The sequence below is a fragment of the Lissotriton helveticus genome, chromosome 4_1 (genome assembly GCF_964261635.1).
Source record: "Lissotriton helveticus chromosome 4_1, aLisHel1.1, whole genome shotgun sequence".
Classification (NCBI taxonomy): Eukaryota; Metazoa; Chordata; class Amphibia; order Caudata; family Salamandridae; genus Lissotriton; species Lissotriton helveticus.
Window position 1 is genome coordinate 471,911,718 of NC_136063.1, and position 72,089 is coordinate 471,983,806.

Consider the following 72,089-nt stretch of genomic DNA (forward strand, 5'->3'; position numbering starts at 1 on the left):
AAGATGGCATGCAGTGGACAGCAATGGCTGTCTGGCTCTGATGAAACCAATTGCTGTTTGTGTTTTGTGCATGAAATGAATCATGTGTCTTGTCTTAGTTATTATTTAATCTTTTACACAGTAATTGTAACTCATGTCTACTACTCTGTTTTTTTTACCTTGTTTAATTCAAATTGTACTGCACCTTCAGGGGCCACTATGTTGCATTTTCCAATATACAAAATGTCCTTGGAGTGGGCTCACTTGCCAATATACCATGATGATTGATTAAATAATATATCTTTTTTCTTTACAGTCACTCACTGGGATGGATGGATCATCAGCATCGGTTTACGGAAGAACTATGGCCATTTTGTGAGTAGCAAACAGGTAAACCAGTCTACAACAACTACTACAGCAGAACTACATGTCTGTCTATTCGTCATATGTAGTGCTCGAGGGCGAGGCAGTGTAGTGTTGTTGTTATGCCAGGCAGAGTCCACTCCACTCCAGACAGCAGTTCATGTAAAATTGGGGCTATGTGGCTTGCTGCATACAATTAGATATGCTTTATCTGTCTGACAAAGAGCCTAGGTATGCTACATCAGGTTGCTTCACTCAGTGGTGCCTGCCTTGACCGTCTGCATGGCCCTGCCTGACGCTTTGGCCAAACATCCGTTATGTTTGCGAAATGTGCTGTTTTTCGGTTTGTCGCGAATCTCGCAAAATTACCGAAAATTCGCAAATTCTTGAGCGGAACTGATTTTTGGCCCATGCTTGCGGCAGGGCAATGCAGACGGTCAAGGCAGGCACCACTGAGTGAAGCATCCTGATGTAGCATACCTAGGCTCCTTTACATAGACAGACAAAGCATATCTAGGGTTTAGGGTTCAATGCGATTTACTAGGGTTTTTGGGTTTAAGTTGGTAGGTTTCCCGTGGAGTCTAGGGCTCAGGGCCCGATGCAGGCTCGTTCATAATGATGTTGGCAAGGATTTAGGGGGGTTTGGCGTTCTTTGGTCCAGAATTGGCAGAATTTTGGCCTTTTTTGGTGTTTTGTGGGCGCGTGTGTTTGGGTGAAAAGTGAAAACTAGTCGTATACCTTCTTCTTCTTCTTCTTCAAAGAGTGCAGTGGTTCGATTTTGTTCTGCCTTGCTGAGATTCTTGGGAATCGCTGGAACAAGTGTCCAGGTAAGTTTCAAGAGGATCGAAGTAGTGTAAGTGTTGAAAACAGCAATTTTTTGTGAACAGCGCAATTTGCCATGTTTTGGATACACCAGTATTGCATGTTTTCGGGGGGCTGTTTGGGGGTGTTCTAGATTGGTGGGGGTGGGTTTATGGGTCTGGGAGCACTGCTGGGAAGGTCTCATTTTGATTGCAAGTGGTTTGGAGAAAATCCATGGTGGAAAAGGGTGGTTTGGGCCTAGTTGCAGACAGTGTTTTGGCACAATTTAAACTGAGGACGAGCAGTATTGCATGTTTTTGAGGGGCTGTTTGGGGGGTTCTAGTTTTTTGGGGCTGGGTCGAGGGGACTAGGAGCACTGCTGGGAAGGTGTAATTTTGATTGCAAGTGGTTTCAAGAAAATCGATCTTGGAAAAGGGGGGTTGGGCCTAGTTGCAGACAGCGTTTTGGCACAATTTAAACTGAGGCCTAGCAGTATTGCATGTTTTTGGGGGGCTGGTTGGGGGGTTCTACATTTTTGGGGCTGGGTTGAGGGGTCTGGGAGCACTGCTGGGAAGGTCTAATTATGATTGCAAGTGGTTTGAAGAAAATCCATGGTAGAAAAGGGGGGCTAGGGCCTAGCTGCAGACCGCGTTTGGAGCGATTTTCAGGTAGGCCTCTGTAGATTTTCTAAGTGTGGCATTTTCCATTTTTGCTTTAGGCCGATTTGGGGGTGTTCTACTTTTTGGGGGGTGGGTTAAGGGGTCTGGGGGCACCGCTGGGAAGGTCTAATATTGGATGCAAGTGGTTTGCGGAAAATCCATGGTGAAAAAGTGTTTCTTTTTTAGCTCACTTGCGTGTTTTTAGGGGGCTGTTTGGGGGGTTCTAGGTTTTTGGGGGTGGGTTGGGGGGTCTCGGAGCACTGCTGGGAAGGTCTAATATTGATTGCAAGGGGTTTCAAGAAAATCCATGGTGGAAAAGGGGGGTTAGGGCCTAGCTGCAGAGAGCGTTTGGAGCGAATTTCAGGTAGGCCTCTGTAGATTTTCTAAGTGTGGCATTTTCCATTGTCGGTTTTGGCCTGTTTGGGGGTATTCTACTTTTTTGGGGGTGGGTTGAGGGGTCTGGGGGCACTGCTGGGAAGGTCTAAAATTGGATGCAAGTGGTTTGGAGAAAATCCATGGTGAAAAAGTTTTTCTTTTTTACCTCACTTGCGTGTTTTTGGGGGGCTGTTTGGGGGGTTCTAGGTTTTTGGGAGTCTGGGAGCACTGCTGGAAAGGTCCACTTTTGATTGCAAGTGGTTTCAAGAAAATCCATGGTGGAAAAGGGGGGTGAGGGCCTAGCTGCAGAGAGCGTTTGGAGCGAATTTCAGGTAGGCCTCTGTAGATTTTCTAAGTGTGGCAGTTTCCATTTTTGCTGTTGGCCTGTTTGGGGGTGTTCTACTTTTTTGGGATTGGGTTGAGGGGTCTGGGGGCACTGCTGGAAAGGTCTAATATTTGATGCAAGTGGTTTGGAGAAAATCCATGGTGAAAAGGTTTTTCTTTTTTAGCTCACTTGTGTGTTTTTGGGGGGCTGTTTGGGGGGCTTTAGGTTTTTGGGGGTGGATTGGGGGTCTGGGAGCACTGCTGGGAAGGTCTAATTTTGATTGCAAGTGGTTTCAAGAAAATTGATGGTGGAAAAGGGGGGTTTGGGCCTAGTTGCAGACAGCGTTTTGGCACAATTTAAACGGAGGCCTAGCAGTATTGCATGTTTTGGGGGGGCTGTTTGGGGGGTTCTAAATTTTTGGGGCTGGGTCGAGGAGTCTGGGAGCACTGCTGGGAAGGTCTAATATTGATTGCAAGGGGTTTCAAGAAAATCCATGGTGGAAAAGGGGGGTTAGGGCCTAGCTGCAGAGAGCGTTTGGAGCGAATTTCAGGTAGGCCTCTGTAGATTTTCTAAGTGTGGCATTTTCCATTGTCGGTTTTGGACTGTTTGGGGGTATTCTACTTTTTTGGGGGTGGGTTGAGGGGTCTGGGGGCACTGCTGGGAAGGTCTAATATTGGATGCAAGTGGTTTGGAGAAAATCCATGGTGAAAAGGTTTTTCTTTTTTACCTCACTTGCGTGTTTTTGGGGGGCTGTTTGGGGGGGTTCTAGGTTTTTGGGAGTCTGGGAGCACTGCTGGAAAGGTCTAGTTTTGATTGCAAGTGGTTTCAAGAAAATCCATGGTGGAAAAGGGGGGTGAGGGCCTAGCTGCAGAGAGCGTTTGGAGCGAATTTCAGGTAGGCCTCTGTAGATTTTCTAAGTGTGGCAGTTTCCACTTTTTGCTTTTGGCCTGTTTGGGGGTGTTCTACTTTTTTGGGGTTGGGTTGAGGGGTCTGGGGGCACTGCTAGAAAGGTCTAATATTTGATGCAAGTGGTTTGGTGAAAATCCATGGTGAAAAGGTTTTTCTTTTTTAGCTCACTTGTATGTTTATGGGGGGCTGTTTGGGGGGCTTTAGGTTTTTGGGGGTGGATTGGGGGTCTGGGAGCACTGCTGGGAAGGTCTAATTTTGATTGCAAGTGGTTTCAAGAAAATCGATGGTGGAAAAGGGGGGTTTGGGCTTAGTTGCAGACAGCGTTTTGGCACAATTTAAACGTAGGCCTAGCAGTATTGCATGTTTTGGAGGGGCTGTTTGGGGGGTTCTACATTTTTGGGGCTGGGTCGAGGGGTCTGGGAGCACTGCTGGGAAGGTCTAATTTAGATTGCAAGTGGTTTGAAGAAAATCCATGGTGTTAAAAGGGGGGTTAGGGCCAAGCTGCAGAACGCGTTTGGATCGATTTCAGGTAGGCCTCTGTAGATTTTCTAAGTGTGGCATTTTCCATTTTTGCTTTTGGCCTGTTTGGGGGTGTTCTACTTTTTGGGGGGTGGTTTAAGGGGTCTGGGGGCACTGCTGGGAAGGTCTAATTTTGTTCTAAAATCGCAGTTTACACTTTACACCTAGCTTGAGGGGAAAGATCCGCAAATTTAGCCCACACTTATTAATCCTTGAAAAGGAGACTCAGAGTACGCACTTTTGAAATGATGCTTGTATGTATTGTAATTCTGTCGACTCTGAAACTGAAAGTGTTATTTTTGCACTACACAGCGTACCTTATATTTTTTTCTCCGTGGTGTTTTAATATCACTTCCTGCTTTTCCATCATCAATTACAGGCCGGATTTTACCCTGTGCAATGAGAAACAAGAATGAACTCAGGCTTACCATTAGTGAGCCGCAATTCAGCATCCGCCAGGCAGGCAGTGGACAAGGTGTCTTATGGTCCCCAACATTGATCGACAAAGTGTCAGATGGAATGGAGGAGTACCGTGAAATAGAGGAATGGCTGGATGCATGCAACTTCCCAAATTCAACAGGACAACTACAACAACATACAGTTACAGTATCCATCTTAATTTCTACTTATCTTTTAAGTAATGTTATTGCTGTGAACTTCTATGAGTGTGACTCTGTTCATTTGTTTGCTCTCTGCTTCAATTCATCCCTCCTGCCATTGTATTCTTTTTTCTTTGCTATTCTTTAAACTAATTTAATGTACTAAGTGGTTCTTCTCTCTGAGGGCAGATAGGCAAGTGAAATTGCGTAATTACTGCAGCCCTGTACTGTCACATTGTTTCTTCATAGTTAGTACATTGTAGAAAGTACTACTTACTTTTCAGCAACCTATCCATTTAGCAAACAACTTCATGCATGCAGTAGTGCATGCACTTCCTTTATGTCCCTTAAAAGATTTATGGATAGCTTCGTATCCAAAGATTTGTTTATCTTCATTTGTTGTTTGTCATGCTGTGGTTTTTTTTTCTCTCCACAAAACTTTCCCCTCAAACCCCATTCCCATCCAAGTTTCAAACCCTAACCCTCTTCCCCTGGGCTGTGTGGTTTTCATTGAGGTGTGAGTAAATTACAACAATAATTCCACACACTTGCTGGGGAGGATAAGGTGCAAGCAACCTCCTCAAATCAATTTTAAGGCAGCTAGATGAATCCTAGGGTATTATAATTCTGGTTAAAAAAACAACAATGAGTATTTTAAAATAAATTCCGAATTTCATGCCCACCATCGATTGGATCCATCGTCAACATCATCCTCCTACATGTCAAGAAGACTTGTTGGTACGCTGCTGTGTCACTGTTCTTGTTGTAGCCATAATCATCCATGCAATTCTTTTTCCCCAATACTTATCTTCAGCATTGCTTAGACTACTGTTCCTTCTAATACTCCTCTCCTCTCAGGCCACTCAATGTCTCATTTTTTTACTTTGTCTTTCATATGCTGCTACTGCTAGTGTGGTACCACTCCTACTAACACCACAACAATGGAATTTTGGTCCGGCATGGCGTAATCGCCATTTGCCATGCAGCCAGCGCTGTGCCTAGCTCTATTCTCAAACACGAATCACAGGTAAGATAAGCATTTTGGGGAGGTACAATAATGGGCTAGGACTCGGAGGAGAGACTGACAGTAGTACTAGTAAAGTACTAGTAGGCCAATTGAATTCAATAACTCTGTTAGTGGCACTTTTGAAATTTTTTGGACGTTTTAGATAATTCATGCTGGTAAGTTTGAGGAAACCAAACATGCCGTAACCCCCGCTCACCACCCCACAAAATAACATCAACGCATACACTATGTTGAAGTATGTAAAATAAATAATTGTATTTACCCATACAAAAAAAAACTAGTCCCACCCCTCCCTAACCCAAACAATTGTCCATTTCAAATAGTCCTCTGAAAAGTCCCAAATAATCCCCAACTCCCGATTCCCACCCCCCAACAGTCTTTAAAAAAGGGGCAAGGGACAGTAACTTCCTCCGACGGTGTCCTGTAGACAGGTGGTCCCGCAGCTCTTTGCGGAGGTCCCGCAGCTCTTTGCGGAGGTCACGCATCTGGAATTGTTGTTTCTCAGCCAGGCGCTCCAGGAAGTCCACTCTTTTTCTTAGGCGGTGCACACGTGTCATCCAGGCTCTGGGGGAGCAGCAATTGTTTTTACTGCTGTGCGGCAGCGGCGGCGGGAGGCTGTCGGGTCACAGCGCCGTTTAGCTGGAGGCTGCTGGCTGGTGGACCCAGGGGTACTGGAGGAGGATGCAGTAGTTGCCGCCTACTCGTCCTGCTCCCGAGCCCACAGCCGCCAATATTCAGCGCAAATGGCCTCCAGCTTACGGGCCCTGGCCCGGACAGCCATCTCCTTCCGGGTGAGCTCTTGTTGTGGAGCATCTATATGAATAAAGAAAGAAAAATACTGTAGCCAATAGTCTTTAACATTAACTCAAAATAATTCATCATCAAGTTGTCTCACAGTCAGTAACACTAGCAAATTGCAACCACAGTATAACATGTTGGCATGTATCTTTCCGCCATCCTTGTAGGCCTGTGACATTAGTGGGAGTTTCAGGAATTCTACTAGCAGCACTATGGACTCACTACTACATAGTCAGAGAGTCAGAGACTACACCAGTCTTCTTCTTTTTTTCTCTTGTTTTGCAAAAGAAATTACTTGTACGTGAACTTGTGGTAGCCTAGCCGGCAGCATAATGCCAGCTCACTCAGCTTGCACCCAAGAAAAACAGATACAAGCCATGATGACGCAGACTCGCATTACTTTAAGCAGTACATGCAGGTGGTGATAGGGAAGCTCTTACTTTTCTATAGGGGTGGCACTGGCCATACTCGGTTACATAAAGGGCTAATGCTCAATGTAAATTATATTTAGCACTGCCCACCGGGCCTTGACTACTACAAAAGGAAAATGAAAATTATTCATTTCTGATCCTATATCCGGCCGATCACATGATCTTTGCTTGTATGAGGGATGGCTTTAGGTGCTTTGTTTTGATAGATTGAGTGAACAACAGCGATAGTCCACCCATGACACAGCTGAAAGAATTATTAACATAGGGAGTGAGTGTGGTACCCATAATTGCCAGAGGAAGTGACTTTACTTGATATAATTTCAACTATACAATACATTGACAATATATGCTGTGCTTCCAAAGTAAACTACAGTACTGTCTGTCAAGGGAATATTTCTGAACAATCACAACTTCTAGTATTTGGATTTCCTCAGCTTTGCTACTCTGGCACGGACATGCTGTTCAAAGTAACACTCTTCATCCACAGATCGTCTGCTCTACTACATACACCTCTGCTATCTATGAGGAAGAAGAAGATACCTTCCAGGCTCCCAAAGTAAATGTCTTTCATTCTTCTTAATGGCTCAACTGTACCAAGTTTACTTTTTCTCAACAACCAACTTACACCCTTTTCATTTTATTTGGTAAACCACCGTCTTGACTTGCATTTGAGTTTAACCCAAATGATATATTGCAATGCACACCACACATGCATTTTCTCTGATTCACCCACACAGGCAGTCATCTTTTCTTTCTCCTCCAACCATCCTTGCTTCAAGCAGCCATGCATGTGATTCCTTCTTATCAGCCACCTCTGCCTGCATTCAAAAACACGTATCGTTCTTTACAGTCATAAATGTTACGACTCGCTCATCCTTACTTTCGCCCTTCTTTCCCTTTTCGTTCTTCACATCCCTCAAATTCATCTGATATGACTTGGCTTCACAATAAAAGTTTCCCAGCTGAGTTGAAGTCATAGAGGGGGCCATTGCTTACCCGAGAACTACCGTCGCTAATGCTATGGCTAAGTCAAGGTTGACTGTCTTCTCCGTGATTGGCAAAAATGTAGTTCAAAATTAGTAACTGTTCTTAACAGTACAGTGTACTTGTACTAGTGTACTGTCTACTGTACAGTACATCATACACTCCTTTGCGAGCCTACTCAAAAATGTCAATAAGTAAGGAGTATAATAACTTACCACCGTCCGCCGCCGCCGAGCCTTCCCCCCCAACTCCTCCTGGTGGCACTTGTTGTGGCGCCGCCGCATCACCTGGAGTGGACCCCTCCGCACTGCTGGCCCCGGCACTGGTGTTAGGTGCCACATCCGATGCTGTGACGTCTAGAAAAAACATGCCATATTTTCAGATGCCATACACCACCCCCTATGTTGTCTCGTAATGAAAGAAAATGTTAATACATAACCAATTTTTAATTATTGGGAATGAAAAAAGTGACGGTTTTGGGGAGGGTGATAACCTTTTATATGGTTAGCCATTAAATGCTACACTTTTTGGCACAACTGATGAATGCTTGCTTTTTAACGTGCACCATTTTTTATAATTACAGACAGAAGATGCCATTGCCCTTCTGCCAACAGGACAATTCACCACCTACTCCTCATTACCAGCAGTACTTTAAGTACTTTAAAGAAGGTGGGGGCTCCCACACAGTTATTCTAATATTTGATGTGTTAAGTTATATTGATTCAAGGGAATGTTGTTTAAACTTTAACGTCATCTATCTCATCACCAGAGCTCGCTCGCAATAATGCGCTATTAAAAATGAAGAAATATTTTTTTTATTTCTTATTTGAAATTAAAACTTTAAAACTAACAAACACTGTGTGGTTTTTGTTCACGAGTGAGTGAGCGGAAGGGTTTGAACTTTGAACTACTGCACTGTGCAGGCATGTTTCCGTGACTCTGATAGGTCGGGACTCGGCAGTAGTCTTCTTCTATTCTTCTGGGTCGTAACGTAATCATTGGTCAGACACACTAGATAGTCGGTCAGGGGATTGGGGGTTCAACTTCTGTTCGGACTGAGGTATGTGGAAAGTCGAACTGCACCCATCATCAACAAAGTCCTATTTCTCTTGTCCATGCTTCTGTATGTGCAGAATAGTCCCTGAAACACTAGCGGTATGGTATGTGCTCCTATCAAATCAAAAAAGCCAACTACTAGCTTTTTCTTGTTGGACACATTGACATTTTGTTGTAGGAAATTGTCAAAGCACTTACATTAAGAAGACTGGAATAGACAGCAAGGGCAACCCAGAGGACTGCACTCAGTGCCTGGATCAGAGTTTTGTTTAAGACCATTTGCCGACTGGGCAAGCTTTGCTACCTACACAGACTGACTCATAATATTAGTAAATAATAGTAGTAGCACAGAGTGTGATGGTAGAGGGAGGATAAGAATGTAGAAACAGTCTACAAGAAGATCAAAGACTATTTTGTAAAAAATAGAATTAGGAAACAATTTTGAATGAATAGGACCTGTAAAAGTTAGGGAAGTATAATTATTAATATTAACAACAGAAAAACTTACTGGGGCCAGCAGAAGAGCCTGCAGAGGACCGTTCCTGCCCACCTTGTTCCGCCGGAGTTTCGGTCTTATTGCCCCTGGGAGGTGCTGATGATCATGAGATAAACAGAAACATGGATGATTGTTTTTTTAAGATATTTTATTTCTTTGACCACAATCTAAAATTATCTCGGGGAAAGAAATTACCAACAATTGCACTACATGTATTGATTGACCTATCTGATCTGGTCAACTAGGATAGATAGTACAGTATAGCTGGATTCGCAGACCGTCTACTTGGAAAGTTATGTAAATCACTAACTAAACCAACAGCAAAAAGGTTCTACTACAACTGCCAGCACTCAACAGCACGCGACGTGACAGACACAGTCTGTCATCATGATTGCAGACCACTAAAAAATGTCCTACTACTAAATAACAAGTCATCATATACTCAACCTATCAATCCACCACTATCTCTTCTTACTGGCAGCAGGAGTACAAAGGAAGGACTAGACTTGAGTCTCTAGTCTCTCTAGCATTACGCAGTTCTGCTCTCAAATAAGCACAAAGTTGCAAACAAGTAAGCATAGTAGCAACGCCACTGAGCAGGCAAGCACCTGCAATCAGAGAAGCTATTTAAACGTTAATTTACCTGCAATGTAATCGAATCGGCAGCATTCTTGCTCTTCAAGAAAAACATATATTAGCAATATAACTCAGAGCAGAAGAAAACAAAGTAGTTATTAAATAGCTACTCACCAAGACCAGGGATCTCCACACCTAGCAGGTGGAGCAAGACCTGCTCGCGGTCAAGGACGTCCAACCACCGGTGCGTCGCTTGATGTTAGGTGCGCCGGACCCTCAACTCCCTCCGCATGGCCCGGTACACTTAAGCCCACAGCTGGCGACGCTCCCAGAGGCCGTACCCTGACGCGAGCCAGCCCCCTGCTGCCACGGTCTTGGGGCGGTGGTGCAGCCACCTCCACCGGGCTGAAAATCTCCCTGGCCGTCACATCCTCCCCTCTTAAGCACCCGCAAGTGTGCCGGCTACGGGGTGCAGGACCCTTCCCCTTCAGATCTTTGCCAGCTCCCTTTGCCATGGTCCTGGACAGTAAAGTAAAATAAAAAAAGGAAAGAATAGGGAAAACGTAAAGAAAAGAAAAAAGAGTTAAAAAAAGTAGTTTTAAACTAACCAAAAGTAGAAAAAAACACAAAATATAGATGTAGAAAAATAGAGGGATAGAAAATGAGTAAAAATGATTAAAAAAAACTTCAAACAAAGAAATAATGGCAAAGATTCAAGCTGTATACAAAAAGCATGCCCAGGACCATAGCAATGAATGAAAAACAAGATGGCCGCGACCATTGAGGACCGCGTGGGTAAGTTTGCGCGATATTTCCACAGCGAGCACGCAAAAATGCACGCGAACACTTAATCGCACCCCGCACACAACGCGAGCTTGCAAATAGCGCCCGGAAACAGAAATACGCAATGCACACAAGATGGCTTCGCGGTCGGTGCGCTGCAAGCGGCCCGCGAACACGCAAAAAGCCCCACGAACACGCAAAAAAAATCCGCAAATTCGAACGAATTCGCGGATTTTGAGGATCGCGAATTCGCTTTTTCGCCCATAGCCATTCTTCCTTTCATAACATCGTCCTCTGTAATCAATAGCATGAACTAATCTATTATCCTGGAGATAGGTTTCTTCATTAAATGACGATTCTGTACTGGAAGTATGTATACATTCTCCAATAAAACGGGTAGAAACGTTACTTCTATTCTCTCACCTTTTTTTATGGTTTTGTCTCCTTAAGTCCAACACCATTTGGCCAAATGCTTCATTCTATTTATAATCGAAATAAAAACCTTCACCTTCAAAGCCTTATTAACTACTCCCGCAACTCGTTCTTTCTGTTTCACTGCATGTATTCATCTTCTATATTTCTTAGTATTTCTCAGTAGATTTCTAACTACTCTACTTCGAAACATCCTAGCACTGATTTCCTTAAACTGCTTCTGTCTCCTGGTTAAGTTGTATACATTCTTTCCTGCTCTTGCTATATAGATTTTGTCCATTGTAAATATTTCTCATAGTTTGTATTTTATTTTCATTATTTGATCATTTCTGGAAATGTCCACATATATTTTTAAGAAATTAGTTTGTCTTCTTACTAATAGCTCTTTTTTCATTCACCTCTTTCTCTTCATTTTACCCCTTTGAGTCTCAGTTCTGCATGGATACTGCACTTGCTTCTCTTTCCTTTCCCTCTGAGCTTTTGTATGCAAGCTGTCTGTAACTATACAGACATTGTTCTGTAAAAAAAAGAAACTATATTTGATGTTTTTTTCTAGCCAATGTACTAGCTCAATGTAGCAATCCTAATCCAAATCAAAAAACGTAATTTGCTACTTACCTTTTAATATTATAGCACCCTCTCCTACCACACAGCTGCACCATATCTCAGTTCTCACTTATACAAGCTAAAAGACCACATTATACCTTATGTACTCAATTTTAAAACAAACATCAACCAAAGTGTAAAAGTACATACAGTGTCTCAATACTGTAAATCCAAAAGCACAACCTAAAACCTATTTATGTGCCTCCCTACAACAGTGTCACCGGTACATTTTATGTTTCAATACTTTTCAATTTAGATGTGTCAGATGTACATTTTGGGAAACACTCCATATAAAAATGTGCACATTAATATGTATCACAGAATATAGCTCACTAATTCTTCCAAGGACATAGAAACAGTGTGTGACAGGTTACATATTTAATTCACCAGATGGTTCTAAAAGAGTACATATTCCTCATTAAAACTTGTAAATGCATGTGTTTCTGTTGAGTACAACAATACTCCTTGGATGATTGGACAAGTACATAGATAGCACCTACGTAATTCCGTCAGAATATAGCTATTGTCTGCATGCCTCCCAGAGTATAAAGAAACAACATCAGTGATTACATATCTGCATAGTTAGTGCCTGTGCATTCTCATAACTATATTCCTACTATCTGGGTGATTGGATGAAAGCATAGGTATTGCCTGCGTAGTTCAATGAGTACATAATTAGTGCCTGTTTGATTGGAAGAGTGCATGTGTAGTACCTGGGTAATTTAATAAGTCTAGCTATCACACTTGATATATAATTGCATACATGGCTCTCTAGGAGTATACATTGCTCTGTTACTCGACATCCACATGTATCAATATGTTTCTAAAACTGAAAACAACAATTCCCACCTTTTGAAAGAACAAAACCTTTTCCTAATGGCATACCTACATAATTTCGCAAATATTTCTTGAGTCTTTAAAACATATTCGGAATTTCTCAAACAAAAGTTACATGCAAAGTGAAGCTAGCACACAAACTCTCAAAAGACATTCTTCACTATTATCCCCCCAATTTTAAACAGAGCATGTTGAAAGAAATGCACCACCCTCCCTATATACATCACATTTTCAATAACCTTGAAGAACATAGATCACCATGTAAACATGTACGTGATTTCAAAAAAGATAAGGACCTTCACGCCATCTTTCCAAAAATATATAGCAATCCAGACCTTTAAGTAAACTCAACAGTCTCATTGTACATATAACTGTCTGCAACCAGGAAAACATCTCACCATTCAAACATTTGCAAACCAATCATATAAGTTAAAAACCACATTGACAAACACCTCCGAATAAACACCCAACAAATATTACTACTTTATAATTTATGTACAGGCACAGCAAATTTTCTCATGTTTTATGGTTAGCATCTGTTAACCCTAACCCTCTCTTTCAAAATGAGGTTCCTGTTGGCACGTTTTCACGATGTATTCGTGATTATCGTGCAGAACTAAAAACTGAAGTTCAAACCTATATTTAGCTTTATTTTTTAAAATGTAAATACTACACCCAGTTTATTACATATTCCTGAGTTAGAAATTAAAGCTTCCCGTTACTTAAATTGTGTCATCACTCCTCAACTTTTTAAATAATGTCCTGTCTCTTGAAACACCCTTCCCCAATTCACTCTTAGGTGAGTGTACCTTGCAACCCAGTGCAACCAGTAGGTCACAAGTTTGCAGCACATTCTAGAAGGAACATGCTACTACCAAATGAGACACAGCAGGTGTGGTTTACTCCACAGATTCAAAAGCATAATCATGTCTGTATTACATTTTTTTTTTAAACCAGCCAATAATAAGACTTCTTCCTAAGGCATCCAACACACTACCTAATTTTATTCTCTTTCATACTGACATCATTTAAAGAAATATATATATTAAATAAACACCTCCATTTTAACTGCTTTTCCTTTGGAAAACTACCTAATTCAGCACCAGCCTTCTGACTACTATTGCTCTTTTACTTCAAAATGCTTAGAGTATGGATTGTGGGTCACAGCTACATCTATTGGACTAAAGAGGCCGCAAAAAAGAGAGGTTTTGACAGGGACTTAGGTTTAACAAATGTGCAGATTACTTGGTTTGCCCAGAGAGGGTTAAAGTTTCTTCAGTTGCTGGCTTTGGTTAAATCCATTGTGGATTCCCAAGCTCCTCGCCTCATGATTTTGCACTATGGTGGCAGTGACCTAGGCACATTGACTGGGGTAGGGCTGGAAATTCTAATGAAACAAACCTTTGCAAAACTGATGTCGCTTTTCCCTTACACTGTCTTGGTGTGCTTTTATATATTGTTAGTCTCCACTGCACGGATCACCCCTAGACTTTCCATGACAACAAGAACCTCCTGTGACTCTTTTTTGGCAAAGATTTCATGAAGATTGGTCAAACAACACCAAAGTTATAGTCAAGTCAAAAGAAAAAAAATGCTTTTCCTATGGAAACTAGGCCTAACTATAATTAAATGAACTGTAACATTTTAGTTCAATCCATTAAGTAGATGCTGAGAAAAAGGTGGTAAAAAAAGAGTTGCATTTTCAATGTTAATTCCCATAGGAACCTTCAGCCGAACCACGGGACACAATTACACCAAATTTGGCAGAAAGCTAGCTTTTGGTACGTAGAATGTGCTTTTTGTTATTTGGTTTAAATCTGTTCAGCAGTTGTTGACAAATTTAAGCAAAAAATATACACATATCTCTAGTCACTAAGCCTTGGAAAAAAAGACAAGCTTGCGCAGGAAAATGCACAGTTCTGATTATTTCCCAACACTTCAACCAGGAAGGGTTCGGCAGCCATCTTGGGACTCGGCTTCACTGAGCTCCCCCCAAAAAGTCAGAATAAAGAAAAGGGGGCATGGTGGGAATACCCTGACCCCAAAAGTCATGGTCTTTGGGTCCCTCTTGGACCCCAACATGCAAAAAAAGTATCTTTAAAGAAATACAGCGAGGTTTTGATGGATTCACAAATGTGCAGTAAAAATGTTAAAAAAACACAAGGTCTGGCTCCTGCACTTGTGTTTAAAAAAGCCCCCAGATGGACCAAGTACCCGGGGCATATGAAATAGTAAGAAAGGGGGTCCCCACATCCCCAGGGCAATGAACCCATAGAAATGCTGGGGCAAGTGGCCTGTGGTACCGTTTCCTTTCTCACCACTCTGCAAATGCACCTGGAGCACTACTGGTTGGGGGATGAAGTGCCCTTGGATGCTGAGGGTCCTCGGGGGCCAGGAATCCCTTCTGCTACCACAAATAAGTCCCAGACAGCGGGATTGCTTAGAGGCCTTTGGAGAACACTCCCCCTTTCTCCAGCACTCTGCAAACACACCTCCTTGTGCACTACTGCTTGTGGAATGAAGTCCATTAACATTAATTTCAGGCAGCAATACTTTTCTTCAATGTTCACTCACATTGTAGAAAGTATTGCTGTCCACCGACATTGAGGAAAAGTATTGCTTTCTGAAATTATTATTTTCTTGATACAAGAACTAATAGCGACCGTGATATTCAGTTGTGGTGTCTCTCCCTTTTTGTCTGCTTCTCACATTTAGTTACATTTCATTAATTGTCTTTTAAATATTACCCGTTGAGGCGTTTGGTATTGTATTACCCAGGTCTCAACTGAGTTTACAGGTTCCTTGTGTTATATTTCCTGCCACCCCTTTTGGATGCAGCAAGACTGTGTTCTTTGGTCAAAATATGTATATTATTTTATTTGTTTCCTGAATTTCGATTTTATCAAAACCTCCATAATTAAATTCATTATTTAAGAATTACATAACTGTATTTAGTTTTCCTGCACAATCTTCTCTTTTAGAACTTGCAACAAGGAATTTTGGCTGCGCTTCTAATCCTATCGATATTGGAGTTGTGTGTCTCAAATTCTACTGCTGCTTTTGGATGTAAATCTGTCTGCAGATGTTACTGCTCTGGGTGCTCCTGCTGTGTCTGCTGCTCACTAGCAGAACCACATTCGGTACAGGTAAATAGTTGTAATAGTAATGACATTCCAGCCTACACATGCTGTATATATATTTACATTTGTAGGGAAAACTAGAACAGGGTCATATTATTATGATACAAACTGTAATAGAATATGGCAAAATGAAATAGCACTATCAATATGGTTGTTAATATTCATGAGATTTATAAGAAGCTTATAACACCCTAGTGTAACTGAAACAGGTGCAAAATAGAAGGTGTAGTAGGTGTGTTTTAAGACCAATTATATCATTGGTGATTATTGTGACAACATTTGTCTCTGCTAATGTTCTGATAATGTTATTGCTTTCTGCAGATTAATTTTCATGAACAATTATGTCCCACTACAAGTTGGTAGTAACTGTCTGTGCAGAATCTGGAGTACACACAATTTAACCGTAGGGGGCAATTACGATGTCGGTGGACAGACAATGAAGTGCTGTTGATGTCTATTCCACCAACATCTATAACCACAGTCCAACTGACACATTACGATTCGGTCAGTCGGTCCTCATTGCCCCAGGGAGCAATCAACAGCTTCCGATATGCTCAAGGAGCCCGTCGGGCAGGCAGTCTGACGCATTTCCTACAATGAAGGTGGTGTTTTCTCAGGTACCTCCGTGGAGATTACGATCTACCTTTCCGCAAACCATTTCAGGTTGGTCCTTACTATGTAAAAAGGCTTATGGAAAGGCTTTTTTGGGGCCCCTAGCAGGACCCCTGTTACCGCGGCCCTCTGCTAAGGACACGGGTGGCACGTGTGGTGCCCCCTTAATCATTCCTGCATCATGTGGCAGGCACCGCAGGCATTTTGGATTGGGGCTTGTGCTGTAACCCTTTTCTGGGCCGCAGCACAAACCTCAATGCAAAAAGGATTGTTTCTGACTGCCTCCACAGCGATCAGATCGTAATTGGGCAGACGGGATCACCGACTACCTGTAGTCGTAATCTGCCCCTTACTTTCTAATGCAAATATTACTTGCACCAGCTTTTAGCACTTACTAATGGGTTGCCCTGATAAAATAGAAAAATGAAACCTACTAAATTATACTTTCTATAACATTGTTTTTTTAATTACAGAATCAGTTTTGCAGTATATCGAGATTATAATGTTAGTTGTGCTGCTGATACTTAAGTAATTAACAACAAGGGGTGGTGATGGACAGAGTCTCTGAATTAAGCAGAAAACTCTCACCCAGTCAAGAGATCAGGGCTAGATCCAACACCGTTTTTTAGCTCACTGCATCATCCCAGTTTCAGAACCTGGCTGTATGCAAATTAGTCTGTTCCTGTCCCAGTGCATGATGGGAACAGGGCAAACCAAACTACAAAGCCAATTCTTACACTGGAAAGGAAACAAGCTACCGGGGACCGGTTTCTGGCCTTTCAGCCTCTTCGGCCCGGCTTGCTTGAATCCTGATGGTGCAGTGAGCAAGGGACTCATGTCTGAGCATACCCTTCCACGCTTAGGGTGGACAAAATAATTAACATCAAGGGGTGGTGATGGACAGAGTCTCTGAATTAAGCAGAAAACTCTCACCCAGTCAAGAGATCAGGGCTAGATCCAACACCGTTTTTTAGCTCACCAGTGTAAGAATTGGCTTTTGTAGTCTGGTCTGCCCTGTTCCCATGATGCACTGGGCCAGGGACAGACTAATTTGCATACAGCCAGGTTCTGAAACTGGGATGGTGCAATGAGCTAAAAAACGGTGTTGGATCTAGCCCTGATCTCTTGACTGGGTGAGAGTACTCTGCTCAATTCAGAGACTCTGTCCATCACCACCCCTTGTTGTAAAGAATTTTGTCCACCCTAAGCGTGGAAGGGTATACTCAGATGTGAGTCCCTTGCTCATTGCACCATCAGGATTCAAGCAAGCCGGGCCGAAGACGCCTGAAATGGCAGAAACCGGTCCCCGGAAGCTTGTTTCCTTCCCAGTGTAAGAATTGGCTTTTGTAGTCTGGTCTGCCCTGTTCCCATGATGCACTGGGCCAGGGACAGACTAATTTGCATACAGCCAGGTTCTGAAACTGGGATGGTGCAATGAGCTAAAAAACGGTGTTGGATCTAGCCCTGATCTCTTGACTGGGTGAGAGTACTCTGCTCAATTCAGAGACTCTGTCCATCACCACCCCTTGTTGTAAAGAATTTTGTCCACCCTAAGCGTGGAAGGGTATACTCAGATGTGAGTCCCTTGCTCATTGCACCATCAGGATTCAAGCAAGCCGGGCCGAAGACGCCTGAAATGGCAGAAACCGGTCCCCGGAAGCTTGTTTCCTTCCCAGTGTAAGAATTGGCTTTTGTAGTCTGGTCTGCCCTGTTCCCATGATGCACTGGGCCAGGGACAGACTAATTTGCATACAGCCAGGTTCTGAAACTGGGATGGTGCAATGAGCTAAAAAACGGTGTTGGATCTAGCCCTGATCTCTTGACTGGGTGAGAGTACTCTGCTCAATTCAGAGACTCTGTCCATCACCACCCCTTGTTGTAAATAATGCTGATACTTAAGTGGCATTATCCAAGGGGTGGAGGGGGACAAGTTCAGGTGACCAGTTGGAGTCAGAGTGTCCTGAGGCAAAGTCTAAGGTACTCCTCCACCCTGGTGAATACCTACCATTGAGTACCATTCCTCTTCGATAATATTGCTGTTGTAAATCATATTCTTACATTTTGGGTGATAAGGCTCTGTAATGTTTTGTTCCACTGAAGTGTATTGTAGTGAATGTCTGGTTTTGAGGGTCACAGAAATGAAAAATATAAATCCTGATAACATATTTTAATTGCAATATAAATCATTTATTGATGGTATCAAATAAGTTTAGGAATTGTAGTGATTGTAAAGTGATTTTATCCTGCGAAAAATTCTGATACTCTGCTGGGATTTGATTAACCATGTTTGAGAGAAAACAGTTTTCTCTTATGACTATCGCATAAGTCGAATAAGAAAAAGTCTGATATGCTGTATATAATGTGTGCTTTCAACAGCAGCAACAGTCCATGACTTGATATCCCTATGTTCTACTGCAGCTTCACCACAAAGTACAAATAAACAACTTGAGTATTAAAAAATGTATATTCATGAAAAATGTATATTCATGAAAAATATGAGGCACAGTGGATGTCCATGTTGCCATAATCAGAGCTGTGGAATTTGAAGCATTTCCTATGGAGGAGACTGCAGTAAATGACAAGATTAGAAGTTTCATTTTGTCATGGAAGTTATGGTTAGTGTTCTAGAAAAACTAAAATGAAGGCACATTTTCTGTACTTTTTCACGACTTTCTCATTCATGTCAGAAAAAAAGTCTGAAACATGTACTTCTAGCACCACTGCAGTCTGTTAGTTGATGGCCCTGTGATGTACTGTAGCTTCACTACAAGTTCCCACATTCTGTATTTAAGACCAAAGTGAGACAGTCCTCAATGCCATTTTGTTGGAGAGTGTACTGTTAAATTTAAAGGCTTTCTCATGGTGCAGGCTCAAGAAAACAAGCATTGAGGTGATAATGTAGATATGTACCCAGCTGCGTAAAGGCAGCGAAGGAAACTATAGGTTTTTAGTAATTTGAGGCATGGTACATTTTTAAACGGGTTAAGAATACTTAATGAAAGAGATCCATACCTAAATCCAGCATCCTCATTCCCCATCTGTTGACTCAGGCTGCCCATGTTCACAATAACACCTCCCTAAGTTTAAAATAGTTACATTTTAGTAGACAATAAAGATTTTCTTATTCTTCCAGTAAGTACATATTTGGAGATGCAGGAATGTTTTTTTTAGTTCATTTGATTTAGTTCTCCTACGAGAACACCAACATTTTTAACAATAAAAATTACAATTTTACAATTAAAATGATCTTTCTAATATAATTTTAAAAATGATTTTAAAAAGTTATACACGCTAATACACACAAATTCATTAGGTGGAGCATTACAAAGGGTAATCAAATTCTGTACAGAATTTATATTACATTTAGTTTTGATCGGTGTTATGTATCTGTTCCTAACGGCAACAATAGATGGATTTGGACAGGCAAAGCGGACGTGTTCCAGATCTTGCACCCCACCTTTACATAAGTCACAGAGGTTAGATCATCTTCCTTTTGGCAACCATTTATTTGTGTGTGATTTCAGGGGTAATATCCCAAGTCGTAGTAGAATAATGCATCGCCTAAGTCCATGATTTAAATTAAAAAAGATATATTGTTGCGTTTTTTTTTAAAACAAATGTGTCCGCGTACTGTTTGTATGTTGAGAGTTCAGAGCAATGTTGCATGTCTAAGATCATGCTTAACCTGGGGGTACGGTGCTTTAAGCAGAGTTTCAGTTGGGCTGGTGACCAAGATTTTAACATATCCAAAGTAACAGTTGATAATTTGAAGGCTGTGCATAAGGTTTTAAAAAATACATACTTCGGAGAGTCTGGCTCAAGTGTTTCGATTTTTAACAGAGCTCTTAAAGTTCCTTGATCAGGTTATATGCCCATCTAATTATATTTGTGATCCCTCTAGCAAAAGATCTGACTATCGATAATTCTAGCCGAAGAGCTTGAACCGGCACAGCTTGCGGCATCCTGGTTAGTTTTCGGAGGATTTTCCCTTCTTTGATATCAATTTGTTTCCATTCTTTGATTGGAATATGTTCTATTGCATATGATAAAAATGCAGGAATTTTAGAGCTATACACCTGTAACAGAGAAGAGAAGTGTCTTTGACCGGTGGAGGAATACAATCTTTGGAGGGCCCCTAGGTGGACGTCTGCTTTTCGATCCATTGTTTGCAAGTGAGGCAGGTTGTGCAGTGACTGAGTGAAAATTCTCCAGAGATATATATATTCTTTTACAATTTCCAATGGTTTTCCCCCTAATGTCCAGTTATGTTTCACAGAACTCTTCTTTCCTGTAAATGGTACTATTTTTGTTTTGGTGACATTTGGGATTAAATGATTTTCTTCAGTATATATGGTAAGTGCCAGCAGATTTCTTTGGAGCCCAAATGGGGTCAAGTCTAGAATTACTACATCATATGCGTACATCATACAGTGGATTTTAAAATTTGCAATCTTAGGTGGAAAGTTATTGACCTGGTTAAGGTTTTCCGGTAGGTCGCTCAGATATAAAGAAAACAATATGGGAGCTAAAAGGCACCCTTGACGCAGACTGTTTAGAGTTGGTATTGGGCTAGTAAGCCCCTTCTTTCTCCCCATTTGGACCTGGCACCATTTCCCAGAGTATAGTGATGTTATTAGGTGAAGAAGATTTTGTGGGATGCCCAATTGCTGCAATTTTTTCCAAAGTTTGTCTCGGTCGACCCTATCGAAGGCGGTCGTGAAATCTACAAAGACTGCATACACTGCCTGCGACTTTCTGATCACATATTTTTCTAATAGTGTTTGGAGTATTGCGATGTTATCTGTCACCGAGTGTTTGGATCTAAACCCGGCTTGGTTAAATGGAATGGAGCTGGTAGAAAAAGCCCACTCTTTTAGATGGTCTAGAACAGCAGCTGCAAAGATCTTCCCGGTTGCGTCCAGGAGAGCAATCTGGCGATAATTACTTGGAGGCATCCTGGAGCCTTTTTTGTGTATTGGAATTACAATATTTCCTTTCCAGGACTTTGGAGTTTTTCCTGTTCTGTATATGTGATTATAAAGGCATGCTAGAAGCTTACTCCATTCCTTTGGGTTGTTTTTTAGGACCATAATTGGAATTTGATCTGGACCCATTGCAGCCGATGGTCTTGCCTTTTTTATGTAGTATTCTATTTGAGATGGTGATGGAGCCACGATTTGTATACTTTTTTCCTGTCCTCTATTAGCTTGCAATAGTGAGTCACAATTGGAGATTTGATTTGTTTTGTATAAGTTGATTATGTATATTTCCCATTCTGAGGTTGGTACAGGGTTTGCTTTTAGCTGTTTTTTTGTTCCCGTTTCTAGCGCTATTATGGTCCAATAGGAACGTTTGTTCTTTTGTGTAGCTGCTATCTGTAAATCTACCCATTTTTTGTCCTGGATCTTTTGTTTTTTGTCTTCTGCGAGCATTTTTTAGCTTGTTGATTTCCAGTTTTCTTACCTCTGAAATGAAGGAATTGTTCCCTGATTAATTTATTTAATTCCTTTGTCCTGGGTTCAGTATTCCATCTTTTAATACTTTGTTTTTTTGTTGATCATTGTTTTACGCTTTCTTGTAGCATATGGACCAGTTTCTTAAGCACTGCCTCAAAGTATATTATTGAATTTGTGAAGTGGAAAGTTGTTAATAGATTTAGCTTCTCGATTAGTTGGATGGTTTTGTCAAAAGATCTAGAGTTCCACGTTACCCGACCTTGGACAGGGTTTACCAGAGCTGTATTTTGCAATTCCATTATGTGCACTAGAGATGTTCGTTTCAATATTAAACTGGTTGTTAGTTGTAGAATTGCATGATCGCTTCCTATCTCAAACTTGATGTTACGTTGGTGGGCAGATCCAAAGAGGCCTAAGCTACAAATCATATACTCAAGGATTGATGCTTTCAGGCCACCCTTTCTTGTGAAGGAAGACGGGATATCTCCTTCGACATTACCATTTAGTATTACTCCGTTCAGGTTTGCCAGTATTATAGAATGATTTTCCCTCTCTTATTTGATTTGCTTTCTGAGGGAAATTGTGGTATGGGTATTGCCAGCGCTTGTTCCTTTTCTCCTGACTCCCTTTTTTCCAAAAGATCGTTAGAGATTTGCCCGTTTAAGTCTCCTGTTAGGAACATTAGTGGGTAATCCTGTTCTTCTAGCACCTTTTCTATGTCCCCTAGAATGTTTAACGCTAGTACGTCCATTTTCGCTCCCGGGGGTATGTAGACGTTAAAAATTAGCATTTAGTTTGAGCTTTTGGACTTATCAGCCCCAATTTTGATCTTTAAACATTGGAAGTTCTTAGAATATGTGGGTATGATTTCCTGGGCCCAATAGTATTCTTCGGATAGAAGAATTGCTATCCCTCCTTTTGAGTGCCCGTGGGTAACTGGTTCAGCTGGAATATCATAAACAAAATAATCAGGATGATCGAAATTTGTAGTAGCCCATGTTTCTTGTAATGTCACTATCCCTGGACATTCTTGCATAATTGTTGGTAATTTCTCTTGGGTTTTCCCTGCGATGTACCAGGAATAGATGGATAAACCATTGCTAAAAGGGGCACTTAATTACATGACCCTGTTTTTTGCCGTTGAGATTCTCTGCGATCCACGCCCATGTGTTATCGTTGGGTATTTTATCCGGCTTTTGAGGATTCTTGGTCCAGCTTCGCCTGATTCTGTTGGTTATTGAGACTGAGATGGCTTCTTTATGCGGATTTGTCAAGTTGTTATTGCGTTGCTACTTCTTGGTGGTATCTAGTTGATAGAATTTCTGATGTATCCCGTTTGATCCCTTTTTCTGGGGCCACATCGAATCCGCATTTGTGAAGAGTCTCTATTTCTTTAAGTATGATTGCAGGAATGATTGGCGACCAAAATTCGGCTATAGCTGTTGTTGTTTTGGTCTTATCAGGAAAATGCACTAATTTGATGTTGTTACTTACTAGTGCTTGTAATGGTTGTATCCTTTGCAGCAGTTTTATTATTCTGTCTCGATTTAGGGGATCTTCGCCGGAGGGAAATAGATCAGAGAATTCCACTCTGCATGTCGAATTTTTCTGCGCTTGCTTAGGCAACTTCCCAATCGGTATAGCTTGTTGCTGGGTTTCTTTTTGAATGCATGATTCACTTTCTGAGAATCTTGGAACAAAACTTGGGGTGGTGGGATTTAAGGTTAAAGCATTTACCAATTGCGACTTTGAGGTCGCAAGCTGATCACTTTCTTTCATAGTGTGGTTAATTTCTTTTCCTTCCTTCTTTTCTGAGGTCACTAGATTAGGTGGAAGTGTTCCTAGGAATCTTGTTTTTCGGGCCTTCTGCTTTGCAATCCTTCTGTTTTCTCTTTTCTTTGTCCGCTTCCAGCTATTAACATTTGTTCTCCTCTTCTTTACTGTTGTTTGACGGGTAGAGGAGACTGGTGATATATTTTTTGGGGTTTCTATTGTTTTTTGTTTGGTCATGTTTAACACCTTTGATGGGCTTTTTGACTTTCGTATAGTGAAGAATGGATAATATGCTAGGGTCTGTATTTTTGTATTGGACTCTTTTGGGTCCTTGAAAAGTTTCCTTAATGAGTAGATTTGATTATTTGTATTCTTTTTGTTTTTTCCTTTTTGTTTGCAACAACCAGTTTGAGTGGCCATGTCGACCTTTGTCGGAAAATCTTCTACTGTTGGTAGTGGTACTTACGTTGCATTAAATTTGCCCTCATATGGTCTTTCTTCGACTTCTCCAGGTTGCAGTAATTTTAAATGCTGTTTCCTCCTTTTTTTCTCGACCATATGTTTTAACATTCCTATTTGTGTGTCCAGCATCTGGTTAGAGTTTTCCAAGATGTTCCCTAGATGAGATAGAACAGATTCCAAAATTCTTTCCATTGTGACTAGGGCTTTGGACACCGGCGTTTTTTCGTGGGAAGTATCAATGGATTTTAAGAATAGGAAATCTGGGGTTTGTGAGAAAGAATCTTCTTGGGTCAAATTGTTTTAGCGGAGTGCTGTTCTGGATTTTGGATTGCTCCTTTTGGTGTGGTATGTTGAAAACCAGGTCTTTTAGGTTTATTTCGGGGCAAGTGATATCGTATTCCATGTTTTCCTGCCTTTGTTGGTCTTCTTCTATTTCGGAAGCTGTAGTTACGATTTTGATATTTGGATACTCCGAGCTTTTGTTGTTTAATAGTGCTTCTTGCCCTGTGCTGTTGATATCCTCTGGTTCTTCTTTGTTTTTTTCTTCATTTGTTTGATTATTTTGAGATTGCTCCGGGGCCTTATTTTTTGTTTTAAAAAATATTTCGTTTTTCCAGACGGTGATTCCGAATTTTGAGGAAGAATCATCTTTCCTGCACTCCTTCTTAACGCTTGCTCGGTCCCTAGTCTTTTCATGTATATTGTGCGTTTTCTCAATTTTTTTTATGCCATACTGCGAGAGATGGTCTTGTTATGTCTCTTTCTCCCAGTGGAGGAAATAGTTAGCATTTAGTGTGGGAGCGGATCTTGGGCTGCTTTCGGAACTCTCACTCCTTGGCTTGACCTCTCACAGCCTTGAGCTAACAATCACTGGGTTTACAGTGATTAGTTCTGTTGGGCTGCTTTCAGGGCTCTCACTCCTTGGCTTGACCTCTCACAGCCTTGAGCTAACAATCGCTGACTTTACAGTGTTTAGTTCTGATGGGATAAAATCCCACCGTGCAAAAATAAAAGACTGAATTGGCCAGCAGATACCATTAGGTTGGGGCAAGTTTATTTATATTTTATTTTATTTTTTCAATTTATAGGGCGCAACAGCTACCCAAAAAGGGTTTCCCGGCGCCTAGACACAGCTAGTTTGAGGACAGAAAAAAGGGGGGAAATGGCTATTGAGTATTATTGTTCAAATAGCCAGGTCTTAACAAGCTTTCTGAATCTGATGTAATTTTCTTCCTTCCGAATGAAGGGTGGGAGCGTGTTCCAAAGGGAGGGTCCCAGATGGGCGAAGGATCTGCCTCCTGTTCTCGCCCGTTTGAATCTCGGTACGCAGAAAAAGGCTGCCGTCTGCGACCGAAGGTTTCGCTTGGGACTGTAAAGGTAGGCGAGGGTTTGAAGATATTTAGGTGCTGTACCTGCTTTAATTCTGAACATGTAGTTCAGGGCTTTAAAGCGGATTCTGTTTTCAATCCTGAGCCAATGGAGTTTCCGACGATGGTTCGAGACTCCGGAGTTCTTGGGAATATTGCATAGTAGCCGAACTGCTGCGTTTTGCACCATCTGCAGTCGGCCGATTACAGATTTGTTTGCGCCCAGGTACAGAATGTTGCCGTAGTCAAGCCTTGATGTAATGAGGGCATTGACTACGGTCTTTTGCGTGGACAAAGGCAGCATCCATTGGATCTTCCTCAACCATTTAACTATAGTGAGGCATAGGCCAGTTACTTTACTGGCCTGTTGGTTCATGGATAGGGAATTGTCCAAAATGAAGCCCAAATTTCGAGCGTGGGTCACGGAGTAGGAAGGGCGCCCATCTGGTCAGGCCAGTGTGCGGAATTCCACAGATCTTGATCTTTTCCCAGGACCAGTATCTCCGCCTTGTCGCCGTTTAGTTTTAACTGGTTTTTTGTCATCCAGTTCAGGATGTTTAGGAGTCCGTCTTTGAGTAACGAAGGGGAATGAGGACAAGATTCGGATAGGGAAAAGATGATTTGGGAGTCGTCGGCATAGTTCATAAGAGTGAGACAAGTTGGATGTTTGTTCTAATATGCAGTGTTGTAAAACGGTTCCGGGCAGTCCAGGGGCTCCCCGGAGGCTCCAGCCGCAGCGGACTGCTCCCCACCTCCAACCCCGCCGGGCGCGGAAAGGGAGAAGGCGACTCCGGCCGCACGAAAGGCTCCCCAGCGGTTTGAGCCGCAGCAGGGTGCTCCCCAGTACCAGCCCCGCCGGGCGAAAGGGTAGAGGCGGCTGTGGCCGCACCCCCGGTCGAAAAGGTAGAAGGTGGCTCCGGCCGCAGCAAAAGCTCCCCAGCGATTCAAGCCGCGGCAGGCTGCTCCACGGGACCCGCCCCGCCGGGCGGAAAGCTAGACGCGGCTTCGGCCGCACCTGGAGGCTCCCCGGCGGCACCAGCCTCTGCAGGCTTCTCCGCAGCACCAGCCCGTTGGGCGGAAAGATAGGGGTGGGTCTGGCTGCACCGGAGGCTCCCGAAGGCTCCAGCCACCACGGACTGCTCAGCAGCTCCGGCGGCATGTGCGGCGGTGTGCACACTCTCGGCGCTCTTGTCCTGCTCGCGTCTGCTCTCTCCAAAGCTCTCAACAGGGCAACAGCTTAGCATACCCAACAACAGCGTCGACATACATCTCCTATTAATTATTCTTATGCTTATTATCTCTCAGAAAATAGGCCTTAAGATTCAGGAAGTTATTAACAGACAGATCCTCCAAAGGAGCTGCTGTTTGGAATTTTTTTTTTACTTTTCATACTTTCTCTTTTCAATAGTTGCTTCTCCATCCATTCATGTGCACTGCATCAAAATGGTATTGTGAGTTAAATATAAGCAATGATAAAACACATTTAAATATTCAGGTCTTTGTTATCTTCACAGGCAGCTGTTATAGGGAAGACTAATGATAAGTGGGAAGAAATTGTAATGAGGCTTGACACTGGTATTAATTATGAATCTTCTGTTTAGATATCAACTGTCTAGAAGCCAATAAAAATGAAGCATTTTGAGGCTGAACAGTTTTATGGTGTACAGTAATGTAGAAAACTCACTAAACGAGAAGGACTAAAAATAAATTCACAAATCTGAACACCCAATTTGGGTATTCAGAATTAAAGAAGCTGGTCAGATTACTTTACAAATTGGGAGTAAGAACCCACAGGAAAGCCAATGGGTTCTTAAAATTGCCCTCACCCACTAGTGTCATGCTTCATCATAGATCAAGAAACAAAAATATCTCAATTGGTATCATTAGGGGAGTCAGTTCAACCAGTATGTAAAATACATTACGAGGAAGGAAGGAGGGGGACTTTTTTTCACATATAGCATAGTAATACATTTCCGTAACCCAACAGCAGGTTGCATAACTTCTACAATATACTATCTTTGAGATTGCTTTTGGCATGAGACGACATGAGCAACAATCAGGCTTAATAAATAAATTTGACACATAATATATACAGGTATGTTATATTTTCGACATGCTACCAGCACATGGTGTACAATCCTATCCACATACTATCGTAGACCAGTTTCTTTTCTTGTAGCATCTAGGATCCATCCTCCCAGAAGCATCTGCACTAACTATGTGAGTAGGGGATATCTAACGCACAGTCAGGTGCCACATCCCCTTAAGGAAGGAGGGAGACTTGCGACAATTTTTTCAAATGTGCTCATGGCATTATATATTTAGGCTCAAGGACAAAAACAATACAGTTGTAACAGCACTGTAAGCATAGAATGCATAGGCTGCCCAAATTGGACTTGGTGCACAAATGTGCTCGTGACACATAAACGTGGAGACTCAAGTGACAATGTGAAAACAGCGGTAAGCGCAAGGTGACAAAGAACATGAAATTATATACAATAAATTGTGTGGTAAAGTACAAAATAATTTACAATGATGTTGTGAGGAACGATTGAGCAATTTAGTATGAACCACACAGAGTTATGGCGCCATCAGTAGCGCTGAGGAGTCGATGACGTTTCAATCCTATTGAATCAGGATCATCTTCAGGATGGTTTGCTGTTAAAGAGTTGCTTAGTAGGACATGGTCCCGTGTCCGCAATGGCAAACATGAATAAATCCGGCATTGGAGGCTGGGCAAGGAAGTCTGACTGTGGCGGTTACTTGCTGATTAACGCGCCAACATCCTATTTTTTTTTAAAGTAATTTTATTGGTTTTCAACACACACAAACTCCCCTCTACAAGGCACATTTCAATGGAAGGCATATTCCTTGATATATTGTATGAGTATTCATTATCCACAATTGAGATGGCATCCTCATCTTAATCAATACCACAGTATGCTACACACCGTCCTCTCTTCTTGTCAATATCTACTTCAGTATATGCATTCGATGCCATCCCATACAATAATGGTTCTCAAGCTAGGTCCCTCCCACATGCTCTTGCCCCTCCCTCCGCCTACCCCCTAACTCCCTCCACCGGTGTGCTCCAAGCAACGTAAGCAAGAATAACCAAACGTTGTCCTCATGCTAGGGAGTACGGGTCTCTGATCACATTTAGGTTGTTCACCCAGTTCCGCTGGCTCCGCACCTGCTCCCACCCCTGTGGTCTGCTCAAACCTATCTACATACTTTGTGCTCTGACGTTTTCCCTAGGGTCCTCTAGGGAGTCTGTATCCAGGTCCACCTCGGGGTACTTCAGCAGAGCCACCAATGCTTTCCATGCCTGTGCTGTTTCCATCACTTTGTCATTGTTCCCTCTCCTCGCCTGTTGGAGCCTAACCATACTCTCACTGGCCGCCCAACTCACAAACTCCACCCTCTAGCACTCCACGCTGGGGCCCTGCTTGGATTTCCACTGCCTTGTTAGTTCCCGTTTAGCCAGCAACAACCCTAAGTCAATGAACTTGCTTGCAATCTTAGTGCGCTCTGTATGCGGAAACCACTGAAGTATGCATGCCCCCATGTCAGGCTCTATCTGTCTGTCCGTTACCCCGCATAGGACCTCCACCACCTCCTCCCAGTACGTTCCGAGCTGCGGGCAGCTCCACATCATGTGCTGGAAATCTGCCGCTTTCGTGTTGCACCTGGGACAACATGCGGTTTCTACATGGAAATATTCATTTTTCTGCTCTGAGGTAAAATACGCCCTGTGTACAATATCGAAATGGGTAAGCTGAAACCTGCCATTCCGCATGCCTTTCCATGCCCTTTCCACTATTTTGGTCCAGGCCGTCTCGGGAATATCCTTACCCAAGTCCGCCTCCCATTTTTCACGCAACTGAGTCAATGGCTGCAGTCCCTTCTCCACCATTTGCCTGCAAAGGCATGTCACTGCCTTCACCGTCCCCGCTGCCATTACAACATATTGACATGTTAAGGATGTCTGTGGCTCCGATAGCCCCATCCCCCAATACTTCTGAATCGCAGACAGCAGAGCGGCATGTAGCAAATAGTCGCCCCTAGTCAAACCATTTCTGTCTTGCAGTGCTCGGAAAGGCAAGAGGGCACCCTCCTAATATAGGCCCCCAATCATTTGTAGCCCTAAATCTTCCCACTCCGCCAGCGCAGACCAGTCTCCCCCATGCGGGAAGGCTCTGCACATGCCATGGGGAAGCTCCGGCGCGTATGGGCGAGTAACACCACCCCTACACTTGTATCTATTCCAACATGAGTGTTTTCTCATCATTCGTCAATGAGTCGACTCACAATCTCTGACCGAGAACTACAAATGACAGAACATGCCTTGGCAGCCACCGATCCTCTGGGCCATCCGGTCCCCTAAACTACCGAGCTACTGCCTGCGTAAGCCACTATAGCTAGGCCGCTAAATAATACACTTCGAAATCCGGGACCGCCCATCCTCCCTCACCCCTAGGCCTCATCATCGTGGCCAGAGCCACTTGCCGCCTGCCACTCCCCCACAGAAAACCCCCCACCATGGACCGAAGCGCCCTAAAGACCGAACCCGGGATCCCAATCGGCAGCATCCTGAAGTAATATAAGAGTCTAGGCAGTGCTACCATTTTCAGTAGTGCCACCCTACCTGCCACTGAAAAGCTGCAAAGTACTCCAAAACGCCATACTCCCTTTGATCCCTCGCACTGCTCTGTTCACATTGCCCTCCAATAGATCCACCTGCTCATGGTAAATGTTAGTCCCCAAATATTGTAGGCAACAGGGCTCCCACATTAGCCTCTCCAGTCCATCTGGAGGTTCCATTGCCCTACATGCTGGGAAGAGGCAAGTCTTCTCCCAATTCACGCACAACCCTGGCATTTCTCCAAACATCCGCATATACCTCGTCAGGTGCAGCCAGAAACATCAGCAGGTCATCTGCGTAAAGCGATATATGATGTACTTCTCCGCGCAGCTCCAGGCCAGCATAATGCTTCCCCGACCTAGCTCGCATCGCCAGTGGCTCAATCGCCAGTGAAAACAGCGAGCAGCCCTGACGCCCCCCTCATCCCACTGTGCAGGGGGCTGACACCGTCCCCCAGTCCGCACCCAGGCTGTCGCCGAGGCATACAGTATGTGGGTCCACCTCACGAACGTTTCGCCCAAACCCAGCTTGCACATTACCTGGAAGAGATATGGCCATTCCAGGCTATCGAATGCCTTCTCAATGTCCATCGAAAGAAACAAGTCCTTCAGTGTCGGATCATGGCAGTCCTCCAAGATTCGCAATAAGTGCGTCACATTAATAGCCGTGTTGCATTTAGGGATAAAACCCGATTGATCCTGGTGCACTACCTGCGACTTGTCTGGGAGTAGACTGGTCGCCAGAATCCTGCTCAGGATTTTGTAGTTGGTCGTCAACATTGAAAGTGGGTGGTAAGCCTTCAGATCCATGGCTACTCTACCAGATTTCAGGAGGGGAATAATAATAGCCTCCCTAGTGGTCTCAGGCAACCTCCCCGCTGCATGTGCCTCCTTATAAACTACTTGTAAGCGCGGAGCCAGATATTCCGCATATTTGGAATAAAATTCTATAGGAAGGCCATCCACCCCAGGTGTGTTGTAACGGGCCATGTGCTTAATCGTGCTCCTGATCTCTCCCACGTAATCACACTGCCCAGAGAATCTCCCTGCTCCTTAATCAAGCTCGGCAGTGCCATCCCTTCAAGGTATTCCTCTATGCCCTCGGCATACTTAGTCAGCTGGGTACTGTAGAGCTCATTGTAATACTCTAAAAACAGCCTATTAACTCCTGTTTGCGTGTGCACCATCTCCCCTGTGGGTGCCCTCAAGCCTAAGATCGGTTCACCCCTTGGTATCGGGTTGGCCAACCACCCCAACAGAGCGCTCGATTTGTCCCCCTCCACGTGCATCCGTGCTCTATAATTCGTATAATCAAAGGAGCACAGTCTCTCCACCTGCACCGCAACTGCCTCCTTAGCCTCAAACACCTCAGTCTGTGCCCTGGGCCTCCCAGGTTGGTCTCTCTCCGCTCCCCGTAGTCTCCAGGTCCGCCAGTAGCGGCTTCCTTACTCCCACCACCTTGCTAATGCCGATGCCCCTGACCATGACCTTGAACGTGTCCCATTCAATTGCTGCTGGCGTCGCCGTTCCCTCGTTCTTCTCAAAATATTGAGCAATGCCCACCCCCAGCTCTTCACTTAAGAACGGATCTTCCAGCGCTTCCGGTCGGAGCCGCCAGGTCAGTATAAATTACTTCTCTCGGATCCACGTATCCGCACAAGCAGCGGGTTATGGTCATATATCGTTCATACTAAATACTCGCTAGCTACCACCTTGGCGTGAACATCAGGGGTGCACAACATTGCATCTAAACGCACATGCAGGTCATGGAGGCCAGAATATTAGGAGTAGTCCCTCTCCCCCAAGTGCACGCCAAGTGTCGACCAGCCCCCAATTAGTTTGCCATGCTCAGCTCGCCTTGGAGATCCTATGTACTGGGGCACCTGAGAGCGGAGGATGGGACCTGTCTCTGTCCACATCTGCTATGGATTTGTAATCACCTCCAGTATTGTCGCCCATTCAAGTATGGCACCAGGCTCCCCGATAAGCTCTCAAAATCCTATGTACTGGGGCACTTGAGAGCGGAGGATGGGACCTGTCTCTGTCCACATCTGCTATGGAGTTGTAATCCCCCCCAGTATTGTCGCCCAGTCAAGTATGGCACCAGGCTCCCCGATAAGCTCTCAAAAAAGGATGGCTGGTCGACATTGGGGGCATACATGCTGTGCAAGACCACATCCACTCCATTTAGCCTTTTTTGCTGCAGTGGCTGAAAAAGGACCCCCGCACTAACCCACACCAGGGCGCCCCTGGCAAAGGTAGAGTAAGTCGTGTAAAATAACTGCCCCTCCATCTCTTCTTCAGTGCTGCCCCCTCGGACCGGTTGATATGTGTTTCTTGGAAGAGCGCCACCTGCATCCCCCGCCGCACCAGGTAAGCATGCACCTTGTGGCGCCTCTGCATTGTGTGAAGCCCCTGTACATTCCAGGTGATACATTTCAAATCATGTAGTGTCCCTATTAGTCAGGCAGACCCTCCCCCGCACCCAACCCATATCTAAGAGCACACCGGTGTCCCTAACTCCCCCCATCCCAGCCCCTCCCCAGTTCCCTTCCCCCAGAACAGGCGCTACAACATGCAAACCCATCCAAACTTCCGCTCAAATGCTCCCTCGATGCCCTCAGGGAGCTATTCCCACCCAAATTTACGGGAGGTGAGCCCTTGGTTTCAAAGAACCGGACGCCCAATAGACCTCCAGCCTGTACCCAGCCCCATTATGTTGCACCAGCCCCCTCTGGGGCCTCACATCTTTGAGACCTCTTCAACACATTTTCTATCACCGTCGCAATTACCCCGGTCCTCATTGAGCCAGTCCGAGCCAACTCATTCCCGTTCTGGCCCCCTCCCTGTCCCCCTCCCCCCGGCTAGAGCCCGTCCCATGCCCAGCCAGAGTCTACATCACCCATCTACGATCTCATCCGTCGTCCCAGCAGTCACTTGTGGCAGTTTCAAGCTTCCAGCCTCCTATTGTTCTGCGTACTCCTCTAAGGTCCCACTGTACAATTCAGTCCTCGCCGGGGAGGTGCTCCCTTCCACTTGAGAGACAGCCGTGATGGCCTGCAGTGCGGCCGCTCTCTCTGTCTCGGTTTGCGTCTCTGTCGGCTTCTGGGCCGCTGGTTGATGTGGCCAGTTACGCCTCAGTCTGCGCGGGCGAGGTCCCTCCACTCCTGCTCCCACGCCACTCCCTGACTCTCCAATACCCACTTTATACATCAGCAGCCAGTCCCAACCCCCCTCTGGGCTGTCATGAAAGGACATCTTGTCATCCACCATAATCTTCAAACAAGCCAGGTACATCAGAGAGTATTGAATACCCTCATCCCGCAGTGCTCTCTTGACTGCCACAAACGAGCCTCTGCAGCGCTGAACCCCAAGCGTGTAGTCCGGGAACAATGTCACCTTGCTATTGTCCACTGTGTAGGGGCCCGCCATCCTTGCCTTGTTCAGCAGAAGATCCCTGTCTTTGTAATGAAGCAGTCTAGCCACCACCGGCCTCGGCGGTCTCCCAGGGGCCAAAGGCCAGTACTTTGTGGGCTCTCTCCAGAGTGAATAAAGATGACAAACCCTCCGGTGTGACAGTCCCCCTTAGCCACTCCTCCAGATAGTCCACCATGTTGGTTCCTTCCACCCCTTCAGGCAGCCCCACCATCCGGAAATTGTTTCTTCGGTTTCGTCCTTCAGCATGCTCTGCCCGCCTCTTCAGTTTCTGCAGCCAACTTTGAAAGTATGCCATCTGCGCAGACATCGAATTTTGAGCTGGCTCCAGGGTTTCTATGGCCGTCTCCGTTTGTTTTACCCTGTTAGCCAATTTGGCGTGGTCCGCCTGAAGCAGTCCCAATCCCTGCATCACATGTGCGATGACCAGCTGAAGGTCCTCCCTGGTGTCCGTTATGGCCTTTAGTATTTGATCGACCTGTTGCTGGAGCATCCCTTACTGATGCATTTGCAGCCCCTGTTGCACCTCCCCAGAAGTCGCATCCTCTTCCTGCTCCACTGACGCTCCCGCCTGCCTCCCTCTCGGCTTACCCATGTTCACTTGGGTCATTAGCTCCACAAGTCCTCTGGGTGGTCTGCTATAAGTCGCAGTTTTCTAGCAGGTTCCCACTCTGCAGTCAGACCTCGGGTGGCAATCAGCCTTCCCTTCACCGCTCAGTGCCTCCTACCAGAATCACACCCCTCAACAGGGTCGTCCTCCGCACTTTGCCGGTCCTCGCTACTGCCCCTGCCCCAGCTCTCGGTTCAGGCCACTCTCCAGCCGGTTATCAGAGGCCCCTTCCAGCAATGCGACCCACTCAAGGCCAACTGTCTACAGCCACTGCGTCTCTTTCGTCGAAGGTGTCCACGAATCCCCCTCTTCATGATCAGAGGCGGCAGGCCTCATCTCCTTTGCAATGCACACTCTTGCCCGTCCTACAGCGCACCACTGCACCCGTGTCAGCTGCCGGAGTGTTCCACCTACTGCTTGCTCCAGCCCATGTCCTCTTCTGTGGCCCTGCTCAGCCTTTGTCCAGCCGAGGTCTCCCATCAGCAGCTCCACTCTTGTCTTCTCCCAGCCACTTGTCCGCGGCGCCCCCAACAGAACCTCGCCAACTTGCCAGGTATCCTCACTTTCTCAGCACACCTTGCTCAGTAGTAGTCCGAATGAGGTTGCACACCGCTCGTCCCATCAGCGTGTGACCCCGGAGCATGATGGTCGATGTAGTCGGTATCAGCGGGTGCGCTTCTACCCGGGTCTTGAGTCTTCAAGGTATTCACTTGGTGTGCTTGCCATCCCTGGACACGTGTTTCGCGTTCATTAACGCTCATCTGCAGGGATTAGGCGTGTGCACGGGGTTGCTGCATGGGCTGCCGAAAATATTCGTAGGTCCCGATACCTCTTAAGGCGCGCGGATGCGTTATCTCGAGGTCGTCACCTCCACCGTCTCAAGGGAGCCTGTATAAATAGTAGGTCCGAATGAGGTTGCACACCGCTCGTCCCATCAGCGTGTGACCCCGGAGCATGATGGTCGATGTAGTCGGTATCAGCGGGTGCGCTTCTACCCAGGTCTTGAGTCTTCAAGGTATTCACTTGGTGTGCTTGCCATCCCTGGACACGTGTTTCGCGTTCATTAACGCTCATCAGCAGGGATTAGGCGTGTGCACGGGGTTGCTGCGTGTGCTGCCGAAAATATTCGTAGGTCCAGATACCTCTTAAGGCGCGCGGATGCGTTATCTCGAGTTCGTCGCCTCCACCGGCTCAAGGGAGCCTGTATAAATAGTAGGTCCGAATGAGGTTGCACACCGCTCGTCCCATCAGCGTGTGACCCCGGAGCATGATGGTCGATGTAGTCGGTATCAGCGGGTGCGCTTCTACCCGGGTCTTGAGTCTTCAAGGTATTCACTTGGTGTGCTTGCCATCCCTGGACACGTGTTTCGCGTTCATTAACGCTCATCAGCAGGGATTAGGCGTGTGCACGGGGTTGCTGCATGGGCTGCCGAAAATATTCGTAGGTCCAGATACCTCTTAAGGCGCGCGGATGCGTTATCTCGAGATCGTCCCCTCCACCGGCTCAAGGGAGCCTGTATAAATAGTAGGTCCGAATGAGGTCGCACACCGCTCGGCCCATCAACGTGTGGCCCCGGAGCATGATGGTCGATGTAGTCGGTATCAGCGGGTGCGCTTCTACCCGGGTCTTGAGTCTTCAAGGTATTCACTTGGTGTGCTAGCCATCCCTGGACACGTGTTTCGCGTTCATTAATGCTCATCAGCGGGGATTAGGCGTGTGCACGGGGTTGCTGCGTGGGCTGCCAAAAATATTCGTAGGTCCAGATACCTCTTAAAGCGCGCGGATGCGTTATCTCGAGGTCGTCACCTCCACCGGCTTAAGGGAGCCTGTATAAATAGTAGGTCCGAATGAGGTCGCACACCGCTCGTCACATCAGCGTGTGACCCCCGAGCATGATGGTCGATGTAGTCGGTATCAGCGGGTGCGCTTCTACCCGGGTCTTGAGTCTTCAAGGTATTCACTTGGTGTGCTTGCCATCCCTGGACACGTGTTTCGCGTTCATTAACGCTCATCAGCAGGGATTAGGCGTGTGCACGGGGTTGCTGCGTGGGCTGCCGAAAATATTCATAGGTCCAGATACCTCTTAAGGCGCGCGGATGAGTTATCTCAAGTTCGTCACCTCCACCGGCTCAAGGGAGCTTGTATAAATAGAAGGTCCGAATGAGGTTGCACACCGCTCGTCCCATCAGCGTGTGACCCCGGAGCATGATGGTCGATGTAGTCGGTATCAGCGGGTGCGCTTCTACCCGGGTCTTGAGTCTTCAAGGTATTCACTTGGTGTGCTTGCCATCCCTGGACACGTGTTTTGCGTTCATTAACGCTCATCAGCAGGGATTAGGCGTGTGCACGGGGTTGCTGCATGGGCTGCCGAAAATATTCGTAGGTCCAGATACCTCTTAAGGCGCGCGGATGTGTTATCTCGAGGTCGTCACCTCCACCGGCTCAATGGAGCCTGTATAAATAGTAGGTCCGAATGAGGTCGCACACCGCTCATCCCATCAGCGTGTGACCCCGGAGCATGATGGTCGATGTAGTCGGTATAAGCGGGTGCGCTTCTACCCAGGTCTTGAGTCTTCAAGGTATTCACTTGGTGTGCTTGCCATCCCTGGACACGTGTTTCGCGTTCATTAACGCTCATCAGCAGGGATTAGGCGTGTGCATGGGGTTGCTGCGTGGGCTGCCGAAAACATTCGTAGGTCCAGATACCTCTTAAGGCGCGCGGATGCGTTATCTCGAGGTCGTCACCTCCACCGGCTCAAGGGAGCCTGTATAAATAGTAGGTCCAAATGAGGTCGCACACCGCTCGTCCCATCAGCGTGTGACCCCGGAGCATGATGGTCGATGTAGTCGGTATCAGCGGGTGCGCTTCTACCCGGGTCTTGAGTCTTCAAGGTATTCACTTGGTGTGCTTGCCATCTCTGGACACGTGTTTCGCGTTCATTAACGCTCCTCAGCAGGGATTAGGCGTGTGCACGGGGTTGCTGCTTGGGCTGGCGAAAATATTCGTAGGTCCAGATACCTGTTAAGGCGCGCGGATGCGTTATCTCGAGGTCGTCACCTCCACCGGCTCAAGGGAGCCTGTATAAATAGTAGGTCCGAATGAGGTCGCACACCGCTCTTCCCATCAGCGTGTGACCCCGGAGCATGATGGTCGATGTAGTCGGTATCAGCGGTTGCGCTTCTACCCGGGTCTTGAGTCTTCAAGGTATTCACTTGGTGTGCTTGCCATCCCTGGACACGTGTTTCGCATTCATTAACGCTCATCAGCAGGGTTTAGGCGTGTGCACGGGGTTGCTGCATGGGCTGCCGAAAATATTCGTAGGTCCAGATACCTCTTAAGGCGCGCGGATGCGTTATCTCGAGGTCGTCATCTCCACCGGCTCAAGGGAGCCTGTATAAATAGTAGGTCCGAATGAGGTCGCACACCGCTCGTCCCATCAGCCTGTGACCCCGGAGCATGATGGTCGATGTAGTCGGTATAAGCGGGTGCGCTTCTACCCGCTTCTACTTGCTCAGTAGGGCCGGCTGTCAGAGCCCCAAGATAGGGAGGGTACGGGTGTATTCCAGCAGATGCAACCAGCTCAGCCCAGTTATCCACAGACTGCGGCCCCTGAAGTCCCTGCTATGGCTGAACTGCCCTCAGGTGCTCCTCCGCCCTGCGAGTGATCCACGGCACATGCAGTGCAATAGTCTCACCTTTACCACCATGGGGCTGGTACCACTCCTGTACCCCACTGCCGGGATCGCGCTCAGCCCCTGCTCTCCTCACCCTCTATCTTCTGCTGCCTTTATGGGTGCACATGGCCCTAGGGCTCCAACTCCCATGCAGTCTCACCGGGCTCTGCCTCCTGTTGCCACATCAGCCATACCCTGTGCCCAGTCGCCTCCAGGCCACACTGGCTCCCCGTGAGCAGGACCCCCAAGAATTTTTGCCACCTTCCAGCACCGCCGCAAGCTTCAGCCCGCAACTTCGAGCAGTCCTCCCAACGCTTGCAATCTCCTTCCCCTCCAGGGGCCTCCAAAATACAGCCAAGTTGCCAGGGCAACCGCGGCGCCTTCTGCGTTGTCCCCTGCCCTCCTGCGGAGAGGGGGTGGGAGGGTGCCGCTTGGCTCTATGCGCTCCTCACTTCCAGCCACTACGCAGAGCAATCCACCCCCACAGGCCTCCGGCCAGCTACCCTGTTGCTGCAGCAGTAGTGGAGTCCTCCAGTCCCGCTGACCGCATCAATTCACTGCCACCGCGTAATTTTAGCTAGCCGCATCCGCAGCCATTTTGAGTCCGCTCGGCCGCCATAGTCGTCGGAGCACCAGGCTCTCCGTGGTCCAGTGTCCCCACACACCTTTGGCAATGCTTGATCCGAGCTTGTACTGGGCTTACTCCGCAACTCTTGGTGTCCCAGCGAGGCTTCATGAGCCGCGCCGCCTTCGGTCCAGCCAGAGCTCGGATCCCTCACGCCGCCATCTTGGGTCTGCCCCGCAGCTCGGGTAGCTTTCCGCTGATGCTCCTTCAGTGCTACTTCTTACTCGCTTTTTTTTTAGCGCTGGTGCCTCCAATGCACCCTCAACACATTCCCTGTTTTTTTTTGGGGCTTCGTTCACAGCCCCTCTGCAGGATAAAGGTCGGGGTCCGCGCAGAGCTCCGTGCTCACGCGTCCTTTCCCATCTGCCTCGTGGCCACACCTTTCACTCCTCCTATGTCAAGTATCTGACCCGACAACCCAGTGGTTCATGACCTAGAGGCTCCAGACTTGCCGGACCTTGATACCCTCGACACCGCCTCTCACTCATGCTCCCTCATGATTCACATTGCCCATTCTGGTGCGCTCCTTCGCCCGAACCCAAGCCCCCCACCCGGACTTCCTTGCCCACCCTCCCATGCCGGATTTATTCATGCTTGCCATTGCAGACATGGGGCCATGTCTTACTTAGCACCTCGTTAACAGCAGCCCCGTCCTGAAGATGATCCTGATTCAATAGGATGGAAACGTCATTGACTCCTCAGCGCTACTGACAGTACCATAACTGTGTGGTTCATGCTAAATTGCTCAATTGTTCCTCAAGCCATCATTGTAATTTATTTTGTGCTTTACCACACCGTTTCTTGTATACAATTTCAGAATTGTTTTCACATTGTCACTTGCATCGCCACGTTTATGTGTCACGAGCACATTTGTGCACCAAGTCTAATTTGGGCAGCCTATGCATTCTATGCCTACAGTGCTGTTACAACTGTATCATTTTTATCCTTGAGCCTAAATATATGATGCCATGAGCACACTTGAAAAAATTGTCACAAGTCTCCCTCCTTCCTTCCTCATAATGTATTTTACATACTGGTTGAACTGTCTCCTCTAATGATACCAATTGAGATATTGTTGATTTGTATTGTATACTTACCCTGATCTCATCTTGGTTTATGGGTTATACTCCTGTGGTTTTTTCTATGCTTCATCATAGGGCTTTCATGAAAAGGACCCCAAATGCAGAGAAGAAAGAATATTTAAAACTGTCTAATTGGATTGCCCTAACCTTATTTATTCTAGGCCACCATTGACAGGATTAAAAAAAGAATGGGTATATTGGAGAGATCATGTCTCCATTACACCCACTGCCCGTATCAACATGTTTCAGCCTCTAAACATTGCACCATGGACCAAAGGCCTTCTTCAGGATAAAGATCCCTATGTTTTTCACATTCCTTCCTGATAGGTAATGCCCAGTGTAAGGATGGTCATGCTAGCAATACTTGCCTACTTGAAAACACACTCGGAACATGTTCCTATGGAAACAAAAAAATAAAAATGTACCTGTGTTTCCTGAGTATCGTACAGTAGGAACGTCCTCCTGTAGTTACACTCTTTTTGCAAATCAACATAATACAGAGAAAGAGACTAATAACATGGGACAGCATGTGTCTATGGATTGTCACCTTTACTCTGTGTAGAAAGCTACTTTGTTTTTATGCATTCCTTTTTAACTACAAATGTAATGTGCCAGAAATGGTCTTTAATTCCAATTCTTTCATTCCCATAATTAAAAATTAGCACATCCCCATCATTCTCCAATGTCATTAGAGTCTGCCAGATGTACTAAGAATAGTCTAATTGACAATCTTATTCAGACTCACACGTCTATCTGTTCGATACCTCCTGTATCAGCCAAAGTCTCACCCATTTTAGCTGTGCCTCCCGTGATCTTGTTACATCTGGATCGCCTACATATGGACTTTGCTGCTTCCCAGTCTTGGACCTCGCTTGCTTCTTTAAGAAGTGATGTCTCTATCCACACCACTCTCGACCCTCCGACGGTGTTGGTTACAACTCGGCGTCTCCATTTAAACTATTCCAATACCATAGTTAGGAGTCATGTGACTTCCTGTGTTGGTTCCATTCTGATGTTGGAGCGAAACCCCTCTCTCTGTTGTAGAAATTGTGGCAGCCATATTGAACTGCTGGGAGAACAACTATATTTGGTACTATTAAAGATGTCATATCTTTTTAATTACACACTCATCTCAGTAATGACCTTTTACCTTTGTAAAAATATTTATTTTTATGGCTCCTGTCTAGTATCTTATTTAGGTGGCTTTTTTGGCAGCATGATTTGTCTTCTTATGTATTCCTATTTTGATCTTTAAATTTCATTATTGTTAAGGTTGGGCACATATTCTCTTCTTGGACCAGTTGACTGGCAGCCATATGGGAATATTGAGAAAATAAAACTACTCAATCGTGCTCGGGCTCTAGAATCTTTATGTTATTGCACTAGTTTCTTTCTTTTGTCCCACTCCCCTATTGGTGCCAGACTATTAGTTCCTTGCTGTGTCTGCAAAATATTTTTTTCAAATTAACGGGATCTATTTAGATAGTATAATGGGATGGCATCATTCAGACCCGTTTCACTACTGTTGATTCTATGCACCCATCTCTGTTCTCGTTGGAATAGGAAGCTAGTAATATCTGTGATCATTTTTGGGAGGAAAGGCTTATCAATCACTATCCATTTCATATCCTATTCTGTATGCTCTGTCAAAAATGTGATGTCAATTTCATTATGGTATTTTTACATCTGAGGTGGACCGTGTTCTAAAATCCTGATTTTATTGCTCTGGTGTTCATACCCTCATATTGGTAGCCACATGGGCAAATTATGAGATAGATGACATTCTCCGAGTAGCAGGTTGTATGGTTTCTTAGTTCCCAGGGTCCTGTAATCCAAGATCTATTGTTTTTATATATTCATTGTGAGTGGGCAGGCCTTGCAGCTTCCACAGGCATAATGTGCAGTAACTGGTGGTAAACCCCAGTACATTTGATCAGTTCTACTCGATGTTGTTGTCTGGGTCTAGTGTGTACCAAGGTGTCCCTGATACTGGCGCTCTTTTTGAAGGAGAATGGCAGACTCTTGAAGTTCAGTTTTTGAATATGATTTTCGTGATATAGTTGGAGGCAGTACTAAATGTAGTCAAAACAATACTTCTTTCCTCTGTTTGCCTTACATTCATTTCTAGAAGAGCTTCACTATTGGTATTCTTAGCTCATTTAAAAAGCTCTTCTGACTACCTACTGTGGGTAATCACGCTCTACTAGTTTGTTGCTCAGGGATTTTGCTTCTTTTTCAAAGTCCTCTAACTCAGAGCAGTTCCTTTGTATATGCAGAAACTGTCCATATGTTAGATTTTCCTTCAATGATTTGGATGGAAACTGCGGAATGATAGTAAATAGTTCCTGTCAGTGGGCTTATGGTGTACTTCACTCACCAACTTGCCATTCTTCTGGATCGTTTTAAGATCCAGAAAGGGTAACAACTCTGTGGGGATAGTCGCAGTGAAGAACAGAAAATGATTCCTACTATTTAACCATGTGAGGAAGTCTGCTGCTAGATTCTTGTCACCGTGCCAAATTATAAGCACATCGTCAATATATCTAAGTTCACTAAAGGATTACAAGGAGAGTATCTGTATTCGTTTTCAAATTGCGAGCCATGCAGACATGCTAAACTAGGTGCAAAAGAACTTCCCAAGGATGTGCCTTGGGTTTGCACGTACAAGGTGTCATTGTACTGGAAGATATTCCTCGTCAGAGCCAGTTCTACAAGGCATAGTATGAATGATCTAGGGGTCTGATATTCCCAATTCTCGGAGAACAAAATATTGTTTCCCCCTGGGGGATATTAGTATACAAGGATTTGATATCTAGACCTATTAAGAGTTCTTTCTCTGAGTCAAAATTCAGATCCTTAATCAGGTTCAATACTTCCCTTGTGTCCTTCAGATATGCCAGCATTTTCTGTACTATGAATCCCAAGAAAAAGTCAAAAGATTTTGACAAGTGTTCCAAGACCAAGTCTATTCCAGACACTATCAGTCTGCCAGGGTTTGTGCCCAATCGGGCTACTTCCCACAACCTCCGCACACCTCACGACGTGATCCAAGATCTCAACCCCAAATGTGATGCCGTTGCGGTCTGTCTTGATGCCACCAAGGCATTTGATTCCCTTGAATGGGACTACTTGCTAGGTACACTACAATATATGGGGTTACCGTTCAGTTTCCTAGACTGTGTGAAACTACTCTATCATCAGCCCACAGCTACTGTACTCCTCAATGGGTCCAGATCCGCTCAGTTTCATGTCCAACGAGGGATCCAACAAGGCTGCCCACTATCCCCATCCTTTTTGCCTTGGCAATTGAGCCCTTGGCTGCAATACTTAGGCAAAAACACAACCACCGCTTCCTCATTTATAGCTCCCGGCCTCTTCTGGTGTCACTCTATGCCGACGACATCACCTTGTACATTGAAAAACCCTGCGTGAATCTAAACCCGATACTTCGCGAAATTTGTAAATTTGGAGGTGTTACTGGAATCCAGATTAATTGGGCTAAATCTGCTATCTTCCCACTCACAGATAATACGCAAATATCCCAACTCGACTACCCATTGATGTGGGAGCAGGAGGAGGTGAAATATCTAGGGGTTCATATACACAGGGACAAGGAAGCAATGATGCGTGCCAACTATGGCACCACAATGGACAAGATTACAGACAACATCTCGAAATGGCTACATCTTCCTCTCTCCATGGCGGGCCGCATTGCGCTAATAAAAATGAACATACTACCCAAGCTGCTATACCTATTTGTCAATATTCCATACAACCCTGGCGCTGTTTTTTTCCGCACCATCAATTCCTAGCTTTCGCGTCTTATATGGGGAGGGAAACAAGCCAGACTCAACCTCGACACTCTTCCATCTGGGTGGATTTGAAGTACCCAACTTTGAGAGGTATTATGACTGCGCGCAAGCTCATTTCGGAGTTTACTGGTATCACCCCCACCATATTTGGCTCATCTGGCCGTAGAGGAAGGCTATATGAGCCCTGTTGCCCCCACTGGATATATTCATACCCATATCAGTCAGAGGAGTTGTGACCCTTCCACTGTGGACTGCACTGTACAGGCCTGGGACCGTCTTCTCACTGTACTGGGCAACCCATTTGCCTACTCGCCCAACCTTACCTTGCTTAATGACCCAAGGCTACAAGTCACATGTGAAGTAATATGTCACGTTATGCTCCGTAAATTTAAAATAAGCTGCTGGGGAGACCTTTATGTACAGGGCACGTTCCGCACTGCGGAACAGTTTTTCGGGGAAGTGGCCCGTTCTGCCATGGATACTTTTCTATTTACCAGACTGAGGCAAAATGTACGAGCTTTAACTCCCTCTTTCCCCGCTGAACCTGATACACTTGCTCCACTCCATGCATTGGTACAACCTGAATCCCCTCGACACGTCATATCCATGCTTTACAAACACGTGTTGAATGCGCCCAGTGTCGCCCCTGCTAGAGCTCGATTGAAATGGGATGGAGACCTGGACTCACCCCTCACTGACGAACAGTGGGAAACCAGCTGCACTCAAACACAGGCGATTACCAGCAGCAACAGACTGCGGCTACTCCATGGGGCCGATTTCATGCATTTAGCGTGGGTTTGCCCCCAAATTGCTAGGTATTGGGATCAGGTATTTGCGGGACTCACGAGCATGCTCGGTGTGACAATCTCCCCCTGCCCACTCATGGCACTGTTGGGACTAACGCAATCTGTAGTCACCGTACACAAAAAATTTCTAGCCATGAGCCTGCTGCTTGCTAAGCGCTTAATTGCGTGCCGCTGGGGCAGAGGCCGCGCCCCCAAGTTTAAATGTTGGATTCACTCCCTGTCCACATGGCAAGAGAGGTTGCACGACTATGCTGAGCTCCTACCCCTCACCTCACAGCCGAAAGACATATGGGCACCACTCACAGCATATCTTCTTCGGTTGAGTGCAGAGGAAGAAGAAATTCAAGCTGGGGAGGCTCTACCCGCTGCAACACTACACACTAGAACATCTGAGTGAATCCTTACCCGCACACACTCTACTGCCGCTCACCTGCTATTAGGGTTGTATTTGTATTTGTTGCTCGCTCTGTCTTCATACAGGATTAGGCCTAATTACGATTTCTGTGTCGGGGTCAGGACCGGATTGTTATGTCTCCTTACTGGCAACTGGGAGGGTGGGTTACAGGAGATGGACAACACCCTTACATCGCTCTTTGTACATCTGCTATGCATATGGACTTCTTCCGGACTACTGTGGACATTTGCTTCCTACGAATTCATCCATTTTATGTACAGGGGGGGAGGGAGGGGTTAGGGTAACTTTTGATTATGTTTATAACAAAAGGGAGAGTTAGGGAAGTTACACAGGCTATGTGAGGTGGGAACTCCTAGTCCCTGGGATTAATATTAACAACAAAGGAGGAGTACCCCCTGTAGGGAATGAAAGCAGAAAAATCTCTGCTTCCTTCTGAAGGCCCAGGTTAGCACAGTGTGCCCCAACCCGTTACCGGACAGTGCATGTCCTTTGAGAAGACCCCTCACTCACCAACCTAGTTGGTGACATGCTTCATCATCGGGGTCCCACCCCATAGGCCGAATGCCCATAGGGTGTGCTGCGACACCTGACTACAGTGGAGCGGGTTATTATTAACTTTTGATTATCCCTTTAATTTTAGTTTAATGACTAATACAACACAGCATGGGAAGATGGCCTAAATATGCTTTCTAATGCTTAATGTCATTATTCGAAGTTCATGCATTGATGTACCATGCTCTATGAATCAATAAAGGTTTTTGAAACTTAAACTTTTTTTTTAAAAAAGAGTACTATTCCTGAGACCCCTTCAAAGATATTGTTCATGAGCCTTTGAAACATTGCGGCCGCAGGGCCAACCCGAAAGGCACCCGAGTAAATGTGAAACATCCAAATGGTGTCACGAACTTTGTTAGGGACTTGCTGTCACGATGTAGCTGTACCTGGTGGTATGCTGATTTTAGGTTGATAGTTGAGAACCACTTGATGCCTTTAGTGGTAGACAGCATCTCGTTAATTTTCGGGAGTGGATATTGTTCCACTATGATGTTCTGGTTTAAATCACGAAGGTCTACACAGAGCCTCAACTTGCCATTGGGGCGTTTTACGACGACCAGTGGTGCGACCCATTCAGATGCTTCTACTCTTTCTATTATTCCTTCGTTCATGAGTTTGTCAAGTTGAATCCTCTCTTCTTCCCTTATGGCAAATGTTATGTTTCTTGCCTTGTGTACTGCCGGTGTTGAGATTGGTTTTAGTTAAATTCTGTGCTGATATCCTTTCAAGACTCCCACAGCCCCACTAAACACCTTTGGGAATTTTTTGAGTACGTGACTCGCATAGTCGCTGTCATCGGACAAACCTAACACAGGTTCACTTCTGCTTGGATCTAGGATGATACCCAGACTTCCTTGGTCCATCCATCATAGAACAGATGGTCCTACTTTTGAAACATAAAGCTTGCCCGCATCTTCTCTTCCTTTGTATATAAAGTTACATTTTCTGCAGCCACACACATCAATGGGCTCTTCTGTGAAAGATTTAATTACTATGTCAGGTTTTTCAAGCCTCTCATCAATGTTTGGTTTGAATTTGTCCTTCCAGACTCTTTCGTTAACTATAGTATATGGTGATCCTGAATCCGCCACTATGTTTATTTCCACGCCTCCAATTGTCATGCAACATATGGGTTTTTTGGTCTTTGTTTTGCTTTTTTCCTTGACATCATTGTTTAGTTTATCATCAATGTTCAATATGTACATGTAGATGTCTTCATCAGAACCGTCCTGAAATTAATCTCCTTCGTTCTCTATTACTTTTACTCGTTGTGGTCTACTTTTTTTGCATGCTTTATTGAAATTACTTTTACGCCACAGAATGTGCATTTTACTTCAAGTGCGGGGCATTTTGGGTCATTTGCCATGTGTGCTGTGCTTAGACATCTATAACATTTACCCCAATTCGTTGTGTCTCAGTTTTCTTGTACACAGGTCTGGTGTTCTTTCTGTTCCAACTCTGTTTGATGAAATTCTTTTGGTCAGACACTTTGCTTACTTGTTCTCCTTCTTTTGTATCTTTGTTTTCCGTTAGAACTGCTTTTGCACATCGTCCTGTGAGTTCAGCCTTTCTTGCGATATCAATTATGTTTTGCTGAGGGTATTCACCCTTGGCCCACAAATTATCCTGAATATTTGCATTTGAACCTTGCATCACTATCTGATCTCTTATGAATTCGTCGTGAAGTGCACCAAAACGACAATTTATTGCTAGATTTTTTAGTGCCGACACGTAATCATCAATTGACTCCTCTTTCTCTTGCTTCCTATGGAAGAACTTATACCTATCTACTCTAACGCAAACCGTTGGTTTGTAGTACATATTTAGATCATCAATGGCGTTAGTGAATACATCTCATTCGTATTCTGCTCTGATCTTTTTGTTAATTGAATTATACACCTTTATACCTCCTGTCCTAGGCAGTGCATGTTCATTTTGTATTTTCTCTCTGCCTTGACCTCCTCATCCTCTTCTAATGTTGAGATATAATTTAGGAAATACTCCCTCCGTTCTTCCCACTTTAGAGCAGGTTCACCACCAGCACGCAGGAATGTTTCTGGGGAAGAAAGATTCCAGATACAACCTGAAGCCATTTAACTTGTAGTAATGAATTTTGTTAGAGTATGTGTTCAGATGAGTACTTAACTCCCTGTAAATTTCTTTCAGTTTCTAGTAGGATGTACTATTTTTCAATTCCCAGTACTCTTTTTATCATTAGCGTTATGTTACACTTGTGAATTGTTCCTTTGTTTTATTCCATACTAGTCAATTTTTGATAGTATTTTAACAATATTTTTTTTCAACATTGCCTGTGGTAACTTTTATTAATTTTGTGCCTTACTGTTTAATTTCCTTCGTTTTCTTCTTTTTTCCGGTAATCAGGGCGCAACTGCCGCCTTTGCCGGTATCCTCTATGCTTGTGCTCTAAAATGGCCTCCACGTTTTTTTCATGTAGACTAGACTGCAGTTCCTGGCTTTATTTTTTGACTTCCAAACTGACCGCTGACGTTGTTGTCGTGTCCGCGTGATGACGTGTTGTCAGCTGAAGTTCTATTCAGTTGTTTGCCGATGACAGTTGAAACTGACGGTTGTTTTTTTCTGTTAGTTTTTATAGTCTTTCAAGGCTATGTTTTAGAATTTACTTTGCTGATTTTTTCAAAGTCCATACCTTGTCTTATTTTCTTTCCATGTATTGTGACACACTGATTTTCCTCACAGGTTTCCGTGTTTTTTTCTCGTTATCCGCTTTCTTCAATGTTCGCCTTTTCTTAGTTTGTCCGTTGGCATGCAACTTTTTCTGGTTACCTTCTGCTTAAATCTTTTAGTTACGAAGATCTCTTAAGTTGCTCTTACTTTTTAGAAAGTTTCTCGTCTACTCACGGATAGTTCTTCCGACTGTTTTATTATTTTTTTGTCCGTGGGTTCAGTGTTGGCTCCTCATCGCCACATTTTGTAAGGAACTCTGGAGTCAGGTTGAAGTTGAAGAGAGTTCTTTATTCAAATGAGCCAACACTTGCTCCTACATGAGTCGGAGCGTAAACACTAAACTGTGTCCTGGTGGGGACACTAGCATTACAATCATAACATAGCGTATATTCATTCTCACAGAACAAATGGTGGCATCTGAAAATAGCCCAAACAAATCCTTGAATCTGTTGCCTGCTCCTGCCCGTACCTGCTATTCTTCTAAGTGTTAACTTATAAGTATAATGACTAACAAAATTACCTGGTTATCGATTCCCCAAACATGTCAAAAATCCACTGCTATTCAGTCTGCTGCCAGCCTGCAAGGCGAAACACGGCGTTTTAATATTCGAGAGACGCCGCCATGCGTTACGTGAAATAGAAACAGGACTATGGGTTAATTCCACCCATGTAGGGATTGCTGGGAAAATGAAGTCATGAGTGTATGCCTAAAACAACACTGTATGCTGTTCTGCAAATAAACGTTATTGTGCACTAAGGCGAAATAAAATACTCGTCTACCATGTTGCAGTGCTACAACTATATTTAAAGACTTTCCCTGTCCCATTTCTCGACACCTTGAAGTCCCCTGGAATATCTAGAGGAACTTTCAGTCCACTCAATACCCGTGCTGTACCGGCTTACTGACCTTCTCACATGTCAAATTGAAAGAATGAAAGAGTCACCCGCTCTAATATATTTTCCATCATTATTGCCAAAGTATGCGAGATCTTGCTTCTAAACATAAAGACTGTCTTGTAGTCATAATGTGTGCCACTCATCTACAGAGACAATCTTATGTATGAATGGCTAGTGTAGAAAGCGAAGTGAAAAGCTCTGTAGTTATATACAAACAAACACTCTAACATGCCTGATGTACTGTGCAAATAATCAGTATTATGATGAATGTGGCGATAGACAGAAATGAACATGATGTTAATGCGCTGCATGCGCCTCCTTCTAGGTAGCTCAAAGTATGCTAACCGTCCAGTTCATGATCCTCGTTGATCAAGATAGAATGAAGAAAAAGTATAGAAAAAGTGAAATAATAAAATTACAAATATATGCCAACCATATGCGTACGAAAAGAATTATGAACAAATAATTAACTCATGACTGTTTACAGATAACAACTCATGTCCATTCCGTCATTTAACCCTTTCGGGGCTAAGGTTTGCAAAGAATGTATCCAGAATACCTCTCTATGTAACAATATTTTACTATTGTCTAGACCAGGGCGTTTGGGTACAACTTCCACAATTTGAGCTGTCAGCTGTGCTATATTATGTTTTGCTTCGGCCCAATGTATCGCTACACCAGATGTTTTATTACATGTGCGAATCGTACTTTTATGTTCTGACAAGCATGTCTTGAGTTTACGCTCAGTTTTGTCCATATAAGCTTTGCCACATGAGCATTTCAGACAATATATAATGTTCATGGTGTTACAGTCTGAGGTGTGCCTAAGTTGTATATTTTTACCCGTAACAGGATGTGTAATTGTATCTCCTGTGGTTATGTTGTTGCAATGTACGCAGTTGCAACACCTCATTGTTCCTTTAAAACCCAATTTAATGACTGGTTTCACTTGTGTGTTAATCATCTCATATAGATTGCGCCCACGTGTATAAGCAAATATAGGTTTTTCCATAAAGATACAGTTGAAGTCTGTCTCATTTTGAAGTAATTCCCATCTATTTTGTATAATTTTCTTGATTTGATTCGAACAAGTGGAGTATTTAGATACAACTGTGAACGTGGTTCGTCGTTCCTTGGAATTTGTGGAGAGTAACGTTGTTCTTTCTTTATCCTCTAGTCTCAAAATGCTCTTTTGCAGATCTTCAGTAGGATAACCTCCGGCCTCAAACCGGTCTAAATCACGAGAAGAGAGGTTTTAAAATAGTGTTGGGTTCTGACAGAAAAGGTGCTGTGCTTGTGAAAAATGCATGTTTCCATAATATGCCATTGCTTATGGGATCCCCTTCATTTTACGTGCCTCTACCTATATGCATAGTAATAAGATCATGCCAGATGCCGAGGGTTATGCATGGATGCGTGTCAGTATGGCCAGGGACTACCGAACATCCCCTTCCCCCCGCCTTGTGTTTAACCAACATTTATTAAAGATGGACATGAGAGGGATTTCTTTGGAGGCGGGGGTCCAACAACCCCCGGCCATATTTATTAAAACATAAAATCAAATAAAAATTGAAATAAACAATATTTACACATTTTTACGCAGAAAACGTAGCATGACATTTGATTACAATTAATATATACAGATATCAGATGACTAACCTTAACATACTTCTAGTTCAAGGTATTTCCTATCCGAATCTAACATCTGAATCATAAGCATACATTAATTACTTTTCTGCGTATCCTATTTGGGCCTACAGCAAGGTCGCTAACTGGTGTCAGATCCTTATCAATTAGTCACGCCCTCCCGTAGGAGTGCGCATGCGCAGAGGGCCCGTTTACCGTGAGGGTACTTTCCCCCCTAGTTACCCCTGTATGCTCGATTAACCCCATTAAAGGGGGCCCTTGCACTCTGCGCCATTGAGTGACGTCATTGTGCACATGCGGTGTCACCAACCAGCCTAAAGAAAGCGTGGCCAGGCCGGTTCTAACCTGCCTGACCTCTGCTCCCCAGTGACCCGGAAGCGATTCAATTGCTTCCGGGCCACTTTGGAGCCCTTGCGGCCAATCCATGATGAAGAGTACCCACTGCATCATAATGAGGCGACAGGGCCCGCCCCACCACGGAGAGCAGGCGGGGGAAGGGGGCCGGTGCCCCGCTATACTTGCAGCGATGCCGGCCCCCTCTTTCTCTGAGTGGGGCAGACAGTGCAGACACAGTGCAAAAGATGTTAAGTGGCCCATACAATTCCCATTATATATTCATAGTCCACTCCTGAGGCAAACCCCTGACTCCAGGCCTGCTGCAGTCCAACCACACTTACAAGGGGCCAAATTAACAACTAACCAAATGGGCCTGGGCCCTGCAGCTGTCAATTTCCTTACCTGGAAAACCTGACAAGTGCCAAATGAAATGAGATGATGGACAGAGGCAGGACTGAAACTTTTCAGACATTAACCCCCAGGCAAAGATCTGGGTTGAATCCATCATCGGTCACGACTGATTTGCATATATCTGTTTCTGAACTGGGATGGCAAAGTGAGCTAAAGAACACTGATGGATTCAACCCAGACCTGTGACTGGGGTGAGTGTCTGAAAAGTTTCAGAGCTCTGTCCATCATCTCCTTATGTTTGAACTGCCAAGTGCCACCAGACTCCTTCACATACATCCATGAGTCACGACGACAGGAACATGCAGTGCTTCGGGTCTAGCAGCTCACTAGCTGCCGCACTGCAGTATATCATGTTTCTTTCTGACTGTCTGAACAGACAGACCCGGCATGCACTAAATGGCTTTGAGCTCTCACATGTGGGAGCGCTGGTAGTCACCACTCAAGTTGAGTCTGCGCAGACTCGATTTCTTAGCTCCTCCCTTGCCATACCCTTTCCCAACTTGTCACAGGGTGGGGTCTCTACTCCCTGATTGACATGGAGACTAAGCAATACAGGGCTTGCATCAAAAACGCCTGGGACTAATTCTACCTCCACATCATCAGGGGGTGGAGACTTGGCCATGGTGCTAAGTCGTTGCCAAGCTGATGACCTCACAGGCCTTAGGGCTGCGAGATTGTCAGCCACGCAACTACTTAGACTTTGGGCATGCCCATGGGAGCAGATAAAGCACTGTGTCAGTCATGTGTCTGCATTGTTATTCTTGAGCACAGCAACAACAACTCTGGTGTTGGTGAGTGGAGCAAACAGTGCCTACCATTCTATAAACTTACAAGGGAGCATTTTTTTATTAAAAAGCAGATTTAAGATTCCAATAATTGCTTCATCTTTACTCTGAAAGTAACGTGAGCAGAGCTCCGACACCCATGCAAAGAAACAGCCCGCTGCACAAGGCCCAAGAAAATCAAGGAGCTTTACATAGATCAGTGATATTTTGAAAAAACCTGGTCAGTCAAATGGATATAGTTCAAGTGTACATGTGTGAATGCACTAAAACAATGATAAATATCAGAAGTAGTGACAAGGGTATAAATTCAGCAAATATGTTTCACCTAAGGTGCATTTCTTAGAAAATCACAGTGAAAGAATTACTCTATAGTTAGTAAAGATAAGTGTACAAAGTATTAGACCGGTGAAATATATACCAATGGTATATAGATGAAAGAGGTACAAATCAAATATGTGAAAATTGTATGTAGGTCAATGAGGAACTAGTTAACTTTGTGCCAATGGAATAAAGATCAAAGAGGATTCTTGCCAAATATCGGATCATGAACAAGATAAGATCAATGAGGAACTGTGCCAAGCATCAGATTTTGAGCTAGATACTCTCATGTAACTTATGGTTCTCAACCTAGATATGGTCAAATTAAATGCTGTTTACCAAGCAACTTGCAAGTAGGTCTATTGTGAGATTCAGGACATATCCAGCCTGATTCTAAGTAGGGGCTGTTTTGAGGAAGCAAAATATTGTCAGCTATGAGGAGGCGGACTGGAGAGGAGGCTTGGTCTGCTTCACTCACCCAGATATCTGTGCTTGAAAGCTAGCACGGCTCCCCCATGGGGATACGATAAGCGCGAGGGAGCAGCCACATTCCTTGATGTAAATTGTCCCGGACTTGCACCCAAAGCATGCACAAGAGGATGGCAGTTTCTGTTTAACAGGAGAGCCCAAGTGCAAGATCCCTGAATATTGCTGCCTGCGCCGTGGTCAATCCCCAGGGAAGTGCTGAGTTGGGGGTAATCGTGGTGTTAACTACTGCTGTGGAGAATCTGGAGGCTACAGCGAGAGGGTCTGGATCTATCAGTCCCCGCTCACATGGCGGTAAACCTCAGTGGTGTTCCTCTCTAGACACAAACTGGCAGAGATGGGGAAGGTGGACAAGGTCCGGTCTAGGCTCCCGTTCGAACAATGCAAAGCAGGACCTGGGAGACTGGTGATGCCCAGCCCCCTCTGGAACAGATTGAAGTGGGGGAAGTGAACTCAACAGATTTCAGCCAGATCTTAGCCACAATCCAGACCAGCCTCAGTGTCATAGATGGTATGATTGACTTGCTGGTATATCGCATCGACCGAATGTCTGAACGCCTGGATAAACACACTGAGAGAATTGATATGATGGAGAGGCGAACTACTGGAGTCAAAGAGTGGCACATGGAGACAGATGCAACACAAAACGGATGGGTAAGGCCCTCATGCAGCTGCAAGACAAAGCAGAGGACTTGGAAGCTAGGTCTAGGAGAAGTAATATACACCTCACAGGACTTGCCGAAACTACACCCACCAGAAACATGGAACTTTTTATTGAAACTTTGCTGGTCTCACTATTGGGTCGAGACACTTTCTCCACTATCTTTGTAATCAAATGTGTGCACCGCTCGCTGGGCCTGTGTCCTCCTCCGGGTGCACCCCCACACCCAATCATTGCAAAGTTTTTTGATTACAGGGACAGGGATGCTGCCCTGAGGAAGACTAGAGACTTGGGGACTTTGCAATATGAGAGATCCGCGCTGTTGATGTTTCCCGACTTTACAGCCAAAGTACAGGAGGCGCGAAGACAATTTGCTCCATTAAAGCGTGCACTGAGGGCTCAAGAACCTGACTATGCCATGCTCTACCCTGTGCGACTGCTAGTTACTATGAATGGTGTTTCAAAGATATTCATGGTTCCTAATAAATTGCAGAAAGAGCTAAAGGACTACACCAAAATGCAACAACTCACAACTACTAAGGAACAGTCGCGGGGGTCTGAGGGAGGCAGCATCGATGACAATGATTAGGCACACATTGCATGTCTAGCCAACAGCAGAATACTGTATGCTGAGAGATCAAAGGCAGAACGGGATTACTGAGATTTCAGTACAGTTGTCCGCCTGATTGATGTTCTGATTGGGGGATGTGGTTGATGGCTTTTAGTTGTTCAATGTAGAGTAGCTTGCTCTTCAGAAACACTCATCACTAAGTCAATTTACAAGTGCTGGTGTATTACGACTAGACACGTTAACTATCTGAGGGCGATCCACTACTCATTAGGTATTAGGAGACAATTGCTGCTTCATATTAGACATTAATTGATGCCTTAGTGTTACTTTTCTAGTTTGCAGGGAGGGTGCTGCGCTCCAGGTGGGAGTGGTTTATTGTGTTATACCCTTTTGGACAGTCTGGGAGGTTAAGATCTATTAGATACGGGTTACTACCTGCCATATTGGAATTTGAATGGCTAATAGATACTCTTGTCGGATGCCAAAGGTACACTGTGGTGAGGCAACATCTGCCCCAATGTTTGCTCCAGGTGATGGCATTTGGCCATTTTTATATGGGTTATGCGGGGAGGGTATGATCGAGTGAGTCAAGTTGGGGTCAACGCAACGTGGGAGGGGAAGGTACTTGTTGGGAATCTTTTTGTTCAAGTTGAGCCACAGCAAAGTAGCGAACGTGCAACATATTACAAATACTTTAGACGGTTGGATGGGATGGACATAGCGGTACTGATTTTGTTACATAAAGCTAACTACACTCCAATACAATGATACAACAGGAAGGGCAAATAATTAGGTTTCTGACATGGTACGTCAGAGGCCTTAATAACCATCGCAAAGTTTGAAATGTAATAGTTTATCGTAAGCGTCACTCCATTTACATAGCATTGCTTCAAAAAACAACACCTGCCTGTGGATAGTAAGATGCTATCACAGAAAATGCTGCAGGGCTTGTATCACGCTTCTGGGTTCACTTCCTACGCCAGAGGGGTGCTCACGTGGGTAAACCAGCAATCCGGATTTAAAATAGACCCGATAGCGGTAGACCCAGAGGGTAGGTACACAATCTCCAGGTGGAGGGGGAAGGGCTTAGATATGCGAGTTGTCAATGTGTATGGACCCAATTATGACAACCCTCACTTCTACAACTCTCTTTTCACATCCCTGAGTTTTGAGGCTACGCTCTCGCTGCTAGTGGAGGGAGACTTTAACTGTGTCTTGGATCCAGCGTTGGATCGCTATGGTGGCCCAGAACAGCACCCTTCGGCCTCAGCAAAACTTATCATTGACACCACAATAAGATTGGACATGGTGGACGTATAGAGGGCACAATTCCCCGAACATGAGGGATACATACACTACTTTGCTCCACATGATCTCTACACGAGAATTGGTTATTGGTTACTGTTGCGAGAACTGTGTCCGGCGGTCAGTGACTGTAGGGTCCACCTACGCACTTTGTCTGATCATGCTCCTATACTTTTGGTACTGCTCAGCCCTCAAAGACTGCCTGCCCCATTTACTTGGAGGTTTCCCCCATATTCGTTGCTTGACCCAGTATTTAAAGCTGAAATGGCTGAGGCAATAGAGGACTTTTTTGCTCTCGATATAGGATTAGTGCCACAGTTTCCACTGTATGGGAAACATTTAAGATGTACATAAGATGCACATACAACCTGCGCACTTTCTTCGGCACCTTACAACATATCAACCCAAAAGTAAAGGCTATGGCTGTATTCTTGGATGCAGAAAAAGCGTTTGATTCGGTGGGTTGGCCTTTTTTATGTGCAGTGCTGGAAAGAATGGGGGTGAGCAGAGTGTTCTTGAACTTAGTTGCAGCACTGTACAACTCGCCTACTGCTAGAATACGTATAGGAGATATGGTAACTGCCCCAGTAAAAATCTCTAGGGGTACTACACAGGGGTGCCCACTGTCCCCACATTTGTATGCCATAGTAGCAGAACCCCTAGCCTGCGCTTTTAGGGAAAACCACGGGTTCCATGGGATTCTGTTTCCGGCCAATAATCTTATAGTGTCATCATATGCTGACGATACGCTGCTGTACATCAGGAATCCGTAAACTAACCAGTCCCCAGTGCTAAGGGAAATTGTTTGCTTTAGTGAACTCTCGGGCCTAATAATAAAGTTGACCAAGACCATAATCGTCCCTCAGACTCTATCCACCACCCTTTTCAAACTAGATGTTCCCTTAACTTGGATCACGGATCTGGTCCGGTCTTTTGGCATACAAATCCATACTGACCCAGAGACTGGTTTTTAGGAAAACTACGGAAGAGCAGTTACAAAACTAGAAGAAGATGTAGAAAGATGGATTCAGCTGCCTATCTTACTCTTAGGTTGGATTTCACTGATGAAAATGGTGGTTTTACTGAGGTTACTATTCTTGTTTTTAAATATCCCCATGGTCCTCCCGGCACATTTTTTTAAACATATCACCTTCACCTCCATGTTGACTAAACTAGCGTAGGTGGGCAAGCAACCAAGAGTGCAATGGAAGGGCCTCACCTTGCCCTTCTATCTCGGAGGGCTGGGAGCCCCAGACATGGACTTGTATTACAGAGTAGCGCAATGTTCACATGCTTTTCATTGGCTACACCACTCAATTGACCCGCCACACTTGCACATTGAAAGCATAGCTGTTGCCCCATCCGACCTCCCCACGAGTCTGTTCCCGCCCCCAGACAGGCTCAAGGGGATCCTCGATTCTATAAACTCCACCGTACATGCATGGCAAAATTTAACTAAAAGACATGACTGTAACATTCTGTACTCCTCATTGCTCCCATTGGAGTGGTGTGCGTGGCTCCCTATGAGTAGTAACCGGGCAGGTATTAAACGCTACTGTAATGGGTGACCTCTTTCTAGGTAGGAAAACACGCATGTGGGAAGAGGTGTCAGCGGAGTGCACTGTGGTCACCACGTTAATCCAATTTCAATATCATAGAGTAAGGCTTACTCTGCGTGAGATGCTAGGGGATGATATGGCGGAACCCGCTGTGGTGCCTCCGCTTACGCTTATACTGAAAGCAGCCTCACCTGTCAAACTGGTGTCCAGCATGTATAGTAATGCGCAGACTCACCGCAAGATCTACTGTACAAAATATAGACTGTAGTGACAAAAGGATCTAGGCTTGAACATTGATGACGATACCTTGAGATATTGTTGTGAGGTGACCCGTCGGGTGTCATTAAATGGCCTGCACCGACTAATACATTTGAAATATTTACAAAGAGCCTACTACACCCCAGAGAGATTACATCATTATGGCTGTGTCAGAACATTGAAAGGGAGAGGTGAAGGGTGTGTCCAGCGGACTTTATACATGTAGCCCTGCTTTGCCCAGCGATTGCCTAGTTCTAGGGTAAAGTATTCCACACAATGAGCGATATCACAGAGGTCCCATTGCTCCCCGATCCGTTAATTGCACTGCTGAGCTATACCAGGAAGCTAAACAAGGGAATTAGACATTTGACTGATTATGGAGTGTTGTTGGCAAAGCTCAGATTAGCAATGCATTGGTCACGTGGCCCACCCCCTACCATACAGGAGTGGTCAAGAGAAATGTTGTTCTGCAGCACGCAGACGGGACTATATAGTGAACTACTACCCCCTCAAAGTCGTCCTAGGTACTTCTGGGGACTATATCAAACATATATGGCTGGGAAGACTCATCCGCCCACAGATACACACACTGAGGTGGAGGGCGAACTACGGTTGAATGCGAATGCTACTAGCCAACAGGGCACCACTATATGTACCAACCTGTGTAGTGAATTGTTACTAGCATAATGTATGATGGGAAATGTGGAATTATGTCTGCTATGTTAGCCGTAGGACTTCACTGTGGCTCTTATTGCTATTGTTGTTCTTGGCTAATTTTCATTGACTTTGATAAAACAATATGATCTATATATCTATGTTTTTACCATATTGACTCATTTAATGCTTCAAGAATATATAGTTTGTCAGGTTAATGTTTTGCTGCCTAACCTTCTGATGCTTGGCATGCAGTTATTTTCAATGTAGGGCCAACAAAAAAAAACTGTGTGTTGGTTTGAAAACAGATAAATAAATGGCATTGTCATTTACAATGTCGATAGCTTAATCTCTCGCAAATGCGAGACCTATTGCATTTGCACCCACACACACAGAGAGCCACACACACACAGAGAACCAAACACGCACACACAGAGCCACACCCCCCACACAGAGCCACATACACACACACACACACACACACACCACACACACACAGAGCCACCCTCACAAGGGATGCACTTTCTTCCTAGTAGAGGCTGCCACGCTGCAGACACTTTTGAAGAGGTATTAAACAATATCCAGCTGTACCATTAACGTTCAATGGAACTACACACAAGTTCTAAATTACAATAGTTTGTAGGTGGAAACCCCAAGAGCGGTCCAGGTGGCATGGAGTTAGCTGGTGTCCGTCTGTATTTGTTTGGTGATCGCGTGAGGGCATGTGCTTAGAGTGTCCAGCTAAGTAAGTTTTTCTTCTAGTCACACACCTCGGGTACTCGCCTTGGAACCGTGGCAGGGCCTAGGTTAGTTACGCATTGAATCCCATGGTTAAAGGGCTCGCTGCAGCCCTCAGCCTGGCACGGTAACAGCGGCTGTAGCCAAATATTTCCCCTTAGATGGGGGAGTGACTAGAAGCGGGGCCCGCCTTCCCTGGGGCTGTGCGCTAACAGTCGCCTCCGGGCTGGCAGGGACGGCGTTTAAAAGGCAGCGAGTGTTTACCAGGGAGGCAGAGTTCGTTCAGGCAGTCCCTCCCCTAGAGACCGCCGAGAAAGGGGCAGTGAGAGAAGGCAGGGGGGCACGCGGGCACGCAGGCAGAAAGTAAACACCAGAGTACTTATGTGAAAGGAAAAACAGATAAATAAGCAGCCGACAATAAAAGAGGGCCTTTCAGATCCCATACGTAGTTATTATTATGCAAATATTCGGTTCATGGTAGCTGCAGAACTCAGAGCCCCTGATTACCTGTATGGAAGAGCCAAGAGACAGGCAGATGAAGTAATCAGCATCCCACAACAGAATAACACACAATCTATTCTAATATAATAAAGAGAGAGCCCAAACCTTTGAGGCGGGTAATCTCAGGAACCACAGCACCAATCACAACACCCAATACAGCGTTGGAAAGGGCAGTTGCAGCAGAAGGACATAGGCTATGCAGACGCCCACCATATACATTTAACGCCTTGACCGCGGCGAAAATTCCGCCGCGGTGCGGGTGATTTACAATGTGGGCGTGGTTCGGACGGCCCCCGGCCGTCCTCCGCACACGCCCACCGTGGCCGTCCGACGCATGGAAGGGGTTAAAAGGTAAAAGAACTGTGCCAGCAAAGTAGTCCCTTGTGGGCGTGTCTGCGTTGTGCTGTCGGCGTGTGATGGGGGCGTGACAAAGGCTGGGGGCGTGTGGTACGTTCCGCCCTTCATGCCATGTCTCATATTGTGTGCTGTGGGCGTGTGCTGGGGGCATGGGCATGTGCGGGGCGCGGGATTACGGAAAAAAAGCCAGCGTTGTGCCCAATATTTCATTGTTTTTTCTTCCCAGGTTCTGTACATTCCAGCTCTGGGTGTCCACCCTGCTCCCTTTAAATACCCCTGCACTCCATAATCATAACCCACCCTTACTCCTTAAAATACCCCAACATCCTTAAACACTGACCAATCTTAACCATATAAATATACCCTGTACCCCAAAACCCAAACCTATCCCTAAACCCTAAAAATATCCATGTACCCCAAAACCCAAACCTAGCCCTGATTTCTATAAATACCCCTGTACCTCAAAACCCAAACCTACCCCAGAACCCTAAAAATACCCCTGTACCCCAAAACCCAAACCTAGCCCTGAACCCTAAAAATACCCCTGTACCCCAAAACCCAAACCTACACCTGATCCCTAAAATACCTCTGTACCCCAAAACCCAAACCTAGCCCTGAACCTTTAAACTACCCCTGTACCCCAAAACCCAAACCTACCCCTGAACCCTTAAAATACCCCTCTACCCCAAAACCCAAACCTACCCCTGAACCCTAAAAATACCCCTATATCCCAAAACCCAAACCTAGCCCTGAACCCTAAAAATACCCCTGTACCCCAAAACCCATACCTATCCCTAAACCCTAAAACTACCCCTGTACCCCATAACCCAAAACTATATCTAAACCCTTAAAATACCCAAACACCCCAAAACATATACCTCAGTACCCCAAAACAAACACCCCTATACCCATACTTACCTTATCCAAACATTAAAAAAAAACATGCTTTTACCATTCATGCATTTACAACGAATTTCGTTGTAAATGTATGCGTGGTAAAAGCATATAAAATGTAATGCCATGCATTATAATGGCATTGCGGAGTCATGGTACTTTCATAATGAAAGTATGCGGAGTGATGGATGGTATGCGGAAAGAAAGTTGCGGAATAATCGGTGTTTACCCTCCCCCGGTAAGTACATTGGTGGCACAGCGGCCCACATCTCCAGCAACATACTCATATTTTTTCACCACCGATTTGAAAAATGCACACGTCTCCCTCATTGATGGCCAGCACCGACATACACTTTTAGACACACCTCCCGCCACAAGTTCTAGAATTGCGAACTTTAGAGCTGGGGAGCTACGTTCGAATCTCGGCATCAGCTCAACATCCTGTGATTCCAGGCAAATCGCTTTCTCTCCCCATGCCTACCACAAATGAATGTGTTCTTCTGTAATGTAAATTGTGCTCATGCCATGTTGTCGAGTTCGCGCTATATAATATTGCAAGGAAAAATAAAGTAGGGAAACTCGAGTTCACACACTACTGAACACGCACTCTTAAGTGCATCAGCAGTGCACTGTAAATCGGAGTGTTTCACAGGCCTGTCACAGATAAGAAATGCTATCAAAACGAAATCCTACAAAACAATATACTACTGGCCGGCAGCAATTCATACCCGGACAACGTCGGGACGGGCTGCTAGTAATACAATAAAGGTCAACAGCCATAATACACCCCGGAGTTTAATCTTGCTAGACAATGAGACGTGCATCTATCAGATAGTGTTACTCCCATTGCCCTTCATGTCTTAAGAGGATTCTGACCATTAGGGTCTCTTCCTTTGAATGCTGTACTATATAATGCAAGTTGGACTTTGCTTTTCTTTACTTTCACTTCTACCAACTACAACTCAGTTTCTGTGCCTGGTTTAGAATCTGCTACTGTGGCCCACCTTGTGTGGACGGTGATTGCAATCTTTCCTCAACTGTTTAAATGTACGTCACTGTTTTTTTGTGAAATGAATACATGTCCATTCCCTAGTGTCCCAATTTGCACATTTTCATCCTCATGTAAAATTGACAGTCTTTCAATAATTAGGAGTTTTTTTGTATGTTACATGAGTGTTCCTCTGCTTGAATACCATATACTTGTATGCCCTAGTGTACAGAATTCTTGCCAGATGCTTTCTTCGGGGTATTGTACATCTAGGCCCATATATACTAACCTTTGACGCAATGTAATGTGTCAAGATACCTTGCTGCACTACATCAAGTGGAGAAAGCAGGAATGCACCATATTTACTGAAATATGGCACATTCTTGCTCCCTCTCTTATGCTGGCGCACATAGGGCCCGATTCATAGAACTATATTAAGGCAAAATCCTAAACTTACTACCATTTTAGTGTTTACAGAAGGCACTTAGGGCTAGATGTAGCTCGCCAATTACCGGTCGGTAACGGACGATTTCGGCCATTCATGTAGGGGGCATTTTATTTGACAGAATCGGTATATTTACCGATTCGGTATATTTACAGAACCGGTAAAATACCGAATTGGTAAATTTACCGATTCCGTAAATCAATATGTAGGTGGCACTGTATCAGTGCCACAGGCCCTTACCGAATCGTTATTTACCATAGAATACTATTCCATGGTAAATAACGAATTCCAGTGTACATGCACATCTGTGCATGTACACCTGTGCCATGTGGCACACAGACATGCCCTAAGGGCATGTCTGTGTGTCACATGGCACACAAGCCCAAAACAGGGGTGCAACAGGGTGTCAAAGTGACACCCTGTCCCCCTTGTAAAATCAGTCATTTTACCGAATCGGTAATTACCGAATCAGTATTTGCTATTGAATCCTATGAGCTTCAAGGCCCACAGGAATCAATGGCAAATACCGATTCGGTAATTACCAAATCGGTAATTACCAAATCTTTCAGATTAGGTATTTTTACCGAATTATTTACTCACATGGCAATTACCGAATTGTAAATACCGAATCGGTAAAATTCGGTATTTACCATTCGGTAAATTGCTATTACCTACATCTGGGCCTAACTCATTTTGGTATTCACAGAGGGCACTTACTCATTGATGAGTAAGTGCCTTCTGTGAATACCAAAATGAGTAAGTGCACTTACTCATTTTGGTGCCAAAATGAGTAAATGGTAGTAAGTTTAGGATTTTGTTTTAAGTTAGTTCTGTAAATTGGGCCTTGAGTGCTGCCCAGAGCCAATGCAGGCACCCTTGTGCCACACTCCAAGGGTGCCTGTGTTACAGGCAGGACTTTTTTGTGCATGGAGGGTTACCTGCCTGCACAAAAGCAATTCTCAGAGGCATTTTCCTCTTTCTATGTGTGCAGAACATGTTGAAAGAGGAAATAATAAGTAGAAATAAAGATATTTCTCCTTGTTACGGCATGGCATTTTGGCGCATTCCCAGGTTTATTACTCTTAATAAATATGGGAATGCACCACAATCCATGGGTGGATGGGTGGATGGGTGGGAATGTCTACCCATGGATTTCCTTCCCAATGTAGAATCACACATGATGGCATTGCGTAGCTTAGTAAATATCACTAAAGCCTTGTATCGCCTTTCATGGCACAATGGGAACGCAAAGGCTTTGTACATGTGGGCTCCAATTTCCAACATTATGCAGTTAACACTGCTAGTACAGCAATGCAGCTGTGACACTCATCCGGTTTCACAGTTTCTGTGAAACATATACTGTCCAATCCAAATCTCTCACAAGAGAAAATGACACCATCAGTTGATGTGATTTTGGGGAGAGGATGTAGTCTGACGGCTAGATTACCGACTTTGGAGCTGGGCAACCAAGGTTCGGGCCTATGGGTCGCGTCCACACCCTGTGATTCTGGACAAATCACTTAGGGCCGGATGTAGGTCGGTCGGTAACGGCCGAAAATCGGTATTTTCGGCCGTTACTGACCGGTATTTACAAAATGGTATGTAGGGCCACATATTTTACAGATTCGGTAAATTTACCGATCGGTAAATTTACCGAATCTGTAAAATACCGAATCGTTATTTTTACCTATTCGTTAATTTCGATATGTAGGTGGGACTCTTCTGAGTCCCACAACCCTTACCGAATCTGTATTTTACCATCAAATATATTTGATGGTAAAATACCGATTCCGGTGTGCATGCACATGTGTGCATGCACACCTGTGCCATATGACAGGCAGACCTGCCCTTAGGGCAGGTATGCCTGCCACATGGCACCCGAATCTTTTTTGGGGGTGCTAGAGGGTGTCAAAGTGACACCCCCTGCACCCTTGTCAAAATCGGTATTTACCGATTCGGTAAATACCGACCGGTAATGCCCCAAAAGCCCATAGGAATGAATGGGGCATTACCGGTCGGTATTTACCGAATCGGTAAATACAGATAATTACCGATTCGGTAAATGGAACATCTGGATGTTCCTACATATCCACCCCTTAGATTTACCGATTTTTAATTACCGAATCGGTAAAATTCGGTAATTAAAAATCGGTAAATCTATTTTACCTACATCAATCAATCAATCAGGCCATTTATAGAGCGCACTACTCACCCGTAGGGTCTCAAGGCGCTGGGTTGGGGGGGGGGTGCCGTTACTGCTCGAACAGCCAGGTCTTGAGCTTCTTCCTGAAGGAGAGGTGGTCTTGGGTCAGGCGCAGGTCGGTCGGGAGTGAGTTCCAGGTCTTGGCGGCCAGGTAGGAGAAGGACCTTCCTCCTGTTGTCGCTCTTCGGATGCGGGGGACGGCGGCGAGGGCGTGGCTGGTTGATCTGAGGAGGCGCTTGGGAGTGTAGAAGTTGATCCGGTTGTTGAGGTAGCTCGGGCCTTGGTCGTGTAGGGCTTTGTGCGCGTGGGTGAGGAGACGGAAGGTGATTCTCTTGTTGACCGGGAGCCAATGCAGATCTCTCAGGTGTCCGGAGATGTGGCTGCGTCGGGGGATGTCGAGGATGAGTCTGGCCGAGGCGTTCTGGATCCGCTGGAGTCTCTTCTGGAGCTTGGCGGTGGTTCCGGCGTAGAGGGCGTTGCCGTAGTCCAGTCGGCTGGTGACGAGGGCCTGGGTGACCGTCTTCCTCGTCTCGGAGGGGATCCACCGGAAGATCTTACGTAGCATGCGTAGGATGTTGAAGCATGACGAGGAGACGGCGTTGACTTGTCTGGTCATGGAGAGGGAGGAGTCCAGGATGAATCCCAGGTTGCGTGCGTGGTCCGTCGGTTTGGGTGCGGTGCCCAGGGCGGGGGGCCACCAGGAGTCGTCCCAGGCGGAGGGCGAGGAGCCCAGGATGAGGACCTCCATCTTGTCTGAGTTCAGTTTCAGGCGGCTGGTCGTCATCCATTCGGCTACCTCTCTCATCCCTTCGTGCAGGTTGGCTCTGGCGGCGGCGGGGTCGTTGGTCAGGGAGAGGATCAGCTGGGTGTCGTCGGCGTAGGAGATTATGTTGAGGTTGTGTTGGCGTGCGATGGCCGCGAGGGGGCTCATGTAGACGTTGAAGAGGGTGGGGCTCAGTGAGGATCCTTGAGGGACGCCGCAGATGACTTTAGTGGCCTCTGACTTGTACGGTGGTAGGCGGACTCTCTGTGTTCTTCCGTCGAGGAAGGAGCTGATCCAATCCAGTGCCTTGTCCTGGATTCCGATGTTGCCGAGGCGCTGTACTAGGGTGCGGTGGCAGACAGTGTCGAAAGCCGCGGAGAGGTCCAGGAGGATGAGGGCCGCTGTTTCACCGTTGTCCATCAGGGTTCGTATGTCATCGGTGGCAGCGATGAGGGCGGTCTCGGTGCTGTGGTTCGCTCGGAAGCCAGACTGTGAGGGGTCGAGGAATCCATTCGTCTCGAGGAAGGCGGCCAGCTGTTTGTTGACGGTCTTCTCGATGACTTTGGCCGGGAACGGGAGGAGCGAGATGGGGCGGTAGTTCTTGAGGTCGGTGGGGTCTGCTGTGGGTTTCTTGAGAAGAGCGCTGAGTTCGGCGTGCTTCCAGCTCTCAGGGAAGGTGGCGGTGTCGAAGGAGGTGTTGATGATGTCCCGCAGGTAGGGTGCGATGACAGCGTCGGCCTTGTTGAAGACGTGGTGAGGGCAGGGGTCAGTCGGAGATCCGGAATGGATGGAGTTCATTGTGCGGATGGTGTCTTCGGTGCTGATCGGAGTCCAGGTGCGGAGGGCGGTGGTGGGTGGCGTTGTTGCGGTTGTGGCTTGCGTTGGTTGGTTGCTGAAGCTGTTGTGTATGTCCGCGATCTTGTTGTGGAAGTAGGACGCGAGGGAGTTGCAGAGGTCTTGCGACGGGGTGATGTCATTGTTTCCGGCGTTGGGGTTGGAGAGCTCTTTCACGATGTTGAAGAGTTCCTTGCAGTTGTGTGCGTTGTTGTCCAGCCGGTCCTTGTATGTATTTTTCTTGGTGGCGCGGATCAGTTGGTGGTGTTTACGGGTGGCGAGCTTGAGGGTGGTCATGTTGTCCGTAGTTGGTTCCCTTCTCCAGACTTTCTCGAGGGCTCGACAGTTCTTCTTGGAGCTCTTGAGTTCGTCGGTGAACCATGGTGTTTTTCTGCTGCAGGGTCTGCTGGGTGGGGTTCTCAGAGGGGCGAGTTCGTCCGAGCAGTTGTTGATCCACTTCGTGAGGTTGTCGGCGGCCTGGCTGGGGTTCGCTGAGCTGGCGGGGGGGTGCTGGCTCAGGGAAGCGGTGAGCTGGTCGGCTGTGATCTTGTTCCAGCTTCTTCGGGCAACCTGTTGCTGGTGGTGGTGGATCGTCGTTCTTTTGAAGGTGAAGTGGACGCAGCTGTGGTCCGTCCAGTGGAGTCCTGTTGCGTGGCTGAAGGTGACGTCTTTGCAGGATGAGAAGACGGCGTCGAGTGTGTGTCCGGCGAGGTGGGTGGGGGTGGACACCAGTTGCTTGAGTCCGAGGTTGGCGAGGTTGTCGAGCAGGCTGATGGTGTTGCGGTCGCTGTTGTTCTCCAGGTGGAAGTTGAGGTCCCCCAGGAGGATGTAGTCAGCGGAGGGGAGGGCATGCGGGCTGATGAAGTCGGCGATGTCCTCGCTGAATCGTGTGCGTGGACCCGGGGGTCGGTAGATCAGGTTGCCTCTGAGGGTGGTCTTCGGGTTGGTGTGGATCTGGAAGTGCAGGTGTTCAGCGGTGGTTAGGGTGTCGTCGGTGTTGGTCGTGATGCGGATGGTGTCTCTGTGGATGATGGCGATGCCTCCTCCCGTCAGGTTGGCGGTGTGGTCCCTCCGGATGATCTTGTAGCCCTCCGGGATGGCGATGGCGATGTCTGGGGCAGAGGAGGCGTTCATCCAGGTCTCGGTGAGGAAGGCAACGTCGGGGGCGGTGGTGTCGAGGAGGTTCCAGAGTTCTACGGCGTGTCTGTGGACGGAGCGGGTGTTGAGCAGGATGCATTTGAGGTGGTTGCTGCTGATGTTCGGCTTGGCGAGTGCTGGTGCAGGATGAGTCCGGATGCAGGTGAACTTGCAGGCGTGGCAGCTGAAGGGTCCGTGGGTGTGCTTCGGGGCGGCGCGATGACATCCTGGGATGCGGCCGGTGTTGAGTGCGATGAGATCGGCGGCGTCGTAGGTCAGTCGGGTCGGCTTCCGTCGGTGGGGGCCAGGGGTCCTGGCACTGGGCGCGGTCCAGGCACGGACGGGCGCAGACGGGCTTACCTTTGGCGCGCCTTCGGCGCACGATCGGCGCGCCCGCTGCGCGTCAACGCTGCGCGTTCGCACGGTCGCCATATAAGGCGAAGTGCGCGGGTGGGCGGAGCAGCTGGGAGGCGGGAGCGGGGAGGGAACAGAAGGAGAAAAGGGGCGGGGTCAGCGGTGGTGGCGGGAGCGGGGAGCGGGGAGGGGAGACGGAGGGCGGCGAGATAGGCGGGAAACCAGGAAGGAAAACGCTAACACGGGCACAACAGTAAGAAAAAAATACAGGCACAAATTAAGGAAAAAACGGAGCAGAAACAAACACGGGCACAACAGTAAGAAAAAATACAGGCACAAATTAAGGAAAAAACGGAGCAAAAACAAACACGGGCACAACAGTAAGAAAAAATACAGGCACAAATTAAGGAAAAAACGGAGCAAAAACAAACACGGGCACAACAGTAAGAAAAAATACAGGCACAAATTAAGGAAAAAACGAAGCAAAAACAAACAGCAGCGGAGTCAGCCGGCAGCGAGGCAGGCAGAGGGCAGGCACTGGGGCACACGCAGCAGCTGGTGGCCGTGCGGCGCGGGGGTGTCCCACAAGTGGGTCACACTTACCTGTGTCGCACGGTCGCCATATAAGGCCAAGTGCGCGGGTGGGTGGAGCAGCTGGGAGGCGGGAGCGGGGAGGGAACAGAAGGAGAAAAGGGGCGGGGTCAGCGGTGGTGGCGGGAGCGGGGAGCGGGGAGGGGAGACGGAGGGCGGCGAGATAGGCGGGAAACCAGGAAGGAAAACGCTAACACGGGCACAACAGTAAGAAAAAAATACAGGCACAAATTAAGGAAAAAACGGAGCAGAAACAAACACGGGCACAACAGTAAGAAAAAATACAGCCACAAATTAAGGAAAAAACGGAGCAAAAACAAACACGGGCACAACAGTAAGAAAAAATACAGGCACAAATTAAGGAAAAAACGAAGCAAAAACAAACAGCAGCGGAGTCAGCCGGCAGCCGGCAGCGAGGCAGGCAGAGGGCAGGCACTGGGGCACACGCAGCAGCTGGTGGCCGTGCGGCGCGGGGGTGTCCCACAAGTGGGGCCTAGATCTCCCAGGGCCTTATTAATGAAGGCCTTGCGCCGCCGGTGCGCCACTTTTAAAATGGGAAAAAGTGACGCACCGGCGGGGCAAGGCCTTCATAAATAAGGCCCCCAGTGCCTACCAACAAAAATAAATGAATGTGTCCTTGTGTAACTTAACCGGTGCTCATGTAAGAGCTCCAACACCTTCGGGTGAAGTTCACGCCATTCAAATCTGCAACAAAAAAAAGTGTAAGGAAACTAAAAGTCACACGTGATACCGGGCTATCATTCAGGAGAAGGGCATCTAATATAAGTACATGAGAAATTGTTTGACAAGAGCTCTATACCTAAATCCCTTTCTGGCCTCTATACTAAATGGGTACTATGCCACCTTGGAGGCAGGATTTTCGCCACACTCAGCGCCATTTGTTCGCCCTTACATTTTTCCTGAAACCAGTCGCAAAGGGCCTTTTAAAGCCATAATTCTTAGAGAGATCCTAAAAATCCAACCATAACCTATTGTTTCTGGGGTCCACCTGTCCCGAGCAGCAATTTACAGCACCAGAATGTGAGCGGATCTTGTACTTTTTTGCACTATTTTTTAGCATAAAATGAGTCCTTGATACAAAAATTAGCACAAGGTAGCATTTTCCACCAAAATATAGCCTGAAATGTCGGATTTGCATTTCCTATAACTGTGTACATTTATTCCAAAGTTTTGCATAACTGCGTGATCGAAAATTACACAAATTTCACACTCGCAAACACAAGGTATACATCTCTATTCCTCTGTATGAGCTCCAGCCTATTCTAAATCCACAGTTCAAACCTTAGCTATAAAAAAAAATCATGATTTCATTCTTACCTATTGTTGGCTATATTTCACAGTTTGAAACAGTCCCAACCCACTTGATTTGGGGTGCTTGGCAAGAATATATGTCTCTACAAACTTCTGCATAAATCAAAACAATGTATCTAGTATATAGAAGTGCGATAGTAGCACAATGAACAACAGCAAATATTATGTAACTCTGTGCACTTTTTCAAACTTTTATGAAGGGCCGGCTTTAGGGACTTGTGAACGGGCAAGCCTCACCAGGCGCTGAGTTTGTGTGACTCTGTGTTTAGAAATAACGTATGGGTTTATAAGAGTCTGCTACAGAGTTCCTTGTGTGTTTGGCAGTTTTCAGGCAACAATAAAAATGTCAAGAGAACACCTGTGATTAATGTTCCTGCTGGAGAGAGCCAGCGCAAAGTGTCAGGGCACTAGGCCCCCATACACTTAAAGTAAAGACACCAAGTCAGTTACACAGCATCTGGAACTGGCCCAGGGCATGTGTGCCTGGCCCCTTAAATTGGCAGGGTCATATGTCCTGTGAAGCCTGTGATGGATGGGTGTGCGCTGATATCGGTAGCCAGCCCTTAGGGACTGGCTGGTGAATACATACAGCAGAAACACTAGAACAGTGACCAGCCGGTCACTACACCCCTTCCAACCTTTATGATGAAAATGAGACACCAAGTTCAACCTGTGGGAGAGAACAAAATAACAAACAACTCCACTGAGTTGGTTCAAGTTGCTGGTAGGACAAGATGCATGGAGAAGTGCAGCAGGGATCACCAGGCATCACTGCACGCCTCCTACATTTTAAGCAGACTGCTCTGGGCATGAATGGCAGTGTAGATGAGCTCTGGATTTCATGCTCACCCATGCAAATTGTCACAGTTCAGCTGGGCACTGTGGGTCCTGACCTACCTGGACTCAAGCGTGGAAGTCTATATACAAAGCTTGCTGTGAGGGTGCATGTGGAGCAATAGTGAAGTCTGTGGCTGTTGACATCAAACCTTCAAAGATGGGTGACACCCTGGTTACTGTTGATGGGTCTTCCTCAGATGCCGCTGTGCTTCCAGCTGCCCGATGGTGGAGCAATTTTCGACATCTTTCTCTCACCAGGATTCCCCTCTCATATCAGGATTCCGCTCTCATGGGAGTCTCCTGACATCCTCTTCACCGGGCTTCCACAGGACTGTGTGCCTATGCAGTGTTGCTCCAATGCAATACTATAGGCCCATAGAAGAATCGCTATGAATCCCACCTTCAAGTTATTCACTGTGCCTCACAATTATTTCTTTCCTGGTCGGGGTACTCCTGCCATCCTGATCATCAAGAACAGGGGGTGCCCTCGACATGGGCTATACTCTCCACCTTTTCCAACATCAAGGCATCTGCACAACCGGGTCCACCGGCTCGTAGCCAACGTAAAGTGTTGTGGCACTAGGCCCACATAGGCTTGAAGTTAAGACACAGACTCAGTTATATGGTATTTGGAACTGGCCCAGATCACATGCAACCAGCCCCTTTTATTGGTTATTGGCAGGGTCGCATCTCCTGTGTCACCTTTGATGGATGCGTGTGGGGTGATGTCAGTAGCCGGCCCTCAGGGAGTGGCTGATAAATACATACAGCAGAAACACCGCAACAGTGACCAGCCGGTCACGACAGACCAGAGCTTTGTCCTAGATGCAGTTTTACCTCATCATAAAGTAGTGCATATGCTAATATGCCCGCTGCAAAAAAGTATACATTTCAGATCACAGAACTGTATTTTATGTGGATAGTTAGTTTGTTATGTTTTCCCACAGTCTTTCATGTTTCTAATGTTGCTAAATATGATTTGTTTAGGTAGAAATACATTCTTATTTGTAAAGCCAACCACAACCACTTTGGTACATTTTAAAATGTGAGTGTTGTGCTTCATCAGACCAAACCCTCTTAAAATATACTGCCTACTAGTATAGAGCTCATGTGGCTCCTACACCCCGCAATCCTCATTGTCTTATGCAACATTTCCAATTACCCAAGTTGCACACGTATGATTAATTGTCTCTGTATAATGTGTATGTGATGTAAGGTTCTCTGACACCCCACACTGGGGTGAGTAGAGCTATAAAACAAATGAAATGCATGTCAGAGAGGAGCTATGGAGAGATGGGGCACTGGCAGAGCATGGTAGTGAGGGAACCCATTAAGAAGGAGGTGTTAGGAGGACTCCAAAAAAGATTGTGGCACCAGGCGCCACCAGCGCTAAAGCTGGCCCTGCTTTAAGGGTCTGTAATATTTTATATCTGTGATCTATGTACAGCCTAACTGATAAAAATAAAAACTTACATTTTTTTTGCAGCCTGTGTGTATAAAGCAAAATCCACAGGACCCAAGAAGCAAAACAGCACAAATAATGGAGATGCCAGTATTCCAAGGCATGCCAGTGACCCAGATGATGCCAGCAGCACAAGGTGTGATCCAAGGGATGCCAACAGGACAAGGCATGAGACCACCAATGACTTACGTGAATGCGAATCCACCAGCAATGGCGCATGCGGCTTCCCTACCAAGAGAGGCACCGCCTTCCTATTCTTAGGCTATTTATGAAGACAACCATTTCCCAAGATGAGGCACCTGATGATGGTGTTTGCTGTTTGATCATTAAAGCACCTTAAAACTAACTTGACTGCGAATATATTTGAACATTTTAGAGCCCATGCAGCCTATTGATTTTTAAAATTTAAACAGAAACCTGATTGTGAAGAATATTACATATCTTTTTAACTCCATGTGCATAAAGATGTCTTCTTTAAAGAGCACCCTTGCTCTGTGTCTCTCGTACAGATGTCAAAACATCTTTCTCATTCAAATCTAGTAGGCATTTAACATTAGATTACTAGAAAAGAAGGTATAACATTCAGACAACTCCACACAGATCTTCAGTAAGCAGGGCATTGTAATACATTGCATGGCAAAGGGCTGAGTGGAAGTGCTCCTACTGTTTCATTGACTGTCAGATTTGCAAGAGGTCCATATGACATAAATATTGATATCAGTTGGTGATCTTTGAATATTTCGGGGCAAATATATCCACAACAAATTTGACTGACCAAATTAAGAGATATATTTATGTAGGCTTTGCATCACCCTTGCGCCATGCAAGGGTGATGTACAACCTATGTAGGATTTATCAAGCCACGCAAGGGCACATTTCACTGCCCTGAATAGCTTGATAAATAAAGAGCAAAGCAGCGCAAATTGCTGTGCTGTGTCATTCTGCACCTGGGAGGCGTTTCATGGGTGGAGCGTGGGTGTTCCCACACATCCATGCATAGATTTAGGTGCATTTCCAGATTTACCATCAGTGAT